Source organism: Aegilops tauschii, chromosome 6 (assembly GCF_002575655.3).
Source record: "Aegilops tauschii subsp. strangulata cultivar AL8/78 chromosome 6, Aet v6.0, whole genome shotgun sequence".
NCBI classification, from domain to species: domain Eukaryota; kingdom Viridiplantae; phylum Streptophyta; class Magnoliopsida; order Poales; family Poaceae; genus Aegilops; species Aegilops tauschii.
This window is the reverse complement of record NC_053040.3, coordinates 224,062,643-224,134,731: the sequence shown is the minus strand read 5'-3', so window position 1 is coordinate 224,134,731 and position 72,089 is coordinate 224,062,643. Positions and strand designations below refer to the sequence as shown.

Genomic DNA, 72,089 nt, shown 5'->3' with positions numbered 1-72,089 from the left:
GGACAAGTTGTCTACTACAAAACAGACTATTATATCACTGAGCTGTTGAATGACTCATACCGGTTTATATCACGGTCAAATATGGAGAATCTCAAGAGAGCTCGAGTCGCCTTTAGACTCGGGGGCTATGATGACATGATTCAGTAAATGATTGCCAGTTTAAAGCAGACTCAAGAACTCCGAGTCATTGAAGGGAAAAATAACCCGGCCCCGGAAGTTACTGCCACATTGGTGCAAATTTAAAAGACGTCAGAAAAATTCTGGTTCAAAATGAAGATATCCGGTTTAAAATCCGGCTCAAGGTAAATTTGTCTCTCACAAAGCTTTGAAACTTTCAATATCCGGTTTAAAATCATGGTTCAAAAATAATTCATCTCTCGCAAGTTCGAGTTGTCCGAAAATTTAAAAGGTTGCCAAAGAGAACTTGTTGCCATGATGCGTAGTTCAAACATGGGTATCCTGCCTTATGGCTTATCTTATTATGGTTACATGGGGGCTTGTTGCTCATTGAGCAAAGTTATGATTACCCTTTGACCCGGCTTATACGCCATGCTTACAAAACACTTGGGGGCTTGATACCCAGGTTAAAAAAGGGACCAAAGAGAGTTTGTTGCAAAAGCACAACTCAAACATAGGCACCCATTGAGCACAGCTCAAAAATATTGCTTGGGGGCTCTTTTGTTCTAAAGAGCAAAAGTTGCTATAACCCTTGTGATAGGCTTAAAAGCCAGGCTTGGAAGCCATGTGTATTCACCTAAAACCCTGGGTTATCCTGCCTTTTTAAGTAAGCCACTCCGCCCAGGTATTCCTGGAACGACCCGCCGAACGTTTGACAAGTCAATCTTATGCAGACCCTGAACTTGTCACAGTTAAAACGATGATTGGTTATGTGAGGTCCATCTTATAAGGTTTGTAAAATGGTTTAACTCAGTGGCCTGGCAGCCCCTGAAAATTCTTGATTTTTCGGCCTGGCAGCCCATGAAAAGCCTCGTTTTTCATGTGTTTTTATTCGACACATCTTTTGAGGTTTATTTGATGAGGCTTATAATGCTTTATGATTCGTCGGTGCTTATTAACCCGGCCTGGCTTTTGACTATAAGTCGCCAGTATGAGATAAATCCGGTGTTTATTAACCCGGCCTGGCTTTGTTCTCAAGCCAGCAATATATGATAATTACCTGTGCTCAAGTTTTGGGTTATCACCCTTACTACCCTAGCTTGGTAAACCAACAGTATGATCAAATATCACAGGAGCCGGTTTTCAAACCAGGTTATATTATTCAAATCTTTAATAGCCAACATGGCTGGATTTTTATTATGTTTATCAATAACCAGTATTATGATTGAGGTTTTCAAAGTCGCTTCAGCGCGATGGCTATTATCTTATCAATGGATATGATTTATTCTACAATGGAAGGAATAGTCCCGAGTCGCTGCAGGCTTACGACCTGGCACTTGGGGGCTACATTATTCAAGTTGAGATTACATCAAATATACAAGTCCCATGTCAGTGCCAGCATGCACCATGGCACTTGGGGGCTAATGTAAAGTCATTTTTACTAGCCTTATTGAAGACCCGATTCATCACATCATAATGAGCCGACCCTTGGGGGCTACCAATTGCTCCTGTCAACAATTCAAGGTACACAAGTCTTAATCCATTATATTGAAGGGTCCACTGCTCAGTTGGTAAAGTAAAAAGCTCTTAACCTTGTGGACATGGGTTCAAGCCCCATGATGGGGGTTACATCATATGATGTTCTTTTCCAAGAAGTATATATAAAGTCCCAGCTCAATATTATCTTACTGAGCCGGCCCTTGGGGGCTACACGTTGCTGTTCAAATCTACATGATCATATTTATAAAGTCCATGCTCATTATTGCATAATGACCCGGCCCTTGGGGGCTACACTGGTTGAAGTTTTTATGAGCATAAGGCAATTACAAGTCCCAGGTTGCTGCAAGCATGACAACCCGGCACTTGGGGGCTACATATGTGGAATACTCAGTTCTGACTAGTGATTGAGATGAACAACATGGATTTGTTCAAAGTGGTAATATTTATATTGAAGCAAGTCTTAAGTCAACACTTTGCTCTACTCAAGACTTGGGGGCTATAGGTAATATGGATATGAGGGGGAGACATCTTCAAAATTCTCAGTTTTGACCCGGTGTCGGCAACAATTATGACCCGGTGCCATCAATATTTATAAACCGGCAATTTTGGCAAAGATACACCGGCACGTTTTACATCTTTAAGCCGGCTGAAAATCAGATGAGTATTTCAAGACTAATATTTTTTGTTAAGCATTGGGAGCTGAATCAAATGAATTATTCTTCATAGTATTTCTCTGTGAGAAACCAATATCAGCAAACTGAGTATGAAGCTGTCCCATTGACCCGTATTTTCTAGAAGAAGGAAATAACAAGGAGTTAAGGATGATCAGGTGTCGGCTTACAAGAGTTCTTAACCCGGAGCATAATCTGTCAAAATTATTCTTGTGTTTGCTTTACAGGATCAGTTTAACATGGATAAATCCAAATTAAACTGGGGGCTAATGTCGGGGATATACCCCGCGGTATGACCTGACCGGAGATATGACCCGGCTGGGCATGGTGTTTCATTGGTAAACTGGCAGATGGTAAACCGGCAGATAGTTAAGACAGATGATAACCCGGCAGACAGTTAAGACAGATGATAACCCGGCAGATGTTAAGTCAGATCATAACCCGGTAGATGTTAAGTCGGATCATAACCCGGCAGATGTTAAGTCAGATCATAACCCGGCAGATGTTAAGTCGGATCATAACCCGGCAGATGTTAAGTCAGATGGTAAACCGGCAGACAGTCATAACCCAGCAGCCAGAGTCGCCTGTGGTTAATAAGACCAAGACGTTAAGAAGCCCAAGATGTTAAGAAGCCCATGAAGAGAAGTCAGAATAGTTTAAGTCTTAGTCCGAGATGGACTCTATATGTAACCCGCCCCTTCAACTTATATAAGGAGGGGCGGGGCACCCCAAGAGAGACAAGTAAGGAGAGAAATAATCTTAGGGCTAGACATAACTAGGAGAGCCGGTTTACGGTGACTCCCTCGTGATGATAATGAGACCTAGCCACAAACAGCATGTAGGGTTGTTACCGGATGATGTTTCCCAGGGCCCGAAGCTGTCTAAACCCTTGTCTTGTGTGTTGATCCGCCTCACGTCTCTCGATTCCGACCAACCCCTTCAATCTACCACGTAGATGTGTTGGCCTCACGACTAAGTCCTCACACTAGGACATCTGCCGTGACAATTCCACGACAGTGGGCCTACCAAACTGATCCAAATTTGAATGGTTGGGGTGTCGTTTATGAAGTGCCACCACGTGTTAGACCACCTCCCCCCAATGAGGATTATGAACCTCACATTAACCCAGACACATCTGAAGGAGAATTCTTCCAAGAAACACGTATTTCCAAAAAACATTTCAAGAATCCGACTTCACCCCTGAGCCGGAACAAGAAGAGCCGGAAGAAGAAGAGGTTACTGTTGCGGATGACCTGTCAATGCTTGACCGATTACATAAAGGAGGCCTTCCACATGCTAATGCTGCTGAACCCGATGAGCACGTCATTCATGATAGTGATGATGATGATGCATTTTTTGATCCCGGAGCATATATAGACAATTAGGATTATTATTAGTTCATGTCAGGTATTCAATTTTTATTATATACATATATATTATTAGTTCATGTTATATATTCAATTTTTTCATGTTGTACATGATGATGATACACTTAAATTATATACATATTATTATTCATGTCGGTATTCAATTTTTTATGTTGTACTAATTTTGTTTACTCTTTGTCATGGCAGCTGTTGAAAGATGGTGGGCACGGGTCCAGAGCACTCCGAGGCTCCTTCTTCATCGATGCGTGGTGGGAGGGGTACTTTGATTCCACTCCAGTCTTTTTGGAGATCGTTGCTCAACAATATGCAAACACCGGTGGGCGCTTCTTCGTCGGCGCCGTTGCCCACCGGGACAGGAGGTCGGGGGAAGAAGGGAGCTAGTAGAGGTGCATGTGGCCGCGGGAGAGGTAGGCAGGCTGCTACGCGTTCCTCGCCGCCACCCCTAGCTGATTCACCCGAGAACGAGACTACTAGGGTGGACCCGTCTGAGGTGGAGGCTATGTGGACTGCGGTCCACGAGCCTCAGGTCGACGGGTGAGACTCCGGTCCCAGAGGCTTCGGCTCACGAGACACCGGACCAGGCTACGTCCCAGGAGACGTCTGGATGGAGTACCTGGCCATATCCGCCTGAGTGGGCAAGTGCCCATGCTGATGGTGGCGGGGATCGGTTTTCTTATAGGAGGGTAAGGTGGTTGAGGGGGGCACCATCTACCAGCCTGGTAGTACACGGCTCCCGCCCGTGCCGGCAACCCGCGAGCAGAGGTGGTTGATTAGGCCTGATGGGGAGAAGTAAGTGCGTTTACTCTTTTTTTAACCTTTTGCCTTCACGTTTATTCAAATATCTAATGTGTTGGCTACAGGCCAAGGATGTCCGCAGGCCCAACCAAGTCCTTGTTGTGATTTGCCGGTAAAACTTCCCGGGGTTTGTCACGTTGCCCGGTGAGGGTCAGCTTCCACTGCTAGGATTGAGCTGGGAGCACTACTTGGCTGCACCGGCCCCGCTAGAGGAGATGATCGACGGTGGATTTTGCCGCACGAGGGCCGACATGGTGAGCAGAAAATTTTGGGTAATTTCTCCTTTACACAATTAAAAAACAACAGTAGCTAGTTATTGTACTAATTAGTGTTGTCTCGTTTGATTGCAAACCTTCTACAGGTGTGAGGAGGGATAGGAGGAGGCCGCGGCATAGGTTATCGATGTCGAGTGCAAGCGCCTACTACAAAACTTACGGCACGAGGCTCGGCCGCAGGCTGTTCAAGACTACTACACCTCGCGTGGTGTTAAGAAGGACAAGCCGTCGTGCCGCGCAAAGTTTCTGATGAAGGATCAGTACATGAAGGTAATTACCTATTCTTAAGGCCTTGTCCATAGTTTCCTTGACTTGATTTGTAGGTGTAGCGCTCAAATTTCTCTTTACTAACTTAGGTGCCCCCGAGATGGTGTGCGGATAAGATGGATTCTTGGGAGGCATTGGTGGATGAGTGGTGCTCAGATGAATGGCTAGCCATCCAAAACAATGCCAAAGACCGGCATGCCAAAATGGTTGGTGTGCCCACCATCAAGGCAGTGCCAACTTATATCAGTTTGGGCGGAACTGGGTATGTGGTTTGCTTCATGATTCATGCAATTCATTCTTCATGCTAGCTTGAGCCCTTTAATTACTAATACTTTGTTCCTCTCTTTTAGGCATGACACAATAACACGGAGGTGCCAGAGGTGTACGACCTCTATGCCATGGCCCATACTGCCCAAGGCATTCTCTGCTTTTGACCTCGATCATCCAGAGAGCTTCACCAACATCTTCTCCCACCACAAGCTCGTGAGGTATAGAGATGAGGGGAAGGCGATGAAAGGAGATGACATTATCCCGAGCCAGCATTCCTTTGATCCAGAGCTGGTGATGATATCTGGTGGCGGGAGGCCTGATGGATCGATAGCCATTGGAGATGGGCTTATACATTGTCCTCGCACTCTCCCGGAGATCAAGGTGCCTGAAACGAGCTCATGTCCTGAGATAAGGCCTCATCCACGGCCAGTCGAGCTGGTCATCGAGGTTAGTTATACGGACTCATATATCTTTCCTCCATTACATTGTGTGTGTGGCCATCGATGATTACATGCTAATGAGGAGGGTGTGCAGGCTGCTCTTTAGAGAGAGAGAGAGAGAGGCAACCCAGGCGCTTCTGCAGGATAGGGACCAGCAGGCCGCGCAGAAGGAGAGGGAGTTGGAGGAGATGATGGCTATGTTGTTGGAGGAGGAGAGGGCACGGAATGACGCGGCTCACCGGGCCATGTATGAGCTCCTCGTGGTAAGTTTCTTCTGCATATTAGCCAAATCATGCACGTAATGTGTGTTTCATTACTAACTAATATGAATGACTCGTCAAAACCAAATGTGCAGTCTGTGTGCGAGAAGACCGATCAGACTCCTCCGCCGATGCCAGTCATTGCTCTGGTGACCACGGTGAGTTTCATTTGAATGGTCATTGGTTACTAGTCTTAAGATTTGAGTGTCATCATGCAGCATAACTCCATACAAGCATCGCACGAACCTTCTCCAGGTGTAACTGGAACGAGCAACCCCGGTGCTTCACCTCCATGATGACGGTAAGTTTCTCTAGTGTTTTGCTTAAGAAATTCATAATGACCTATACTTAGCTTACTTAGTTCATGTATGACATAATTAGCTTACTTAGGTCAAAAATTGCATAATAACCTTGGTTATCTCATAAATGTCATATACTTAGCTTATTTTCCTCCAAAATGACATAATAAGCTTACTTAGCTCCAAAATGACCTATTTTACCTAATTTAGCTCTAAAATGACCTATACTTAGCTTTGTTTCCTCCAAAATGACATAATAAGCTTGGTTAACTCAAAATGGCATAATTACCTAGGTTAGCTCAATAATGACCTATACTTAGCTTACTTATGTCAAAATGGCATAATTATCTTACTTAGGTCAAAAATGGCATAATAACCTTGGTAACCTCATAAATGTCATAGACTTAGCTTATTTTCCTTCAAAATGACACAATAAGCTTAGTTAGGTCAAAAATGGCATAATTACCTAGGTTAGCTCTAAAATGACACAAATAAGCAATAAGAAGAATAAAAACAAGAGGAGAAAGAGAAAGAGAAGAAAAACTCTTCTTCTTCTTCTAGTCTTCTTCTTCTAACTTTCTTATTCCCCATTTTGCAGATTTGATTCACTTCACGGAAGCTTGCATTGATGGAGTGCTTGTGTTTACTTTATGTTTTGATTTTGTATCGATGAACAATGTGAAACTTGCTGCCTATATATGAAACTATTGTAATATGGATGAAACTATGTTTGTATGGATGAAACTATTGTAATATGGCAGGGACATAGTTTATTATGTGTTGGGTATCATATATTTGCAGTGAAACTTGCACATATTGTTTGCCCTGTGAAATATATATATATATATATATATATATCATATATCATATATTTGTTGTGAAAATGCTTGGATATAAGAAAAAACAAAATAAAAAGGGGCAATGCATGCACTTTGCCGTCTACCATAGAAGGCAAAGGTGACACATGGCAGCAACCTGTGCAACCTGGGAGCACTGGGTGCGACTCATTTGGTCACTTTGCCATCAGCTGGCAGACGGCAAAGGCTGGTGTGACGTTGTCATTGGTGGCTGACGGCAAAGTCTACCAGTACCCACCTAAGGCAGCTGACGTCACCTGGCAGACGGCAAAGGAGCTTGTCTCTTTGTCGTCCGCAGGCAGACAACAAAGTCTGCCATTAGCCACCTAACAGGGTTAACCTCAATGATATGTTGTCCACTAACTTTGTCGTCTGTTTGGCCTATATGGCACACGGCAAAGACCTTTTTTCCGCTTTATTTATGCATATGGCAAAGTAGCCCTTACCGTGGTTTTCTGTGCTGGAAGTGGCATTGGTACAACGAGGTGCTATACAAACGGTTTTTAACCCCTTTCCGCGATGGCATTTGGAACCGTCGCCAAGTGAGTGTGGGCGATAGGGGGGTCCTTCCCACACGACCCAGAAACCGTCGGGGATAGGGAGCCTTGATGCATACAGTTGCCCCTATATAACCATTTTCGATATCTCAAATATCCCAAACTCTTCATCCTTGCTAATCGTTTGTGCTCGCATTGCCATCGCAGTAGGAGTTTTGTGGTTTTACCTAAAACCAGGCAGATTCCAGGCACGGGAGTTTTCTAGGCACGTACCAAACTGGCTCTATGTTTATGATGCCTGGCACATCACAAACAGTTCATGATTATAAACCATGTACGATAGGTAGACAATCACACACGTTTAGTTTTCCCGCACCGTATGTGATAGTGTCTCACATCAACACGCTTTGCAAATAGCAATTGTGTGCATTGTTACACACGTTTCCTCTCCGTGAACCGTGTTGGATTATGATGTATATCGCACACACTGTGATTTATTGACAGTGTCCGCCGTAATGACCTGCACATCATAATTTCACCCTAATTTAATTGCTGCTATTTAAAATTGTACCTAATTTGAACTTGAAAGTAGGCTATAGCTTTATTCATATCCATCAGGTTCAAGAAACCAATGCATTATTTGATTCACAGGTACATATGTTTAAGAATTACATAAGCACCAAATAAAGAATAATGAACCAGGGTTCTATACTTGTACTATTACAGATGGTAAAGAAAGAGGCGATATACATTCTGGTTGCTGAACAAGGTGAAGCGGAATGGCCCTATTGTGCTCTCCTGGATGCAGAAGGCACGCACGACTCTAGTCCAACCCCTTGTGATGGCCGGCCGCTAATCATGTAGTTTGAGAGGTAATCATGAGTAAACTGCTTCAGGACCCACTGCAAAGGAAAAAGATTCAGACATTGTCATCTAACACAACTCATTACGGGCAGTAAAAAGAAGGCTACAAAGTTCTTACTTACCATCTTACAGTTCATTGTTGTCTTGCATAAAGTGTAAGCAAATAGTTCGATTGACATCTTTTGACCCATTTTAATAACAATCTTTATCAATTTCCTCACTTGATGCTGGTTCATGAATATCTCATTGCCACATACGCAGAAAGGGTCGAAGTGTGAATCTTTGGCAATGACATATGTACCTAAAAGCACCAAGTTAATATTAGAAGCTAAACAACAATTGCAAAATGATGTAGTACAACACTCCCTCCATCCCATTATATAAGACTTTATTACATGTATATCTAGACATCATCAGAACATTAAGGTAACACTCTTCCTTGTTGCTATGTAGCTTGGGATTGCATATTTAGTCATTCAGTACAATGCATGTTGCTATGTAGCCTTAGAAATATTAAATATGGCCCTAGTTAACCTACTGATAAATGGGTTACAGATATATTCAGTAAAATGTCTAGTTCGACGATTAATCCCTTATCAGCCCCCCAGGCTATATGGTACCAGCTACCGATATCCTAAACAGTGAGTACATATAAGCAATGCGATGAAACTAACCCCGATGGAAAACAACACTATTCTCAATATTGTCTTGTATGAGTACATATAAAGGCATGTTAAGCACAACACGCTAAACATCAACCAAATATATCCATGGTAGACAACATAATCTACAAATGATAGCTTCAGTGTGTAGTCTTATGCATGCTAGTTAAGCAAAACGAGAAGTGGAAAGGTGTGTTAACTGCATCGGGCATAACATTTAAAAACAAGCAAATAGTCATTCAAACTGGTATTGTGCAGGTCTAAAGTACACTAGTTACTGTTAAAAAATGAAAAGGCATGTTAACTGCAACATCCTTAACAGCAACCAAATATCGTAATTCATAGCAGTATTATTGAAACTGTTATTGATGAAATTGAACTGCACGGCAAATAGTTGCACATATAGAGCATCACATTGTGAAGAACTGAAATAAACAAGGCATAAGGCCATCTCTAGCCGATCCTTTGAAAGTTAACGGACTAAAACCCTTAGTGGATATATATATATATATACTCCAGCAATTTTTGGCCGTTTCTGGTCGATCCCCTACACTTAATGTTGTAAACTTCAATTTGATGAAGTTCAAAGCAGGTTCAACTGAAAGTAGCATGCATTCAAACCTAAACATAGATAGTTTTGCATAACCAAACATAAAACACAAATTTAAACTAAGCTAAACTACTTTCGGTCGAAGTGGAGGTCGAGCCAATCCTTCCTCGTCAGGTACGGTGTGCCGCGAGCCGGGTCCGGGCCGGTGTCGTCATCGGGGTCGTTGGAGAAGACACTCCTCAACTCCTTGACATCGATCTCCTCGTCCTCGTCGCCCACCTCAATGCCCTTCGCGCCGCCGTCCTCGCCGCCCTCGACCTAGTCATCGGAGGAGAGCATTATAACCTCGCCGCCCTCCACGCCGGCAAAGATCACCCGCTCCTCCTCCATGAGCTCCGGGTGCTACCGGCGGAGCTCTTGCATGTAGGCCTCCGCCTCGAGGCGCTCCCACGCCTCGCGGTCCTCCCGCGCCATAGCCGAGCTCACAACCCCTAGCTCTGGCGGAATGAGGTCGACCGGATGTGTGCCGAAGGGGAAATTGATCCTAGCTGTCGCGTCGTGGTACCGGACCTGCCAGCGGTCGTACTCAATGGCTGCAAGCACGGCCGTGTGGAAGCTATCGAGCCACCGGCGGGTGTGGGTCTCCCGATCCGTAATCTCGATCACCCACGTCCCCCACCGTAGCTGCCGGACCCTGAGGTAGGACCTCGTCGGCGGCCGGGCCCGAGGGAGGACAGGGAAGTCCTCGAACCGACGTAAGGGCGCGGCGGAGGGCAGATCGGGCGACCGGCGACGACAGATCGATAAAGAGCCTGCGGAGGACGACGAGGACACCTCGGCGGCCACCTTGCCGTCGCAGGGCGAAGAGGCCGCTATAAACCTCTATTTGGCCATTGGCTCCTCGAGCTCCACGGCACACAGGCAGAGGTTGAGGATGGAGGCGGCGGCGATGGCGGCGACCTACCAATGGTTTCGACCGAGGGAGGGGTGGTGTGTGTCTGTGTGAGTGGAGGTTTTGGGGAGTGTGTGGTGTGTGTGGAGGGGGCAAGGTGGTATTTGAGGAAATATCGCGGCAACTGAAACTTTTACTAGGCGGGACTAACAAGGCAAGGCTACTAAAAATTTGGATCAAGGGCGAGCAGATATTTTTGAGATTGCGAGGGATTCAGAGGCAGGAGTAAAATGTCGGGGCAACTGGAAATTTGAATCAAGGGCGAGCAAATATTTTTGAGATTGCGAGGGATGCAGAGGCGGGAGTAACAAGGCAGGGCAACTGAAAATTTGAATCAACGGCGAGCATATATTTTTGTGATTGCGAGAGATGCAGAGGCGGGAGTAAAATGTCAGGGCTACTGAAAATTTGAATCAAGGGACTGAAGGAGAGCGGGAGTAACAGACATCTCACAAGGTCCGCACATACTAATCGTGTGCTATCAAACATTAAAACCTTCCAGGCGGTAGATATTTTTGAGATTATGAGGCAGTAGATATTTTCGAGACCGGGAGGCAAGCCTCATGGAGCCCAATCTACTGTGCTGATGTGAGGGACTGCAGGGCACGGGCGTGGGACATGATAGTCTGACCGAACCATGTTTGTTGCATACCCAATCGCAGACGGTTTCTACATCCAACTCGTGTGTTGTTTATAAGTTTGGCAAAAAGAATAACGCGGGAGAGGGTCAGAACATGAACACACTTGCATGTGGACCAAATATATGTATGAAAAGGGTGGTTTGATGTTCGAATACCCAATGCACAACCTTGATGTGGCATCTGTCACACAAAAGCACAGTATTGCTAGTCAGCCACCCCCTACGAACCCCACTTCGTGTCGGCGGTAAGGGAATCCTAGCTATGAATGCATGCCCCCAAGTAGCTAGGTCAGAAATCTCACCTTACCATAACACAAAACCTATAGGAGTCCATCATATATATATGGTCAAACTTCCCTTTCGCTTCCCGACAAAGATGGACCGTGTGCCGACCCACGAATGTGTGCTTGTGGCGAGAGACGGGTGAGACCACCACATGCGGGTGGTCCTACTATATGTATGAAAAGGGTGTGGTGTGTGATATTTAACTACCATTCACAACTTTGATGTGGCATGTGTGCCTCACAAATTAACTGGACTTCCCCGACCCCAAGGAGGTTGCAGGTAGCGCGAAGTAGTCCCCCCCCACACACACACACACGTCGAGGGGAGGGCATCTCACCAAGACGTACTGTAACACGGACCGAGCAGAATCCAACTTGGTCGTACAACCTCTCCCCGCTCGTTGTTGGTCAAAGTGATGGACGTCCACATGGCCCCGCAAAATGGGCTAGCTTGTCGTCGATAACCTCGCGAGGGAGTACTATATGAATACAACCCACTCTGTGCATGTGGCCCAAGTATGTATATGGAAGTGGTGTGTGTGGTGTTTGAATACCCAATGCATAAATTTGATGTGGCACCATGCTTTGGAACCGTAAAATCCCCACACCGAGCGAGGGTTCACGACGCGTAGCATGCGCTCAAACTTAATTAGGCTTGGAATGGGTCGACCTACTATACGGTACCTCAAAGCAAAGAAGAAGAATCCACCCTGGTAACCTTTCTCGTCATTCGTCGAAATGATGGACGTCCACGCGGGCCCACGAATATATAGGCTTGCCGCCCATAACCAAGCGAGTGAGAGTGTGTCCAAAGACAACCATTATAGCATGCGTGTGTCCCGAACATATTTATGGAGGTGTGTGATACATGCATATGTGTTTAATACCCGACCCAATGCACAACATTGATGTGGTGCATGCGTTGAAAATCGCAGAGGTCCCCACACAAAGCACGAGGTCATTCATGGCGTGTTGTGTGCTCGCCCCCCCCCTTCGATCCAGTAGGATGGATTCATGTGTACAGATGCACTATTATATATGTGTAATCTCAATTCATGATCTATATCAAGACCAAACAAAAAATTAATCCCCTCCTGAGTCAAATTAGTTAACCTCTCTCGCGCTGTCGGTGCAAGTGATGGACCAAGCTGGTCACCCCCCCCCCTTCGACACGTACTATATATACACCTAGTAACACAACCCTACAATAATTAATCCTCCTTGTTCATCAAACGTACCTCTCTCTCGCTGGGTCAAAGTGTTGGACGACGAACTCGCGGGCCCAACACAGAAGCGAAGCGTATGTCGCACGCGAGTGATCATCCTATATAGGACTACGTACCACCGTCTGCATGTGGCCCAAAGAGGTGTTTGTGATGTTTGAATACGCAATGCACAACTTTGATGTGGCACCACGTATATAGGAAACCAAAAAGTCCCCACAGAGAGTGCGAAGTTCATGATGCGTCGTATGTGCTATATGTACGCCCCCATTCGACGCGTGGTATATATGTACTTCTACTGTATAGCACAAACCAAAAAAAAGAATCATTCCTTGATGATCAAATTAACCTCTCTCCCGTTGGGTCAAAGTGATAGAGGACAACCCAGGAAATGTTCGGAACAGAGAACTTTCTCTAATCCAACGCCGTATTCTCCGAAGATTGAGGAACAAGAGGAGATCCATTAAAAGAAATCTTTCTCGGAGAGAAAATCTAAACAGTAACATCAAATCACAAACTACACGAAAGTTGTCATGCCCACGGATGGAAGCGCCACACGCGAGTGAGTTCCTATATATAAGGCAACCACCGCATGCATGGTATTGCGTGATGTTTGAATACCAATATAATGTACAACTTTCATGTGGCACCTGCCTCGGGAACCAGAAAGTCCCCACATGGACCGAGGTTATGACACGCATATATATAGAGTATTCATGTTGCCCCCTCTTTGACATGTACATACTCCTATACCGTGCATATACGTAACACAAACCAAAAAAGAACCATCCTTGTTGGTCAAATTAACCTCTCTCTCGTTGTACGTTTAACTGGTCGACGACGACCTCCTTGGCCCACAGAGAGAGGCACACGCGAGTGATGTCATAGGACAAAACCACCGCGTGCATGCGCCCGTGTGTTATGTGATGTTTGAATACCCAATCCACAACTTTGACGTGGCACATGGTTCGCAAACCGGAAATGCACTACACCATGATGCGTGTAGCCCCCTCACTTCAAGCCGGTGGGAGTGTGTACGCATGTGCTCGAACTTTGATATGGAATCCCACCATGATCCACACCACACACATGCAAAGATGAATCCACCTCTTGGTCCAATGCCTCTAGTTGTCAGTGGAAACTGAAAACCTTTGCGGGCTAACGATAACCGCACGAGGGAGAGTGTCCGAAAGGACCACCAATGCATGCATGTGGCCCGAACATTATGTATGAATGCTTTAAATAACCAATTCACGACTTTGATGTGGCATATATGACTCACAAAATGATCAATAATCCCACAGGGAGGTTCACGACTCGTCGGACCCCTCCCCCCCCCCCCAAACACACACACACAGACACACACATCCCGCACCACCACAGCCACTCTGAGGCATGTAAAACTTTTTCTGTAGTGAACATGTGACCAAAGGCGGAGTGTCGTGTTAAAATTAAAAAACAGACATCATTCGACCGTTTTTATACATTGATTGATTTCCTAGGGATTTAATGTGCAAAAATCAAATTTGAGCTACATGTGCGCCAAAATGGATTGCAAAATCATATGTGTCCCTGGGTGCATGTTTCCCTGTGCAAGAGATTTCAAAATATTGAGAATATATAGTTTTAAAATTCAGTAAATCCAAAACTTAGTTGAAATTCATGAAACTTATCGTGGTGTCATATATGGACACCAGTAGACTGTGTGCAACGCCCACGATGCGGCTATATCTCCCACGTGTCGAGGCACGACTTAGAGGCATCACCGCATAGTGGTTTGTTCGCAAGAAGGGTCATCTTCACACAATCCCATGTAATGAACAAGAATGGGATAAAGAGTTGGCTTACAATCGCCACTTCACACAATACATGAATATGATTCATACATCATCCAAAATACAAACATATAGACCGACTACGGTCAAAATCCAGATGAAAATAAGATAACCCCAAATGCTAGATCCCCGATCGTCCCAACTGGGCTCCACTACTGATCATCAGGAAAAGACACATAGTAACGACCACGTTCCTCATCGAACTCCCACTTGAGATCGATCCCATCATCTGCACTGGCATCGTCCGCACCTGCAACTGTTTTGGTAGAATCTGTGAGTCACGGGAACTCAGCAATCTCACACCCGCGAGATCAAGACTACTTAAGCTTATAGGAAAGGATGGTGTAATGAGGTGGAGCTGCAGCGGCAATAAGCATATATGGTGGCTAACTTGCGCAAATGAGAGCGAGAAGAGAAGCAACGGAACGGTCGTCATCTAGCAATGACCAAGAAGTGATCCTGAACTCCTACTTACGTCATACATAACTCAGACCGTGTTCACTTCCCGGGCCCCGCCGAGAAGAGACCATCACGGCTACTCACACAGTTGACGTATTTTAATTGGGTCAAGTGACAAGTTCTCTACAATCGGACATTAACAAATTCCCATCTGCCTCATAACCGCGGGCACGGCTTTCGAAAGATAATACCCTGCAGGGGTGTCCCAACTTAGCCCATCATAAGCTCTCACGATCAACGAAGGATAAACCTTCTCCCGGAAAGACCCGATCAGTCTCGGAATCCCGGTTTACAAGACATTTCGACAATGGTAAAACAAGACCAGCAAAGCCGCCCGAATGTGCCGACAAATCCCGATAGGAGCTGCACATATCTCGTTCTCAGGGCACACTGGATAAGTCAAGCTACGAGTAAAACCAGACCTCGAGTTTCCCCGAGGTGGCCCCGCAGGCTGCTCGGTTCGGACCAACACTCGAAGGAGCACTGACCCGGGGGTTTAAAATAAAGATGACCCTCGGGCTCGCGAAAACCCGGGGGAAAAAGGCTTAGGTGGCAAATGGTAAAACCAAGGTTGGGCCTTGCTGGAGGAGTTTTATTCAAGGCAAACTATCAAGGGGGTCCCATAAATCACCCGACCGCGTAAGGAACGCAAACTCAAGGAACATAATCCCGGTATAACAGAAACTAGGGCTGCAAGAGTGGAACAAAACACCAGGCATAAGGCCGAGCCTTCCACCCTTTACCAAATATATATAGATGCATTAATTAAATAAGAGATATTGTGATATCCCAACATATCCATGTTCCAACATGGAACAAACTTCAACTTCACCTGCAACTAGCAACGCTATAAGAAGGGCTGAGCAAAAGCGGTAACTTAGCCAAACAACGGTTTGCTAGGAAAGGAAGATTAGAGGCTGACATGGAAATATGGGAGGCATGATATAGCAAATGATAGGTAGCGCAGCATGGCAATAGAGCGAACAACTAGCAAAGCAAAGATAGAAGTGATTTCGAGGGATGGTCATCTTGCCTGCAAGGTTCTCAGAGTTGTCGAAAGCTTGATCCTCGTAAGCGTACTCAACAGGTTCCTCGTTCACGAACTCGTCTTCCGGCTCTACCCAAGACAAGAACACAAGCAACGGAACCACAATCAATCACGAGAAATGCACAAGCAACATGATGCAAAACATGTATGATATGCGAGATATGATATGTGATGCATATGCGTGCTCCGGAAGGAAAAAGATGAACAAGGCAGTAACTTGGCAAACCAAGCATGCCACTGGAAAGATGAGATGATTTCGGTCGAAATCGATATAAAGATCACCGGAAACGGATGCACGGTTTGCAAATGGCAAGCAAAACAAGAATGACACGAATCTGCGATTAACAGCATGATAGCACTTAAAATGCAACAAGCAACAAAGCTACCGCACTCCAACATAGCAGAAAAGTATATGGCAGTAATCTACAGGAGATGCTTGACAAAAGATGAACACTGAGCTACGGCTAGTTCACAACATAACAAGCTTAAACAAGCACGGCAAAAGTGCAAAAGATAACAGGATCACAGACTTAGTGAAATTACTGGACATGGCAGAAAACAGCATCAGGTAGCAATGTTCAGAGCACAAAATCAACATGCTACGGGAACTTAACATGGCAAAACAAGGCATGGCAGTATTCTACTAAATGCATATGACAAAAGTCCCTTACTGACCATAAGCCAAAAAGGACAAGAAGATATGATGGCAAGTATGTAAACATAGCAAGTTTCGTTATCAGGTTTCAGACTTAGCAGAAAACAGAGCATGGCAGAAACAACTATATGAAGGCATGTTGGTGAGCTTGATGCACTCACTACAGAGCAATGCATTACAAAACAAGCATATCTACAGCAAGATGGCATGTTTATGAAGCTATCCATGGCAAGAGCAAATACGTAGCATGTATTGATCAACTACAATAAGCTTGGCAAAAATGAATATCATGTTAAGAATCTGCCAGAAATATTTTATAGCAAAAGTAGAGCAAGATTGAGTCATGCTATGGCACTCCATAATTTCAAACAAGGGCAGGAATGGATAACTTACAACTATAGCTACAAAACATCCTTATTGAACATCTCGAAAATATGCATGGATCTCTCTGTAGCATCAAGTTTACATGGCAGCAAAATAACAGCAGACAAAGACAATCACAGTCCCTGAAATCAGAAACATTACGGAGCCTAGTTTGCATGCTTGTGCTAGTCACCACAGAGATCACAAAAATACATGGCATACACCACTGGAACGTTGGCATGGCATACAACAAAACACATGTAGAGCTCATGCCCATAAGATGCACAGATTAAATGATACAAAAATGACAAATCTCCAAGTTCTGTTAAGAACCAGCAGATAACAGCAACTAGCCCTATTTCAACAGAGATTTGGGCATCAAGATGACCTCTAATGAACATGGTGCAATTGAATAAAATGTAGAGCATCACGAGACGAACAATTTGACATATTACACGCGCGAAACGAAGCTACATGCAAGGAGTTATGCACTGTTGAACAGGGGTATATTCTGTAAAATATCAATGACTTAGCAAAAACGGGGGGTCTCGGGTCAACCTTCCGTTGACCCAGATCGGATCGGCGAAGGAGCTCGGGCTCGGGCTCCCGTGGCCGGCGATGGAGGGCGGCCGGAGCTGCGGGAGGAGGACGGCGAGGGGAGGACGCGGTGCCGGAGGGAGGCGGCGTTGCCGCGGCGGCGGGCGGTGGCGCGCGGCGGCGCCGGCGGGCGGGCACGCCGGCGAGGCGACGGCGGCGGCCGGTCGGCGAGGTGGCGAGGCGGCGAGGCGGCGGCGCGGACGCGGAGGCGGGCGGCGGCTCGGGCCCAGGAGGGCCGCGGACGGGCCGGCGGGCCGCGGCAGCGCGGGGACGGCGGCGGTGACATGTCGGCGCGGGATTGGTCGGTGGGCGGTGGTGGACGCGTCCGGCTCCGCCCGGACGTGTCCGGCGGCGGAGAGGGAGCGGGTCTAGGGTTTCATTTGCGTTTGTATACGGGAGGTCTCACATATTTATAGGTACAGGGAGCTAGGAGGCTCCAAATGAGGTGTGGTTTTCGCCCACACGATCGTGATCGAACGACCTACAGCATGGAAGAGAGTTTGGTGGGTTTTGGGCTGGTTTTGAGAGGGGTTTTGCTGCAACACACAAATGGCCTTTGCGGATGCCCGGTTAACCGTTGGAGTACCAAACGACCTCCAAATGGAATGAAACTTGACCGGTGGTCTCCGGGTGGTATACTAAGGCCACTTGACAAGCCTCGGTCCATTCCGAGAATGTTTGACACCCGCTCACGAAAAAAAACAAAAGGGATGCGCCGGAGGAGATAGGAGCGCCGGATTGCAAAACGGACAACAGGGAAAATGTCCGGATGCATGAGACGAACACGTATGCAAATGCAATGCACATAATGACATGATATGAAATGCATGACATGAACAAAATGCAAAACGAAAGACAAAACCCGACCACGGAGGGAATATCATAACACATAGCCAAAAATGGCAAGAGTCGGAGTTACAAATATGGAAAGTTACATGCGGGGTGTTACACTATGATATTGTATTTTTTCGTCAACGAGACCCGTTTTGATATAATCTTCTTACAAATGGGAGATTATTAAAAACTGGCAACCAATATCTCATACAGATTATTTATTCGGACCGTGTGCGTTAGACCGTGCCATGCTTCAGTTAAGCAGTAAAGCGGTAGAATGAATCATCAATAAACCAAAAAATATATGTGCTGCCACACGCCCCGTGTGCCGTGCGAGCAGGCGTGAGTTGACGAGACGCATGCGGGCAGTCCGCCGCGCAGGCATACTAAGAGGCGTGCGTGCAGGTGTGCGTATTGACGGGAGGCGTGCGAGTAGCTGTGTGAAGTGATGGTAGGAATAGCAGAAGTCCTCCGCGCAGGATCACCGGGAGGCGAGACAGCTTTTGACCACCGCCTGCCTCGTTCCCATTGGTCCGTATAAATTGCGCGCCCAAGCCATCGGCCATAATAGGTGGCCGCACCCCCGGTCCATAGTGGTCACCAATGTCTGGACTCTGGAGTGTATGAGGATGCCGCCGAAGCGCCCCATTGGAGGGAGTGGCGACGCTGAGGCTGGTGAAGCACCCGCGCAACGCGTGAAGCTGGGCACAGAGGCTGCCATCGCTGCCGACGAGGTCTCACAAAGGCAGCAGCACAACCTTGACTTCGTCGGCGCCATCGTGCCCCACCCCAGCTGGAGTCAGAGGTCAACAACAACTCTGGCAACGACTGCGACTTTGACAGAAAACCGGTTAGTCATCTATATACCCATTTGCGCGGCCAGAAGCGGCCACGTACCCCCTGGACCCGAGGAAACAGTAGAATCTCCGGCAGACCGCATCAGCGTTCTCCCGGACGGAATCCTTGGGGAGATCATCTCCCTTCTTCCCACCAAGGATGGCTGCCGCACACAAGTCCTTGCATCTCAGTGGCGCGTCGCGCCTCTTAATCTCGACTGTCGTCAGCTATCTGTCGATGATGATTCTGAACTCCCCGGAGCCATCATCTCCTCCCACCAGGGCTCCTTTCAACGCAACTGCATCCCAACATGCTACCTGCTGGACAAACCCTGCATGATGGCCGCCTCGCTGACATCCCGTCAATTCGATAAACTCTAGCAGCTTGAGTTCTACCATTACTACAGCGATAGGTTACCACCAATAGCTGCATATGTGCCCTCACCACCGATGCCCATCTCATGGTTTTCCTCCTCTCTCCACACCGCCACCTTGACCTGGTGCCATCTAGCAGACAATCTGGTACAAATGCTTCGACTGCCACTGCTGAAAAAACTTGCGCTTGTGTTGGTTCATCTGTCGGAGGCCTCACTGCACAGCATCATCCACTCCAGCTGCCCTGCACTGGAGCGTTTGGTGCTTGTTTTTGGAGCAGGAATCGATATCCCTTGTCTCAAAATAAAGTTGCCTCACCATGTAAGCATTGGAATTAGTTTTGAAGGATAGAAGCTCATCATCAAAGATGCCCCTGCACTTCAAAGGTTGGTCCTTGATTGTTGTTATAAACCTTCACAAATAACTATGGTCTCTGTGCCTAAACTAGAGACCTTGGGTGCAATTCGTGATCCGTTTAAATGGTTCGAGATGGTGTTTGCCTCCACACCTATTGAGGTACTGTATATTATTCACGTACACTTTTGTAATTTGCATTTCTCATTTGTGCGCATAAGTTAAGTATCATCTCGGAGTACACTTTCAGTGCTAATATTATGTACTATGCTCAATGAAGCGCTTGTCCATCCTATCAGTGGTAGTGGATTCTGTCAAGACCTTATATATCAGTATATGGTGTTTTGATCTCAACATCATTATTGCATTGCTGCAATGCTTTCCATGTCTGGAGAATTTGTATATAAAGGTGATGATTTCACGCACATTGAAAGCCCATATATAATGTACTATAATTAATCGTTCAGCTATCACTCTTTCAACATAATCTTTTTTAGACATTAACTGTTTTCAATCTTCATCTCTATTTAGGCAACAACACATGGAGAAAAAGGTGTAACCAATCGATGGTTGATGAAGCACGGGGATTTTCTCAAATCTCATGACATTCGTTTGAAGACAGTAACGCCAGAACGATATTCATCCAACAGTGCAAACACTAGCTTTGTCACATTCTTCATGTTGAATGCGAGGGCATATTGTCCATGAGGATTAAGTTTTTGAACAAGAAATTACTCACGGCTGCAAGTGTTGAAGAGCATAAAAAGAAGTTTCAGGTTGACATAAGGGCTTCTGATCGTGTTCGGCTTCTATTTACAACAACTTGTGGTCATCATGGAGTAGTAGAATTATTGTGCTGGGATCTTGATTTTTATGGATCAGACTGATCCATTTGATTGTAACTCCCGAAACTTTGGTTCACGGCTGCAAGTGTCAGTGTCCTGTTCAATCCGGGTTATGTGTAAACCTAATGAACAATTAATCCTCGTGCTTTTGTACCTTTTGTAAGCTGGAGTTAGACATTGTTGCCCTTTTCAACTAGGGTTTGACCCACATTTTCTTTCATACTGGGCGTCTGTGTTCCTATAGGTACTACCTCTGTCGTGGTTTATTCTTTATTGGCCCCCTTCGTATTTTGTACTACCAAACTTTGACCTTAGATTTAACTAAGAATATATTAATGCATGTCATCGAAAATAATATTGTTGGACGGCTATTCCCGACTATGTTCATATGCTATATGCAATAATTAACTCTAGTACACACATAGTCGCACATGAATTAACTCTACTAACTGTTTGTGTTATATTTTCTCATCGCAACAGTTCATCCGAGTGGGTTGTTTGCCGCGTATCACATACATCTTGTTTACCAAATCGTTTGTGTTTCTTTGGCTCATCGCAAACAGTTCATCTATGTGAACTGTCTGCCGCATATCACACACATCTTGTTAAGTTGAACCATTTCTGTTGTGTTCCCTAATTGAAAACAGTTTGTCCGAGTGAACCGTATGCCGTATATCACACACACTTGATCTGGCTGACCGTTTCTGTTGCATTCTCTAATAGAAAACAGTTCATCGGAGCGAACTGTATGCCGTATATCATACACACATTGATATGGTTGCCCGTTTCTGTTGTTCTGTCTAATCGCAAACAGTTTGTATGGATCAACCGTATGCCCCTCATCGCACACGTAACTAAAATCTGAACCGGGTTTGATGTCTCCGCCTTCACAAACGTTTTGCATCTTTTTTCACGGTTTTTTACATCCCCGTATGCGATTAATGCATCGCACACAGTTTTGCCGAAGGGTCTTTGATCGTAGTGTCGCATTAGCAGCATCATGCAGTAGTGTGGGGTCGTCTGCCAGCAGACGGTAAAGGCTTTTGCCGTCCGTGAACCTGTCCTTTGCCCTGATTCCTGTAGTGAAATGTCAATGCTACAAAAGAAAAGAATATATGATGAATATGATAGGTAGCATTCCACAACAAAGAAATATGTTTAAGCTACTTTATCATGATGATTTTTATGAGAAAAAGTTGTTGTTATGATGCTAGGAAAAGTGATCGAAATTATCATTGATCAAACTTATGCACTATGCTAGCATTCAAACTTCATAAATTACTTTGTTTATCATTCACCTACTCGAGGACGAATAGGAATTAAGCTTGGGGATGCTGATGCGTCTCCAACGTATCTATAATTTATGAAGTATTCATGCCATGTTTACAATAATTTTATATGGTTTGGTATGATTTGAGAGGAACTAACCTGGACTGACAGTTGTTTTCAGCAGAACTACCATGGTGTTGTTTTTGTTCAGAAATCAAAGTTCTCCAAATGCAACGAAACTTTTTAACGATTTTTTTGGAACAAAGGAGGCACTAGAAGCTTCGTGGGAGGGTCATAAGAGCCACGAGGCGGCCACAACCCACCAAGGCACGCTAGTCCAGCCCCCCCCCCCCCCCCCCCCGCGCGCGCCCCAGGCGTGCCCTAGTGTATCATGGGCCCCTCGTGGCCCATCTTCGCGTATTCCAACGCCAAAAAATCATATAAATAGAGAAATCATTAGAAATAAACCTAGATCAAGAGTTCCGCCGACGCAAGCCTCTATAGCCACGAAAACCAATCTAGACCCAGTTCTGGCACCCTGTCGAAGGGGGAAATCATCACCGATTACCATCTTCATCATCCCGGCGGCCACCATGATGAGGAGGGAGTAGTCCACCCTCGGGGCTGAGGGTTTGTACCAATAGCTATGTGTTCAATCTCTCTCTCTCTCTCTCGTGTTCTTGAGATGTCACAATCTTGATGTATCGCAGGCTTTGTTAATATAGTTGGATCATATGGTGTTTTCCCCTCTCTATCTTGTTGTAAATTGAGTTTTCCCTTTGAGGTTTCGTTCTTATCGGATTGAATACTTTTATGGATTTGAGAACACTTTATGTATGTCTTGCTATGCATACCCATAGCGACAATGGGGTATCATATTGATTCAGTTGATATATGTTTTGGCATCCAACTCGCGGATTCCCGAGGTGACATTGAGGTAATCTATGCATAGGGGTTGATGCACGTTCTTGTCTTTGTTTCTCCGGTGGAAATCTTGGGGCACTCTTTGAGGTTCTTTGTGTTGGATTGAATATTATGAATCTGAAATTATTTGGTGTTATCCTAGTACGAACTCTTGATAGATCGATCGGAAAGGATAACTTGGTGTTATTTTAGTACGAACTCTGGATAGATCGATCGGAAAGTATAACTTGGTGTTATTTTAGTACGAACTCTTGGATAGATCGATCGGAAAGAATTGCTTCAAGGTGGTTTCGTACCCTACCAACAATTTCTTCTTATGTTCTCTACTAGATAGGAACTTTGGAGTGATTCTTCATCGCACGTTGCGGGATAGTTATATGATCCAATTATATTAGCATTGTTGAGAGATTGCACTAGCGAAAGTGCGGACCCTAGGCCTCATTTTCATGAATTGCAATGCCGTTTGTGCTCTGTTTTCTCAATTGCTACCTTGTTGTTTTTTATTGTTACTATTACAAAAATCAATATCTACTATCCATATTACACTTGTATCACCATCACTTCGCCGAACTAGTGCACCTATACAATTTACCATTGTATTTGGTCTGTCGGGGACACAAGAGACTTTTTGTTATTTGGTTGCAGGGTTGTTTGAGAGAGACCATCTTCATCCTATGCCTCCCACAGATTGATAAACCTTAGGTCATCCACTTGAGGGAAATTGTTGCTGTCCTAAAAAATTCTGTGCTTGGAGGCGCAACACGAGTCTACAAGAACAAGTTGTGTAGTAGACATCAGACACCCGTGTGCTCATCAAAAGCAATGCACCATTTCCAATTGGAGTAGATCACAATTCCAAAGGGCTTCAAAAAGATCGGTCTTGGGACCTGATGGACAGAGAATTCTCCTAGTGAGCTGTCAAAAGTTCTTTTCCAAATCATCTCCGGAGGGAGAGAGGGTCCAGCCACAATCTGAACCATGCCAATGAACAATTCTTGCTGCTGAAACACAGGAGGTTGATCAAGAACAATGGTTAAGAGGTTCTCAGTTGAGCCGGCTTCTGAATCTCCACCTGCTGTATTTGCTGCTCCACCGAAGCAAAGCCCTCTAGCTGATCAATGACAATGCAGACTTGTTCCTGCTCTGGTTGAATTTCTGGCCCATTGACCTCAGGCTCCTCGCCCCAAATAACATGTCCCCAGTTACCATCTGCATTGTCTTGCACTGGAGGCTCTGGAGCCAGTTAAGGAACATCATTCCATCCCAGATCAGGATAGGGAGGGAGAACAAACGGCAGATTATTTGGAATAAGATTCCCAGGCAGTGGATGTGGGTTCCCGTCTAAGGGCATTGGATATTCACCATTGGGCATTTGATCAGCAAAATCTGCCCCTAATACATAACATGCAGTAGTCCACGATACACGTGCCCTCCCCATTCTGCATAATCTCCAAAAACCACATCTCTAGGCACCAGAGATGTGTCCGAGAAGCTACCCTAGACCAAAGTCCTCACAAGATATGGGTCCTCACTGTCCCAAGAAAGAAATTTGCCAAAAGTCCCCACTGCTTGAAAAATAAATTCAGGTGTACGATAATCCAAAGGAATACCAATGAACATTATCCATCCTGTGCGAAAACCATGAACCCCCTTGAAACTGTCCCCTCATCACGTTTCATGAATCTCACAAATCGATCGTTACCAAGAGGAAAAGGAGCATGCTAGATAAAAGAGTAGCGTACGGTTGCATCCCTAACTTGGCACAGACCAACGCCACGGAACCATGGTTGAGCAGAACGGACCAGAATACCTCTGCCTTGCAGGAACTCCACAATCTCCCCTCGAACAGGGCCCTTGGCGCCATTGGGGGGCGCAGACATGACCTGGACCACCATGTAGTCTTCATGGCGCCGTCGTGGCCGAGTCGCAGGCATGATGAAGGTGCGTGGCTGACGAAGAGGGCCATCGTCAATGATGTGGTGGCCGGTCGGACCAAATCGCTCCAGGTCGAGCTCGTAGTTCGCCATGGGGATGGGGTTCTGTTTAGCTTGGAGATGGAATCGGAGCCGGAGAGTTGGGGTTTTCGTTGGGGGAAGAACTCTGGGGCTTTGGCAGGGATGAAGTGACCAGGTAGTCTATCCCATAACCAAAGCACTATTCCCCGTGAAGGCAGGTGATTCTGAGAAAATCGAATATTGTTGCCGAGAAATTGGCCTCCATGCCAATCTGTGTGTGTGCGTGAAATCATTGCAGTCCTTCATGTGGTGACCCTGGCGTGAGCAAGCCGAGCAGACTGCTCGCATTCCACAAGCCGATGACAGGTGGCCCTACTGGGAGCAAAAAAGGATGCGGTCCACCATGTCATCGACCATAACATCAAACTGAGCAATTGCCTCCTGCGTAGATGGAATATCGGCCTCCCCAGGAGGCCTAGAGATACTGCAGCCCAAGGATGATGGGCTCTGCTGTGCAGGTGGGTTAACCAAACTGGAATGTTCCGAAGGGCCCAATCCCAAAGTCATCTGAATATTTCCCATAGCCACTGCCGAGGATAGTGCAAGATCATCGTCATGTATGGGATTTGTTGCCGTATGAGACAAATGTCCTTCTATGAGAACGCCGGCCAACTGACGGATAGTCACCGGCAAAGGATGGACGGTGCCAAAGGTGATTGGTGGTCTAGCCACCGTCCATTGGAGCTTAACAGCGGGGGGACGTATGATGACACCTTGATGTGCGGAGATATCATATGACGCATCAAAAACCGTATCAATGCAATTTTGAGTAGCTGGGAAGCTATGTGTAGTGCCCAAGATGCGATTCTATCCCAATCACGTGATGAATTCATGATTGGGGCACAACCGCATTTCGACCGCGTAGCAAGGTGGATATCATTACAACATACCATGTACTGAATAGATGAGAATACCAGATAAAGGCTTACACTCGCCACGACTTACAACATTCATACAACAATACATCAATACATGGCAACCATCATACACAAGAGCAGGATCCGACTACGGATGAAATCAAACGAAAAAGAAGAACGACATCCACCCTGCTAATCCCAGGTTCCCCGACCCGGAACCTATCCCTTGATCGAAGAAGAAGAAGCATAAGAACTCCAAACAAACAAGCATCGCACTCGCGTCAGATCATCGCATTACCTATACCTGCAACTGTTGTTGTAGTAATCTGTGAGCCATGAGGACTCAGCAATCCCATTACCATGGGTATCAAGACTAGCAAAGCTTAATGGGTATGGAATGGATAAGTGGTGAGGTTGCAACAGCACTAAGCATTGTATGGTGGCTAACTTACGAGTACAAGAAGATGAGAAACTACGCAACGGTCGCAAACTAGTAATGATAAAGAAGTGATCCTGAACTACTTATGTTCAAGCATAACCCAACCGTGTTCTTTTCTCGAACTTCCCGGAAAGAGACAGTCACGGTTACGCACGTGGTTGGTGTATTTTAATTGAGTTTACTTCAAGTTCATTACAACCGGATATTAACAAATTCCTATCTACCACATAACCGCGGGCACGGCTCTCGAAAGTTTAAACCCTGCAGGGGTGTCCCAACTTAGCCCATGATAAGCTCACGATCCGCGGAGACAATCCTCCATCACAGGACCCTCCGATCAGACTCGGATTCCCGGTGCACAAGACATTTCGACAATGGTAAAACAAGTCCAGCAAGACCACCCGACGTGCCGAAACCCTGATAGTAGCCGCGCGTATCTCATCTCAGGCCACGACGGATGAGCGAAGCTTACGGTCGCTGAGACCCAAGTTGCCCGGGGGCGCCGCAAGGTGCTCTAGTTTGGACCAGCACTCATGAGGAGCACTGGCCCGGGGGTTGATTAAGAATCCTCGGGTGCTAGCCGATCCCTATGCAAGTTTTAGTTGTTATTAGGCAAATGGTAAAACCAATGTTTGCTGGAAGAGTTTTATTCAAAGCGAACTGTCAAGAGGGGCCCATAAACCCTCACCGTGTTAGAGACGCAAAATCAAGGAACATAACACCGGTATGACGAAAACTAAGGCGGCAAGAGTGGAACAAAACACCAGGCAAAAGGCCAAGCCTTCCACCCTTTACCAAGTATATAGATGCATTAATTAAATAAGAGACATTATGATATCCCATTATATCCATGACATCCATGTCCCAACATGGAACAACCTGCAACTAGCAACGCTATAAGAAGGGCTGAGCAAAACGGTAACATAGCCAAACAACGGTTTGCTAGGATGATGGAAAAGGTTAGAGGCTGTTCCATGGCATATTGGAAGACTTGATAAACAAGTGGTAGGTAGCGCGACATAGCGATAGCATCGAGACAACTAACATAGCAAAGATAGTAGTGAAATCCAAGGTGACGGTCATCTTGACTGAAATCCCGCTAGGAAAAAGACCAAATCCATGAAGAAGACGAACGGGCATAGTCGAACGAATCCTCACAATCGCAACGAAACCGGAACTATCGAGAAGGAGTACAACCGGAAAGAAGCAACCAACATAGTAAACAACCAAGCATAATCATGGCATGATGCGCAATCAAGTATGATGCATGTCCGGTTTAATGAGTCATGACATGGCAAAGTGCAACAAACAACACTACAAATTAAGTGGAGCTCAATATGCAACGAGTTGCATATTGACGAAACACCACATGACTTATTTAGTTCTCTCTCGGTTATGTACCCAACAATATTAAATGTTATTAAACATGGCAAGGGGTGAAGCATAAGTAAACTACACATTTAGGCAAGTTTAAATGAGGCCGAAGCACAAACAACAATTCCGGAAAATCCCCATATGCATAGTCCGAATTTGCTATTGTTCTACCCTAAGCCATATTTTAGAGTTGTTAAACAGGAAAATAAAGTGCACCATGTTAATCTATGCACTTTTCTACCCTATTTACATATAAAGTTTAATTAATTCGGAGCTACGGTTAATTAGATATGAAATAAACCATGTTAACATATTATTAATGCAAATTAAATGCAAACAGCATTTTAAACATTTTAATCACGGATGAACGTTGAATATTATGAAACTAGATGAAATTCGAAGCATTTTACATATTTAAATTATTTACATATGATGCATGGTTTGTGAGATATTAAATGTACTCCCTCAACTTTTTATAGATTTCAAATGAACTACCACATACATATGTATATAGACATATTTATAGTGTAGATTCGGTCATTTTGCTTCGTATGTAGTCATTTGTTGAAATCTCTAGAAAGACAAATATTTAGGAACGGAGGGAGTATGAGGCATGAGGGCTCTTCTGCAAAACAGGCGTTCTCTGGATAAATAGCTAAAATCGTCCAGAGGGAAAAAACATGAGTCGGTCCGAATCTGCTGGAACTGGGCCGGACTAGTGAGCGCTGGATCTGGGTCTGCTTACCTAGTGGCCTTGGGCCGTTCGGTGTAGAGGCCCGCAACGAGGAGGCAGGCCAAGGCGAAGCGGACAAGGAGGCGTCATCCTCTGCTCGAACGAAGCAGAGGTGCAGCACGGGGCTTGAGTGCGGCTCTCTCTCTCGAGCAGCGCAAGGGAAGAAGACGTGGCGACGTCAGCGCCTGCGGGACTTGGCGCGGCCGGTGGATCCAGCCGAGGACGTGGGCGGAGGCGGGCGGAGAGCTGAGGCCATGGCGGCGGCGTCCTGGTTCAGAGAAAGAGAGAGAGATGTGAGAGGAGCAGAAGGGAGAGATGGAGGGCAGCGGCGCCGCGACCTGGTGGTGCTCGCCGGAGCAGCGGCGGCGAGGAGGAGGACCTCGGGTGGCTGAAGGCGGCAGCGAGCGCGGGGCGATGCAGGGAGCAGCAGCAGCTCCAGGAACTTGACAAGGCGACGGAGCCAACGTGGAGATAGAGGACTGGGCGCTCCGGATTTGGCATGGGGAGGCGACCGGCGGCACGAGGTGGCCTCCGTTCAAGGCGACGTGGGATTTGGCGAGGAACGGCTGCGGAGACGTCCGGCGACGGGCGTTCATGGAGAGGCTCATGTTGGTGCGATTTAGAAAGAGAGAGATGTGAGGCGAAGGGGAAAACGACGTTGGGGCGGCCGAGCTCGAGGAGAGGTAGAGGAGGGCTCGGGCACTGGTTCCGATCCACCCTGTATCGAAGCACGGGAGGAGGGAGGCGACCAGGAGGGTTGCTCGGCACGAGGGGCTTGAGGCCGCGGGGGTCATGGTGACGCGGTTGCCGGCGACGGTGGAGGCGCTGGCCTGCTAGTGGAGCGAGATGCTCGGGGACGAACGAGCAGAGGAGGGGAAAACGAGGAGGAGACCAGGAGAGGCGCTGGTTGGGTGGAGAAGGATCGGGAGGGATCCCGAGGTGGAAGAGGATTGGGTAGTTGGCTGCCGGCGGCGACGGGAGGGATGGGACATTGCTAGTAAAATTTAGGGTTAGGGGTCTATTTATAGATAGAGGAGAAGGTTTAGGGTTTCATCGATTTATATCTGACGGTCAGAAAAAATAGGTTAGCGAAACCAAATAAAAAATTGAAGATATCTTAGGGGATGTCTGGAGATGATTCGGACCCATCGGTCATGATCGTGCAGTTTGAGTTCGGGACAGCATTCGGACGCGCATGAGATGGGGTTTGAGAGAGGTCGACAAGACAAAGGGGACTGACAAAGGTCAACGGAGATGAAGCGAGAAGTGGCAACTACAAACAACTACGAGTTTTATGAAAACATGCAGATGCAATGCGGATGATGCGATGGTGAATGCAACAAGCAAATAAATCACACGGCAACAACGAAATAACTGGAAGGCGTGGAGCATCGGTCTCGGGTCGTCACAACACTCCCCCACTTACAAGAGATCTCGTCCCAAGATCTTAAGGATGGCACCGAAGAGAAGCGGGAGAGCAAGAGGTAAAACAAAGTTGTTTCTTCGACAAACGAGTGAAACCAGGAACCTTAAGAGGTTGAAAACTTGAAAGAAAGAACACAACAGAGTTGAACGAAATTGAAAACACTACGTTAGAAAAGAGGAACAAGGAACATTACGAAAACCTTGGGGTTGCAAAGACATGAATGAAGAGCTCCAGGGACAAGGAAGGACAGGTAACCACTCCGGTTGAAACGGAATAGGCAAGGAATGAGAACGAAAGAATGCAGGTAGCACTCCGGTAGAAAAGAGAAGCAAAACTTGATAAGATGGGAAGAACTTGAAAAGAGGACACGACACTCCGGTTAACATTTATAAGCAATGAAAAGAATAAGATCTTGACAAAACGAGATGATGGGTCAAAGAGAGCAACAACACAACGCCTTCGGAACAAAGAGTAGAAGCTAGATCGTTGGAAAGAAAAGAAGGGAGAAGCAAATGCCAACTCCTACCACAAATGAACTTGGAAAGCACCCTTGCAAAGAAGGATTGAACGGAATTGTTGGAAAATCAACAACAAAAAGAACAAGCTTGTTGTGGGCTTATGGAAAATATCTCAAAACTTGAGGTGAAATTCTGCCACTAACAAAAACAATTTCTGGCTTGAGATCAACGAAGAGATGAAAACTTCTATCGCCAAGAGGATAGGAGAAACCTTGGATCATTGATAGGCACCACAAATAGCAACATTCCTTAGGGAATGTTGTAGGTGAAATATGACCCAATATAACTCGAACAAAAAGATTGATTGGTTGAAAAGATCTCTTGAACAAAGAGAAAATGATGGATTTAAATATGTCATTCTTGATATCTTGTGAATCATGAAGCACGAAGGGAAATTGTCAAGAGTGACATAACACCACCTCAAAAGATAAGGTAGAAGGAATTGCACTTCGAAATGCAAGAAGAAGAATACTTGAGCTCCTCCAACAAAATCTTGAAGAACACTTCGAGAATGAATTAAATCTTTAGCGAACCACCATGTAGAGCCTCCATGAAGAACTCCGGATAAAAAGGATGATGGAAAGAAAGAGAAGTTGAAAGAACCAGGTGAAGCCTTGCAATGATTTAGATGGAACTTCGTGACGAGATAACCGAGAGAACTTGGAACTCCGGAAAACAAAAGACGAACAACTTATAACCGAGTAATGATATCATGAACAACTCCGGAATAAGGAATTAAATCACCTTGAGGAAAACAAGAATAAGATTTATTGTATGTTTATCCTTCAACAATTTGAATTTATGACAAGCAATGGATTTGGCATACTACTTATTCTCGTTGAAAAGGATTAAGGAGAGATATAGCGCAAACTTGGAAATGTTTTCAACGAACCACCGGTATGATTTTGGGAAGAACAAATGACTTGATATGATAAAGAGAAGAGGAATCTTGAAAGAACCACCGTAAGAATTGAAAACAATTGAAGAAAAGAGAAAGAATCACCGTGAAGAATTAGAAAATGAACGAAGATACTTGAGTGAATTTAGATACAAGAGAATGAAGAGACGACAAGCTGACTAGAGAATACTTGAACGATGCACCGGTAAGATTTGGAGAACGAGAGCTGAAAGCCGAGAATGGGTAATATTTAGAAATGAAGGCCTTCCGATGATCGAGAAAGGAAAGCAACTCTTGAAATGCTTCGGATGGGTATGAAAAGAATTCTTGACCATCGGAACCAATTATGAGGATGGCATGAAGCTAGAACCATGAATCTTCAAGAAAACGGACCAAGATTTAGAGGAGTTCTTCTTCGGTCTTCAAAAGCTGAGAATGACGACGAGAAACACTGTCGGCGTTCTGGGAACGGGGGTCCCCAGACTTGCCTGCCTGCGGCCCACGGCGTGGCTCCACTCGCGGCCCAGTACAACCCGTCTTCACCAACAAATGCTCAAGACCCTCGCGAGGGGCCAAGCCACGCAAGGCGGATGACACAAGACCTCCTCGGGAGCGGCCTCACCAGGCTGGCTCACGAGGGGCTGAGAGATCAAGGCAATGCGAACCTCGCGAGGTTCCAATGACGTAAGCCATGACGACCAAGACCAGGCGGGCGCCAAGCGGGCGCCAGCGCGCACAGTGTCCTCGTTTCTTCTTTGGTGCTAAGGAGGCAAGCGCAGGCGAGGAGTACCGAGGCATCAACCAAAGGTTTCCATATCGGTGCAACGAGACCAAGACCAGCAGGACGGCAGGACGGAGGTCACCGTGGAGCCCAAGACGGCGTCACCACCAGAGCCTTTGGCAGGCGAAGACCACCTTTAGTCAGGATAGCTTGTACTAGCTGTCCCCCTTCGAATTTGCCGTTGTGGCATCCCTTCCTGCTCAATATTTCGGAAGAGGACCAGGCCTCTATAAATAGGACTAGCCACCACAGTAGGAGGCAAGGGAGCCTCAACTCAACTCATCTTGGACTGGATCCACTCCATCCTCACACCCACCAAGCACAAGAACACCTCACCTCAGGAGGTTGTTCTTCCCTTTGTACTGTTCATCCTTAGCCCAAGAGGCAATCCACCACACCACACTGGAGTAGGGTATTACACCACAATGGTGGCCTGAACCAGTATAAATCTCGTGTCTCTTGTGTTGCGGGTTCGTAGAGCTAGGCTTTGAGATCGCGGTGAGGCTGAGGGCGTGATTAGGTAGGGGGAAATCTTCATGCGCACCCCAGTGTTCGAACCTCAAGGGTTTTGCCGGAACCCGAAATCCCGACATTGCGGAGAGATCAAGGCAAGGCGAACCTCGCGAGGTTCCAATGACGTAAGCCATGACGACCAAGACCAGGCGGGCGCCAGGGCGCACAGTGTCCTAATTTCCTCTTTGGTGCTAAGGAGGCAAGCACAGGCGAGGAGTATCGAGGCATCAGGCAAAGGTTTCCATATCGGTGCAACGAGACCAAGACCAGCAGGACGGCAGGACGGAGGTCACCGTGGAGCCCAAGACGGTGTCACCACCAGAGCCTTTGGCAGGCGAAGACCACCTTTAGTCAGAATAGCTTGTACTAGTTGTCCCCCTTCAAATTGGTCGTTGTGGCATCCCTTCCCGCTCAATATTTCGGAAGAGGACCATGCCTCTATAAATAGGACTAGCCACCACAGTAGGAGGCAAGGGAGCCTCAACTCAACTCATCTTGGACTGGATCCACTCCATCCTCACACCCACCAAGCACAAGAACACCTCACCTCAGGAGGCTGTTCTTCTCTTTGTACTGTTCATCCTCAGCCCAAGAGGCAATCCACCACACCACACTGGAATAGGGTATTACACCACAACGGTGGCCCGAACCAGTATAAATCTCGTGTCTCTTGTGTTGCGGGTTCGTCGAGCTAGGCTTTGAGATCACGGTGAGGCTGAGGGCGTGATTAGGTAGGGGGAAATCTTCGTGCGCACCCCAGTGTTCGAATCTCAAGGGTTTTGCCGCAACCCGAAATCAGAAATTTGGCGCGCCAGGTAGGGGTGCGCCGAAGCTTTCCTTCCGTCGATCCGCGTCCTGTCGCTTCGTCGCATCCATGGCGGATGCTCGCCGAGCTCGCGCTGAGCGCCGAGCCGCCCTCGCCGCCCGCGTTGCTCAGACGGTTCCTGTCGGCGGGCCTCCCCGTCGTTCTCCGTCACCTGCCGCCATCGCCACCACCGGCCCGGCGGGAAATGAGCAGCAAGCGTCCATGCTGCACCGCTCGGTATGGCGGGATGGCCGCACCGCCACTCCGTCGCTGACCCCGGCCGGCTCGTCGCGCTCCCACGGACGCGCAGGCCGCGCTGCTCATGGCGCGCGAACCCTGCGCTACCCCCATCGACGACCTCTACGAGGACTGGCTGGACCGCATCACCGAGCTCGTCAGCGCCGCAGGGGGCTCCCCCGCGCCATCCCTCTCGCTGCCTCGCCCTCCGCCAGCTGCGGGCGATGTGGCTCATGGAGCACCACCACCACCTCCGCACGAAGACGGCGTCCTGGCGCCAAGGCGTGCGGCCCCCCGGCGCGACCCACCGCTTCGGGCGCCCGTGCGCGAAGAAGGAAGCTGCCAAGAATTTCCCCGTCCGCAAGAAAACGCTCCCGCGCTCCCAGCACCACTACGACAAGACCGTGCGCCGCCTGCGGTGGCGGTGCGCGGACATCAAGGCAGGCTCCACATCAGCAAAGGGCCCCGATGGCCACCGCAGGCTGCCGCGCCTTCACTCCTGAGCTGCGTAGCATCGCATGGTCGGGCAAGTTCAAGCCAGACCTGCCTCCTCGCTATGATGGCACCCCCGACCCCGCGGAGTTCCTGCAACTCTACGAGCTGAGCATCGAGGCGGCCAACGGCGACGAAAAAGTCATGGCGAACTGGTTCCCCATGGCTCTCAAGGATGGCGCTTGTTCATGGCTCCAGAACCTGCCTCTAGGCTCCATCTCCTCCTGGAACGAGATGTGCGACCGCTTCGTCGCCAACTTCCAGGGCACTCGCGACCGCCCTCCTGCCGCGGGTGACCTGCGCCGCGTCAAGCAGTAGCCAGGGGAGACCCTCCAGAAGTACATCCAGCGCTTCAACAACGTTCGCCTCAAGACCCCCAAGGTGACGGACGAGGCCATCATCTCCGCGTTTTCCGATGGCGTCCGCGACGTCAAGATGAAGGAGAAGCTCGCCATCCACGAGGAGCTATGCACGTCCTTGGAGTTGTTCAGCCTGGCGACCAAGTGCGCAAGGGCTGAGGAAGGGCGCCTTTCCCTCCTCGAGCTCCCAGCTGCCGACCTGGAGGAGAAGAAAGACAAGGCCAAGGACATGAATCGCAAGGGAGTGGCTGTACTCGCGGCGGAGCCAGACACGAAGCGCGGCCGGGACCAGCCCGAGTCATCCAAGAGCAGCCGACCGTTCTGCGCCTTCCACAACGTTCACAGCCACAGCCACAACACCAACGACTGTCAAGAGCTCAGGGCCATTCGAGATGGATGCCTCGGTCGACGCCCCGAGCGCAACGACCAGGGCTACGACTGAGGAGGAGGATGTGGCGGAGGACGCTGGGACGACCTTGGCCCTCTCCAGGAGTGGCTTGACCGGCCTCGTGAGGACCGCTGGCAAGACCAGCCTCGTGAGGGCGCCTGGAGGGATCAGCCTCGCGAGGACCGCCCCCAGGGCAACGCTGGTCTTCCTCCGCTGCCGCCACCACCAAGAAGGAATGACGACCACCAGGACGAGGGGGCTGGGGGCTTCCAGGAGCCGCGAGCTATGGCCTGCATCTTGGGCGGAGCTCAAGCCCCAGCCTCTCAGCGAATCTTCAAGCAGTTTGCTCACGAGGTGAACGCAGTCCTCCACAGGCTCGAGGCCACACGCCCGCTTAGATGGTCCAAGTGCGCCATCACCTTCAGTTCGACAGATTAGCTCAAGTGCGCGGCCACCGCTGGCGCCCTCCCGATGCTTTGCTCACCCGTCATCAGCAACGTACATGTCACCAAGACCCTCGTCGACGGCGGAGCAGGGCTTAACGTCCTGTCCGTCGAGATGTTCGACAACCTTCAAGTGCCCTACGATCAGCTTCAGCCTACCAAGCCCTTCTCAGGAGTGACCGACGGTTCCACCACGCTGATAGTGTTGGGGAACGTAGCAATAATTCAAAATTTTCCTACATGTCACCAAGATCAATCTAGGAGATGCTAGCAACGAGAGAGAGGGAGTGCATCTTCATGCCCTTGAAGATCGCCAAGCGGAAGCGTTACAAGAACGCGGTTGATGGAGTCGTACTCGTAGCGATTCAAATCGCGGAAGATCCGATCTAGCGCCGAACAGACGGCGCCTCCTCGTTCAACACACGTACAGCCCGGGGACGTCTCCTCCTTCTTGATCCAGCAAGGGGAGAGGAGAAGTTGAGGGAGAACTCCAGCAGCACGACGGCGTGGTGGCAATGGAGCTCGTGGTTCTCCGGCAGAGCTTCGGTAAGCACTACGGAGGAGGAGGAGGAGGTGTATGAGGAGGGAGGGCTACGCCAGGGAAGAGGTGTCGCTGCCCTCCCACCCCTCCACTATATATAGGGGCAAGGGGAGAGGGGGAGGCGCCCTAGAGTTTCCCCTAGGGGCGGCGGCCAAGCAGATTGGATCTCCCTAGGGAAAATCCTAGGGAGACTTGCCCCCAAGCCAAGCAGGTGGAGGCTTGCCTCCCAAGCCAGGTGGAGGCGCCCCACCTCCCCAAGTAACGTGGGGAAGGGTGTGGGGGGCTCACCACCCATTAGTGGGCTGGTTTGCCCCTTCCCCTTTGGCCCATGAGGCCCTCCAACACTTGTCGGGGCTCTCGAAACACCTTTCGGTCATGCTGGCCATAGCCTGGTACCCCCGGAACACTTTCGGACTCCAATACCCTTCGTCCAATATATCGATCTTCACCGCCGGACCATTCCGGAACTCCTCGTGATGTCCGGGATCTCATCCGGGACTCCGAACAACCTTCGGTAACCACATACTATTTCCCATAACAACTCTAGCGTCACCGAACCTTAAGTGTGTAGACCCTACGGGTTCGGGAACCATGCAGACATGACCGAGACACCTCTCCGGCCAATAACCAATAGCGGGATCTGGATACCCATATTGGCTCCCACATGTTCCATGATGATCTCATCGGATGAACCACGATGTCGGGGATTCAATCAATCCCGTATACAATTCCCTTTGTCTATCAGCATGTTGCTTGCCCGAGATTCGATCGTCGGTATCCCAATACCTCGTTCAATCTTGTTACCGGCAAGTCTCTTTACTCGTTCCGTAACGCATGATCCCGTGGCTAACTCCTTAGTCACATTGAGCTCATTATGATGATGCATTACCGAGTGGGCCCAGAGATACCTCTCCGTCATACGGAGTGACAAATCCCAGTCTCGATTCGTGCCAACCCAAGAGACACTTTCGGAGATACCTGTAGTGCACCTTTATAGCCACCCAGTTACGTTGTGACGTTTGGTACACCCAAAGCATTCCTACGGTATCCGGGAGTTGCACAATCTCATGGTCTAAGGAAACGACACTTGACACTAGAAAAGCTCTTAGCAAACGAACTACACGATCTTGTGCTATGCTTAGGATTGGGTCTTGTCCATCACATCATTCTCCTAATGATGTGATCCCGTTATCAATGACATCCAATGTCCATGGTCAGGAAACCATAACCATCTATTGATCAACGAGCTAGTCAACTAGAGGCTTACTAGGGACATGTTGTGGTCTATGTATTCACACATGTATTACGGTTTCCAGTTAATACAATTATAGCATGAACAATAGACAATTATCATGAACAAGGAGATACAATAATAACCATTTTATTATTGCCTCTAGGGCATATTTCCAACAGATAGGGCAGGTCCGCCTCCCTATCACTTTTGGACAGTGCGACAACTACTGCACCGAGCTCATCGACTTCGACGTCGCCCACATCCGTCTGCCATACAATGCCATCCTCAGGTATCCGGCCCTGGCCAAGTTCATGGCAGTGACACACCACGGCTACAACGTCCTCAAGATGCCAGGAAGTGGCGGGATCATCATAGTCCCCTGTGAAGAAAGAGATGCGGTCTGCCATACAATTATAGCATGAACAATAGACAATTATCATGAACAAGGAAATATAATAATAACCAATTTATTGTTGCCTCTAGGGCATATTTCCAACAGTCCCCCACTTGCACTAGAGTCAATAATCTAGTTCACATCACTATGTGATTGTAATGAATCCAACACCCATGGGGTTTGTTCATATCTCTCTTGTGAGAGAGGTTTTTAGTCAACGGGTCTGAACCTTCCAGATCCGTGTGTGCTTTACAAATCTCTATGTCATCTTGTAGATGCAACTACCACGCGCTGCTTGGAGCTATTCCAAATAACTGCTCTACTATACGAATCTAGTTTACTACTCAGAGTCATCCGGATTAGTGTCAAAGTTTGCATCGACGTAACCCTTTACGACGAACTCTTTTACCACCTCCATAATCGAGAAATTTCCTTAGTCCACTAGTTACTAAGGATAAGTTCGACCGCTGTCATGTGATCCATTCCTGGATCACTCTTGTACCCCTTGACTGACTCATGGCAAGGCACACCTCAGGTGCGGTACACATAGCATACTGTAGAGCCTATGTCTAAAGCATAGGGGACGACCTTCGTCCTTTCTCTCTCTTCTGTTGTGGTCATGTTTTGAGTCTTACTCGACACTCACACCTTGTAACACAGCCAAGAACTCCTTCTTTGCTGATCTATTTTGAACTGCTTCAAAATCTTGTCACGGTACGTATTCATTTGAAAGTACTATTAAGCGTTTTTTATCTATCCTTATAGATCTTGATGCTCAATGTTCAAGTAGCTTAATCCAGGTTTTCCATTGAAAAACACTTTTCAAATAACCCTGTATGCTTTCTAGAAATTCTACATCATTTCTGATCAACAATATGTTAACAACATATACTCATCAAAAATTCTATAGTGCTCCCACTCACTTCTTTGGAAATACAAGTTTCTCATAAACTTTGTATAAACCCAAAATCTTTGATCATCTCATCAAAGCATACATTCCAACTCCGAGATGCTTACTCCAGTCCTTAGAAGGATTGCTGGAGCTTTGCATACTTGTTAGCATCTTTCAGGATTGACAAAACCTTCAGCTGGTTGTATCACATACAACCTTTCCTCAAGAAAATCGTCGAGGAAACAATGTTTTGACATCCTATCTGCAAGATTTCATAAATAATGCAGTAACTGCTAATATAATTCCAACAGACTCTTAGCATCGCTACGAGTGAGAAAGTCTCATCGCAGTCAACTCCTTGAACTTGCCGGAAAACATCTTAACGACAAGTCGAGCTTTCTTAATGGTGACACTTACCATCATTGTCTGTCTTCCTTTTAAAATCCATCTGCACCCAACAGCCTTACGACCATCAAGTAGTTCTTCCAAAGTCTATACTTTGTTTTTATACATGGATCCTCTCTCGGATTTTATGGCCTCGAGCCATTCGTCGGAATCCGGGCCCATCATCGCTTCTCCATAGCTCGTAGGTTCATTGTTGTCTAGCAACATGACTTCCAAGACAGGATTACGTACCACTCTGAAGTAGCATGCATCCTTGTCGTCCTACGAGGTTTGGTAGTGACTTGATCCGAAGTTTCATGATCACTATCATAAGCTTCCACTTCAATTGGTGTAGGTGCCACAGGAACAACTTCCTGTGCCCTGCTACACACTAGTTGAAGTCATGGTTCAATAACCTCATCAAGTCTCCACCATCCTCCCACTCAATTCTTTCGAGAGAAACTTTTCCTCGAGAAAGGACCTGTTTCTAGAAACAATCACTTTGCTTCCGGATCAGAAATAGGAGGTATACCCAACTGTTTTGGGTATTCTATGAAGATGCATTTATCCGCTTTGGGTTCGAGCTTATCAGCCTGAAACTTTTCCACATAAGCGTCGCAGCCCCTAACTTTTAAGAAACGACAGCTTAGGTTTCTCTAAACCATAGTTCATACGGTGTCGTCTCAACGGAATTGCGTGGTGCCCTATTAAAGTGAATGCGGTTGTCTCTAATGCCTAACCCATAAACGATAGTGTAATTCGATAAGAGACATCATGGTATGCACCATATCCAATAGGGTGCAGTTATGATGTTCGGACACACCATCACACTATGGTGTTCTAGGCGGTATTAGTTGTGAAACAATTTCCACAATGTCTTAATTGTGTGCCAAACTCGTAACTCAGATATTCATCTTATGATCATATCACAGACATTTTATCCTCTTGTCACGACGATCTTCAACTTCACTCTAAAATTACTTGAACCTTTCAATAATTCAGACTTGTGTTTCATCAAGTAAATATACTCGGCATCTACTCAAATCATCTGTGAAGTAAGAACATAACGATATCCACTGCATGCCTCAGCACTCATTGGACTGCACACATCAAATGTATTACTTCCAACAAGTTTCTCTCTTGTTTCATCTTACTGAAAACGAGGCCTTTTAGTCATCTTGCCCATGTGGTATGATTTGCATGTCTCAAGTGATTCAAAATCAAGTGAGTTCAAACGATCCATATGTATGGAGTTTCTTCATGCATATCTACCAATAGACATGGTTCGCATGTCTCAATCTTTTCAAAAATGAGTGAGTCCAAAGATCCATCGACATGGATCTTCTTCATGCGTTTTATACCAATATGACTCAAGTGGCAGTGCCACAAGTATGTGGTACTATCATTACTATCTTATATCTTTTGGCATGAACATGTGTATCACTACGATCGAGATTCAATAAACCATTCATTTTAGGTGCAAGACCATTGAAGGTATTATTCAAATAGACAGAGTAACCATTATTCTCCTTAAATGAATAACCGTATTGCGATAAACATAATCCAATCATGTCTATGCTCAACGCAAACACCAAATAACAATTATTTAGGTTTAACACCAATCTCGATGGTAGAGGGAGCATGCGATGCTTGATCACATCAACCTTGGAAACACTTCCAACACATATCGTCATCTCACCTTTAGCTAGTCTCCGTTTATTCCGTAGCCTTTTATTTCGAGTTACCAACACTTAGCAACCGAACCGGTATCTAATACCCTGGTGCTACTAGGAGTACTAGTAAAGTACACATTAATATAATGTATATCCAATATACTTCTGTCGACCTTGCCTACCTTCTCATCTACCAAGTATCTAGGGTAGTTCTGCTTCAGTAACCGTTCCCCTCATTACAGAAGCACTTAGTCTCGGGTTTGGGTTCAACCTTGGGTTTCTTCACAAGAGCAGCAACTGATTTGCCGTTTCATGAAGTATCCCTTCTTTCCCTTGCCCTTCTTGAAACTAGTGGTTTTACTAACCATCAACAATTGATGCTCCTACTTGATTTCTACTTTTGTGGTGTCAAACATCACAAATAGCTCAAGGATCATCATATCTATCCCTGATTTGTTATAGTTCATCACGAAGCTCTAGTAGCTTGGTGGCAGTGACTTTGGAGAACCATCACTATCTCATCTGGAAGATTAACTCCCACTCGATTCAAGCGATTGTAGTACTCAGACAATCTGAGCACATGCTCAACGGTTGAGCTTTTCTCCCTTAGTTTGCAGGCTTAAGAAACTTGTCAGAGGTCTCATACCTCTTGACGTGGGCACGAGCCTAAAATCCCAATTTCAGCTCTTGGAACATCTCATATGTTCCGCGACGTTTCAAAATGTCTTCGGTGCCTCAATTCTAAACCGTTCAACATTACGCACTGAACTATCACGTAGTCATGAAAACGTGTATGTCAGATGTTCGCAACATCCAAAAACGACGCTCGAGGTTCAGCACACCGAGCGGTGCATTAAGGACATAAGCCTTCTGTGCAGCAATGAGGACAATCCTCAGTTTACGGACCCAGTCCGCATAATTGCTACTATCAACTTTCAACTAAATTTTCTCTAGGACCATATCTTAAACAGTAGAACTAAAGCGTAAGCTGCGACATAATTTGCAAAGACCTTTTGACTATGTTCATGATAATTAAGTTCATCTAATCAAATTATTTAATGAACTCCCACTCAGATAGACATCCCTCTAGTCATCTAAGTGATACATGATCCGAGTCAACTAGGCCGTGTCCGATCATCACGTGAGACGGACTAGTCATCATCGGTGAACATCTCCATGTTGATCTTATCTACTATACGACTCATGTTCGACCTTTCGATCTCTTGTGTTCCGAGGCCATGTCTGTACATGCTAGGCTCGTCAAGTCAACCTAAGTGTTTCGCATGTGTAAATCTGGCTTACACCCGTTGTATGCGAACATTAGAATCTATCACACCCGATCATCACGTGGTGCTTCGAAACAACGAACCTTCGCAACGGTGCACAGTTAGGGGGAACACATCTCTTGAAATTTTAGTGAGGGATCATCTTATTTATGCTACCGTCGTTCTAAGCAAATAAGATGTAAACATGACAAACATCACATGCAAATCATAAAGTGACATGATATGGCCAATATCATCTTGCGCCTTTTGATCTCCATCTTTGAGGCGCGGCATGATCACCTTCGTCACCGGCATGACACCATGATCTCCATCATCGTGTCTTCATGAAGTTGTCTCGCCAACTATTAGTTCTACTACTATGGCTAACGGTTAGCAATAAAGTAAAGTAATTACATGGCGTTTTCATTGACACGCAGGTCATATAATAAATTAAGACAACTCCTATGGCTCCTGCCGGTTGTCATACTCATCGACATGAAGTCGTGATTCCTATTACAAGAACATGATCAATCTCATACATCACATATATATAATTCATCACATCCTTTTGGCCATATCACATCACATAGCATACCCTGCAAAAACAAGTTAGACGTCCTCTAATTGTTGTTGCATATTTTACGTGGCTGCTATGGGTTTCTAGCAAGAACGTTTCTTACCTACGCAAAAGCCACAACGGTGATATGTCAATTGCTATTTACCCTTCATAAGGACCCTCTTCATCGAATCCGATCCGACTAAAGTGGGAGAGACAGACACCCGCTAGCCACCTTATGCATCAAGTGCATGTCAGTCGGTGGAACCTGTCTTACGTAAGAGTACGTGTAAGGTCGGTCCGAGCCGCTTCATCCCACAATGCCGCCGAATCAAGATAAGACTAGTAACGGCAAGCAAATTGAACCAATAATAGCCCACAACTACTTTGTGTTCTACTCGTGCATAGAATCTACGCATAGACCTAGCTCTGATGCCACTGTTGGGGAACGTAGCAATAATTCAAAATTTTCCTACGTGTCACCAAGATCAATCTAGGAGATGCTAGCAACAAGAGAGAGGGAGTGCATATTCATACCCTTGAAGATCGCCAAGCGGAAGCGTTACAAGAACGCGGTTGATGGAGTCGTACTCGTAGTGATTCAAATCGCGGAAGATCTGATCTAGCACCGAACGGACGGCGCCTCCGCGTTCAACACACGTACAGCCCGGGGACGTCTCCTCCTTCTTGATCCAGCAAGGGGAGAGGAGAAGTTGAGGGAGAACTCCAGCAGCACGACGGCGTGGTGGCAATGGAGCTCGTGGTTCTCCGGCAGAGCTTCGCTAAGCACTACGGAGGAGGAGGAGGAGGTGTATGAGGAGGGAGGGCTGCGCCAGGGAAGAGGTGCGGCTGCCCTCCCACCCCTCCACTATATATAGGGGCAAGGGGAGAGGGGGAGGCGCCCTAGGGTTTCCCCTAGGGGCGGCGGCCAAGCAAATTGGATCTCCCTAGGGAAAATCCTAGGGAGACTTGCCCCCCAAGCCAAGCAGGTGGAGCCTTGCCTCCCAAGCCAGGTGGAGGCGCCCCACCTCCCCAAGTAACGTGGGAAAGGGTGTGGGGGCGCACCACCCATTAGTGGGCTGGTTTGCCCCTTCCCCTTTGGCCCATGAGGCCCTCCAACACTTGCCGGGGCTCCCGAAACACCTTTCGGTCATGCTGGCCATAGCCTGGTACCCCCGGAACACTTCCGGACTCCAATACCCTTCGTCCAATATATCGATCTTCACCGCCGGACCATTCCGGAACTCCTCGTGATGTCCGGGATCTCATCCGGGATTCCGAACAACCTTCGGTAACCACATACTATTTCCCATAACAACTCTAGCGTCACCGAACCTTAAGTGTGTAGACCCTACGGGTTCGGGAACCATGCAGACATGACCGAGACACCTCTCCGGCCAATAACCAATAGCGGGATCTGGATACCCATATTGGCTCCCACATGTTCCATGATGATCTCATCGGATGAACCACGATGTCGGGGATTCAATCAATCCCGTATACAATTCCCTTTGTCTATCGGCATGTTGCTTGCCCGAGATTCGATCGTCGGTATCCCAATACCTCGTTCAATCTTGTTACCGGCAAGTCTCTTTACTCGTTCCGTAACGCATGATCCCGTGGCTAACTCCTTAGTCACATTGAGCTCATTATGATGATGCATTACCGAGTGGGCCCAGAGATACCTCTCCGTCATACGGAGTGACAAATCCCAGTCTCGATTCGTGCCAACCCAAGAGACACTTTCGGAGATACCTGTAGTGCACCTTTATAGCCACCCAGTTACGTTGTGACGTTTGGTACACCCAAAGCATTCCTACGGTATCCGGGAGTTGCACAATCTCATGGTCTAAGGAAACGACACTTGACACTAGAAAAGCTCTTAGCAAACGAACTACACGATCTTGTGCTATGCTTAGGATTGGGTCTTGTCCATCACATCATTCTCCTAATGATGTGATCCCGTTATCAATGACATCCAATGTCCATGGTCAGGAAACCATAACCATCTATTGATCAACGAGCTAGTCAACTAGAGGCTTACTAGGGACATGTTGTGGTCTATGTATTCACACATGTATTACGGTTTCCAGTTAATACAATTATAGCATGAACAATAGACAATTATCATGAACAAGGAGATACAATAATAACCATTTTATTATTGCCTCTAGGGCATATTTCCAACAGATAGGGCAGGTCTGCCTCCCTATCACTTTTGGACAGTGCGACAACTACCGCACCGAGCTCATCGACTTCGACGTCGCCCACATCCGTCTGCCATACAATGCCATCCTCAGGTATCCGGCCCTGGCCAAGTTCATGGCAGTGACACACCACGGCTACAACGTCCTCAAGATGCCAGGAAGTGGCGGGATCATCACAGTCCCCTGTGAAGAAAGAGATGCGGTGTGCTCCCTCGAGCGCGCCTTCCAAGCAGCATCAATCAAAGACCCGTCACAGCAATGCAGCACAGTACCCTCCTGAGGTCGTCCCCAAGAAGAAGAAGCAACTACTCCACACAGGGCCTCAGGAGAGCGGCGCCGCAAGTGGAGCCGCGTCAGGATCAACGCCCTTGCCTAGGGCGCCTCCCTCCCTCGCATAGGAAGGCGCGCCCGGCGCCCTCCTCGGGCAGGGCTCGGGGGCTCTCTTCTGGAGGGCCTCCGACCTTGCCAACGTCACGAGGGATGCGCTCGAGCACCACATGGAGGCGTGCTTCGCACCACGTTTCCCTGAGGAGGACACCGGACGAGGAGCGCCCGGCGCTCAGGAGTTCATTGCCAAGACCACTCAGAAACTGCAGGATGCAAGAGCCATGCGCGGCGACCACCGCTCACTTGGCGCGGCTCCCAATCCAGGCGAGGATGGCGGGTTGCGCGTCTGCATCGACACCCCAGGGCTCAATAGGGTCGTGTCTTAGGAGCTCTTCTGGCCTTCGCGCGTGAGACGCTGCGAGGGCCCACCTCACAGCTACGTTCACATGCCTTTTGGCCTGCCGAGCGTGGCGTCCGCCTTCCAGCGCAACCTGCGGAGCATCCTGGCGGCTCAGGAGGCCAAGCACCACGCAGTCCTGGCGGAGATGGAGACAGTCCTCAAGGAACCATCTGGACCCCCAGAGCCTCCCGAGGCTCAGGGCCCCGGTGGCTCGTGAGGAGCAACCCCTTCATCACGCGTCTTCAGCTGCCTCAACACCCCTTCGACAACAGAACCAGGTGACATCTTCTAAGTTTATTTAGCTGGGAGCACCCCTCGAGCTACATCATTCCCAGGCCGCGTGGATCCGTCCCTGCGGCGTGTATCCCTTTTTTTATGTCTTTAGCTTACCTTGCTGGGGGCGCCCCTCGGGCTGCATCACCCTGAAGCCGCTCGGGCCTGACCTAGTGGTGTGTATGGTTCTTGCATTTACCTGAGCCAATTTGCTTCCCATGCATAATCTATCTATGGTTATCACATGCTTGACTGTCACCTACCATGGGAGCTGTTCACGCTGGCACGGCGCTTGTGCTTGGGTCCGTCCCTGCAACGTCGACAAATCTGAGCGGTCGAGCTCTGAACCGCGGCACGCCCCGCGCGCGTCACCTCACCAGGCCCTCAGTGCCTTCATTCTCTTACGGAGTAACCAGTGGCCGGCCGATAATTATAATGGCAATTTGTGCCCCTTCTCGCGCTGACTTGCAGGAACCTCCCGAGGACAATAACGGGCGGTACCGCGGGCTCCCTCTTCTCCCATGCGATTCGCTTGCGCGTTAAAAGGGGGGCTCCTGAGCATCGCGACTCAGGAGCTCCTACTGGCTCTCCAGCCCTCACCTCCTCGCCTTGACCACGGCATCACGACCTGGCATACCAGCGGCGGCTGAGCTCGCTCGAGGGCCGGGACCTGAGGACGTAGATCACCAAGGAGAGCGTGGGGAAGAAGGGGAAGCACGCACGGGCCTAACCTAGCTGCGCCACAGCCGCCAACGCACGGGTCTGGCGCAACGCTAGGAAACGACTCCAGACTGCCAAGATAAGTTTCGCGCTCGGACCAATCAATCGCTACGACACGGGATTCTCACTCGCTGCAGCCCTGCCACGGCAATGTCGCCTCCCTTTCTTACCTCTCGGTGGCCACTTGCATGCTAAAGGGGACATCCTGAGCATCGCGTCTCAGGAGCTCTTACTGGACCTCGGGCCGCTCACCTCCTGGCCTTGACCACGGCATCGCGACCTGGCATACCAGCAATGGCTGCAGCCTGCCTGGGGACCGGGACCTGTCAGCGTAGAGCACCAAGCCGTCGCGAGGATAGAAAGGGGAGACTGAGCCGAAGCAGGACACGCATGCTCGCACAATTTCATAATAAGGATAATGTCAACAAAAGACATTACAGGTTCATTACACGCCCCCACGGGGTTCATTTCGATTCCTCGCAGGGAACAAAAGAAAGGAAATTCAAGGAGCCCTATCTACACACGCCAGCGCAGCCGACGCCATCATCAACAGTGGGCCATGGGAGGCCGGCGCCAACTCCATCCAGATCAGCAACGGCAGGACGCTGCGGCCTTGCTCCGGGCGCGGCGAGAGCTCGGGGGCACGTGGCTGTCGTCGCTCGTCTCCGGAGTCTCGTAGGGCTCGGGAGAGTCGCTGGACTCCCAAGCATCGCCACTGCTATTGGATGAGTCGCTGGCGAGGTGGGCGGCAGGCCCAGCTTCTACCGCGGCACCGTTCAGGCGGCCCTCTCCGGGGCAGCACTCCAAGCGGCGGCCTTCCGCGTTGAAGACCTTGAAGAACATGGTGGAGGCGCCGTCGTACTCGAAGTGGATCGCAAGGGCGCCTTCTGCGCGGCAAACCCGAGCAACCTCGCCCCAGCCGCGGGTCATGAAGATCTTGCCCGGGGAGACGGCTTCCACTTCCGCTCTGGTCGCCGGGGCGTCGCAGTCGACGTGTTGCAGCCATAGCTCGAGGGCCCCCCTCGACGGCATCTCGACAGAGAAGAACTGGGGGAAGCGGATCCAGGTGCGCGGAGGCATCGTCGCCCACAGCACGAGTTCACGCGAGGAGTCCATGGCGTGGGCCCCTTGGGCGACGGCGTGCGCCACCGTGGCGCGGCGACCACGGCCGCGGCATGGGCGGCGCCGCTCGCCGCCTCTTCCTCCTGAGCCCTCGGCTTGGGCGTATAAAGGCAGCGGATACCCGGCAGGTGGCCGCTCGTACCAAGGCCTTGTCACCTCCTGCCTCACGACTACGTCACGATGGTGGACCGGCCTCTTCTTCGGCGGAAGTGGACCGGGCTCGTCGCGGGGAGTTTTTCCCTTCTCCGCGGCCGAGAATCTTCGGATTGGCGCCATGGCGTCACTGCTAGCAATGGAGCGAGGGAGAAGAAGTGAGCGGAGCAGGAAGAGATGGGTGACGGGGGCTCTACCCCCCTCCTCATTTATAGCAGGAGGAGGCCAACTGTCGACCTCCACGATCGCAGGTAATGATAACCCTTTTGCATGCAGCAGGGACTCATCAAGTCGGGCAGTTGCCGAGGCAGCATGGGGAAGCGAAGACGCCCATGTCCAATCAATCGCCACGCGTCGACCAAGGCCGCAGGATGTTGGGGCCCGCGGCGCTCCGCACTTGCCCATTGGCTTCGCCTCGAAGCCAAGTCCGAGCGCGCCTAGGGCCCGGGGGCTACTGTCGGCGTTCTGGGAACGGGGGTCCCCAGACTTGCCTGCCTGCGGCCCATGGTGTGGCTCCACTCGCGGCCCAGTACGACCCGTCTTCACCAACAAATACTCAAGACCCTCGCGAGGGGCCAAGCATCGCGAGGCGGATGACACAAGACCTCCTCGGGAGCGGCCTCACCAGGCTGGCTCGCGAGGGGCGGAGAGATCAAGGCAAGGCGAACCTCGCGAGGTTCCAATGACGTAAGCCATGACGACCAAGACCAGGAGGGCGCCAGCGCGCACAGTGTCCTCATTTCCTCTTTGGTGCTAAGGAGGCAAGCGCAGACGAGGAGTACCGAGGCATCAGCCAAAGGTTTCCATATCGGTGCAACGAGACCAAGACCAGCAGGACGGAGGTCACCGTGGAGCCCAAGACGGTGTCACCACCAGAGCCTTTGGCAGGTGAAGACCACCTTTAGTCAGGATAGCTTGTACTAGCTGCCCCCCTTCAAATTGGCCGTTGTGGCATCCCTTCCCGCTCAATATTTGGGAAGAGGACCAGGCCTCTATAAATAGGACTAGCCACCACAGTAGGAGGCAAGGGAGCCTCAACTCAACTCATCTTGGATTGGATCCACTCCATCCTCACACCCACCAAGCACAAGAACACCTCACCTCAGGAGGCTGTTCTTCCCTTTGTACTGTTCATCCTCAGCCCAAGAGGCAATCCACCACACCACACTGGAGTAGGGTATTACACCACAACGGTGGCCCGGACCAGTATAAATCTCGTGTCTCTTGTGTTGCGGGTTCGTCGAGCTAGGCTTTGAGATCGCGGTGAGGCTGAGGGCGTGATTAGGTAGGGGGAAATCTTCGTGCGCACCCCAGTGTTCGAACCTCAAGGGTTTTGCCGGAACCCGAAATCCGACAAACACCACCATGAATTGTTGAGGCACTCCGGAATGAAGAATAGAAAGGTTGAACCAACGAAGAAAAGAATTTGAAAGATCTTGAAGAAAGATATATGACTAATGATAATTCATTCTTACGCCAAACTTTGAAACTAATTTGAAAACTCCGGTAAAAATTAGAAGAGTCAGGTAAGATCCTGGGAAAACACATGTGGGTTAGGGCCCACTCAAAAGAAACACCGTTGGAAAAGATTGCTTAGGAAGCGATAATGCACCGGTTGATTTGAATGGCTTGTATGAGATAACAACCTCAAAATACCTTGAACGGATTGAGAATGGAAACAAATTTTCTGAGATATCTTCAGCACTCTGGAACAAATGGAAAGCGAGAGGTGAATGATTAAGAGATACACCGGCATAAGAAAGCACTTGAAACGAGGAAGGGGATAAGATCAACACCTACAACTTGAACTGAATCCACCGGAAAAGAATAGGAGAATGAAGAATGATAAACATGAAGCTTCCTGAGCATCTTCCTGAGAATCATCGGATAAGAACATTGAAAGAAAAGACTGAAGAGACTTCTCAGAATAAAAGGATACATGATTATGAAATCTGAATCCTTGAAGAAAAGGGTGGGAGGGCGGGAAAAACAAAGAAAACTTGGGACGAATGAAACAAACACCGTTGAGAAAACTTAGAATTGATCTCGCGAATGTTGAAATGATCGGATCCACTTGAAGAGAAGCACGCCGGTTGGAAAAGAATTAACATGACAACCTCGATGATCAAGAAGGATTAGTATTCACATAGAAATATGAGAACACCGCTTAGGAAAGGTATGGATTCAACACGTGACATTGAAGCAACTCAAATACCACAACTCAAAACAAACCAAAGGATTTGGCTTGCAAAAGTAGCCGGAAACAAATACATAACCCATCATGCATTTGTTGGAAGGATAAACCTACGTAACTACTTGAATTCCCACCTATGAACTCCCGAAACTTTCTGGTTATGCAATTTGGTGTTGGGGATATAGGGAGGCACAAATATCTCACACAACTAACAAATCCTACACTCCAACTGTATCCATCCGTCAACACATAACCAAGAAAACCTCAGAAATCGTGTACCTCAGACCTTCGAAAACATCCGATATACTAGTTGTGGCAATACATCTGATCGCTCTCCCCAGTACTGGGTGTCGTCAAACTACTCTCACCACAAAGAGTATAGAAGCGTTTTCGATGTCGGCGACCTCTGGTATTCCGGAACTGAAATGATAAGCACTGTGACAAAAACACCTTGGAGCTCAACTCCCCGGGACACTGCCAAAACCCCTAAATGTCAGGAGGCACCAAGACAGAATCCCCGTCACAATGATATCGCAACGATCCAACAATACCCGCGTGATCCTAAAAAAATTCGAGTGAAAAAAGGATAGAAGAGTGAAAAAATACCTACATCACGAGTCCTCACCAGAGCGACGAAGTGGATGAGGAGTAAAAAGAATTCCTACTCTCTGATATAACTAGACTCAAAATAGTTTTCTTCTAGACTCAACAACGACAGCGGTTTGATCAATCAAGGGGGTCCTAAGGTTGGTAGGGCTCTCATACCAACTTGTAGCGCCCAAGATGCGATTCTATCCTAATCACGTGATGAATTCATGATTGGGGCACAACCGCATTTCGAGCGCATAGCAAGGTGGATATTATTACAACATACCATGTACTGAATAGATGAGAATACAACATAAAGGCTTACACTCGCCACAAGTTACAACATTCATACAACAATACATCAATACATGGCAACCATCATACAGAAGAGCAGGATCCGACTACAAATGAAATCAAACGAAAAAGAAGAACAACATCCACCCTGCTAATCCCAGGTTCTCCGACCCGAAACCTATCCCTTGATCGAAGAAGAAGCATAAGAACTCCAAACAAGAAAGCATCGCACTCGCGTCAGATCATCGCATTACTTGTACCTGCAACTGTTGTTGTAGTAATCTGCGAGCCACGAGGAGTCAGCAATCCCATTACCATGGGTATCAAGACTAGCAAAGCTTAATGGGTATTGAATGGATAAGTGGTGAGGTTGCAGCAGCACTAAGCATTGTATGGTGGCTAACTTACGAATACAAAAAGAAGATGAAAAACTACGCAACGGTCGCAGACTAGTAATGATCAAGAGGTGGTCCTGAACTACTTACGTTCAAGCATAACACAACCGTGTTCTCTTCTCGAACTTCCTCGAAAAGAGACAGTCACGGTTACACACGCGGTTGGTGTATTTTAGTTGAGTTTACTTCAAGTTCACTACAACCGGATATTAACAAATTCCCATATGCAACATAACCGCGGGCACGGCTCTCGAAAGTTTAAACCCTGCAGGGGTGTCCCAACTTAGCCCATGACAAGCTCACGATCCACGGAGACAATCCTCCATCGCAGGACCCTCCGATCAGACTCGGAGTCCCGATGCACAAGACAATTCGACAATGGTAAAACAAGTCCAGCAAGACCTCCCGATGTGCTGACACCCTGATAGTAGCCGATCATATCTCGTCTCAGGCCACGACGGATGAGCAAAGCTTACGGTCGCTGGGACCCAAGTTGCCCAGGGGGCGCCGCAGGGTGCTCTAGTTTGGACCAGCACTCACGAGGAGCACTGGCCCGGGGGTTAATTAAGAATCCTCGGGTGCTAGCCGGTCCCTATGCAAGTTTTAGTTGTTATTAGGCAAATGGTAAAACCAATGTTGGTCCTTGCTGTAAGAGTTTTATTCAAAGCAAACTGCCCATAAACCCTCATCGTGTTAGGGACGCAAAATCAAGGAACATAACACCGGTATGACGGAAACTAGGGCGGCAAGAGTGGAACAAAACACCAAGCAAAAGGCCGAGCCTTCCATCCTTTACCAAGTATATAGATGCATTATAATTAAATAAAAGATATTGTGATACCCCATGATATCCATGACATCCATGTCCCAACATGAAATAACCTGCAACTAGCAACGCTATAAGAGGGGCTGAGCAAAGCGGTAACAAGGCAAACAACGGAGTACAACCGGAAAGAAGCAACCAACATAGTAAACAACCAAACATAATCATTGCATGATGCGCAATCAAGTATGATGCATGTCCGGTTTGTCATGACATAGCAAAGTGCAACAAACAATACTACAAATTAAGTGCAGTTCAATATGCAAAGAGATGCATATTGACGAAACACCACATGACTTATTTAGTTCTCTCTCGGTTATGTACCCAACAATATTAAATGTTATTAAACATGGCAAGGGGTGAAGCATAAGTAAACTGCACATTTAGGCAAGTTTAAATGAGGCCGAAACACAAACAACAATTCCGAAAAATCCCCATATGCATATTCCGAATTTGCTACTGTTCTGCCCTAAGCCATATTTTAGAGTTGTTAAACAGGAAAATAACGTGCACCATGTTAATCTATGCATTTTTTACCCCATTTACATATAAAGTTTATTTAATTCGGAGCTACGGTTAATTAGATATGAAATAAACCATGTTAACATATTATTAATGCAAATTAAATGCAAACAACATTTTAAACATTTTAATCACGGATGAACGTTGAATATTATGAAACTAGATGAAATTCGAAGCATTTTACATATTTAAATTATTTACATATGATGCACGGTTTGTGAGATATTAAATGTATGAGGCATGAGGGCTCTTCTGCAAAACAGGCGTTCTCTGGATAAATAGCTAAAATCACCCAGAGGGAAAAAACATTAGTCGGGCCGAATCTGCTGGAACTGGGCCTGACTAGTGAGCGCTGGATCTGGGTCTGCTTACCTAGTGGCCTTGGGCCGTTCGGTGTAGAGGCCCGCAACGAGGAGGCAGGCCAAGGCGAAGCGGACAAGGAGGCGTCATCCTCTGCTCGAACGAAGCAGAGGTGCAGCACGGGGCTTGGGTGCGGCTCTCTCTCTCGAGCAGCGCAGGGGAAGAAGACGCGGCGACGTCAGCGGCTGCGGGACTTGGCGCGGCCGGTGGATCCAGTCGAGGACGTGGGCGGAGGCGGGCGGAGAGCTGAGGCCATGGCGGCGGCGTCCTGGTTCAGAGAAAGAGAGAGAGATGTGAGAGGGAGCAGAAGGGAGAGATGGAGGGCAGGGGCGCCGCGACCTGGTGGTGCTCGCCGGAGCAGCGGCGGCGAGGAGGAGGACCTCGGGTGGCTGAAGGCGGCAGCGAGCGCGGGGCGATGCAGGGAGCAGCAGCAGCTCCAGGAACTTGACGAGGCGACGGAGCCAACGTGGAGACAGAGGACTGGGCGCTCCGGATTTGGCATGGGGAGGCGACCGGCGGCACGAGGTGGCCTCCGTTCAAGGCGACGTGGGATTTGGCGAGGAACGGCTGCGGAGACGTCCGGCGACGGGCGTTCATGGCGAGGCTCATGTTGCTGCGATTTAGAAAGAGAGAGAGAGATGTGAGGCGAAGGGGAAAACGACGTTGGGGCGGCCGAGCTCGAGGAGAGGTAGAGGAGGGCTCGGGCACTGGTTCCGATCCACCCTGTATCGAAGCACGGGAGGAGGGAGGCGACCAGGAGGGTTGCTCGGCACGAGGGGCTTGAGGCCGCGGGGGTCATGGTGACGCGGTTGCCGGCGACGGTGGAGGCGCTGGCCTGCTAGTGGAGCGAGATGCTCGGGGACGAACGAGCAGAGGAGGGGAAAACGAGGAGGAGACCAGGAGAGGCGCTGGTTGGGTGGAGAAGGATCGGGAGGGATCCCGAGGTGGAAGAGGAGTGGGTAGTTGGCTGCCGGCGGCGACGGGAGTGATGGGACATTGCTAGTAAAATTTAGGGTCAAAGGGCTATTTATAGATAGAGGAGAAGGTTTAGGGTCTCATCGATTTATATCCGACGGTCAGAAAAAATAGGATAGCGAAACCAAATAAGAAATCGAAGATATTTTAGGGATGTCTGGAGATGATCCGGACCCATCGATCATGACCGTGCGGTTCGGGTTTGAGACAACATTCGGACGCGCACGAGATGGGGTCTGAGAGAGGTCGACAAGACAAAGGGGCCTGACAAAGGTCAATGGAGACGAAGCGAGAAGCGGCAACTACAAACGACTACGAGTTTTATGAAAACATGCAGATGCAATGCGGATGATGCGATGATGAATGCAACAAGCAAATAAATCACACGACAACAACGAAATAACTGGAAGGCGTCTGGAGCGTCGGTCTCGGGTCGTCACACTATGGCCTCTGCACGCAGCATAATTCTCAAATGTAGCAAATGAGAGTTTCTTTTTGGCCGAAGAGGCCGATTTGAGAGAGGACCTAGTAGGAGGGATATGCATAGCCATTAGCTCCATGGTCGAATGATGTTTGTTAGGGCTAACCAAAATCCATTCAGCATCACATTCTTTCCTCCATATCTTAAGCTCCCGAATCTAGTTTGGACCCCCATTACCCTAGAGATTAAAGTAACACTTAAAATGTGTGCAAGCAAACGAATGAAGATCAAGCACATGAAAACCAAATTTCTTGCAAGAAACATTGAAAGAGAAAACCTTGTCTTTGGTGTGAGAGACACCAAGATCAATGGCAGAACCCCCAATTGCTAATTCAAGAGCCGTTGTTACATAATCTTCTATTAAACGGAAGGTATGCCGCCTGAAAGAGACCACCAGAGTGAAAGATCCCATGTCCAACATTGGATGCACTTTGAGGCCCATAGATCTGAATATCCCATCTGCAAACGCTAAACCCATGGAGAAGTCCAAGCCAAGGATAGATCCACCATGAGAACCCATTGGATATGGGTATTAGTATGATCCAGAGAGGACACCGGAGAGGATGATCGGAGAGGATCCACAAATTAGTGGACAAAATTGGAGATCGTCGATGAGGTGGGAGGGGGTAGTGGTGGGGTGCGCCATATTTTAGAGTAGACGAGGAACCGTGCATGTATCCCACGCCCTCAACGTCAAGCCAATCAAGCGGAGCACAAGGAGCAAGCGGTTGAAGACCATCCTCCACGACACATGCGACATCTCCATCGCCTCCAACACAATGAAGAGAAACACTAAGGAAAGCTCAAGTTCAACATGCCTAAGTTCTTCGGAAACAACAATCCCGAAGACTACCTCTCATGGGCATTGAAGGTCGACAAGATATTTCGTCTTCACACCTATGAAGAGGAAAAGGAGATTGGCATCGCCTCACTTAAGTTCCAAGACTACGTTCTCATTTGGTGGGAGTAGTCATCGAGCGGCGCCAAGAAAAAGGTGACCCACCCATCACAACATGGAATCAAATGAAGGAGGTCATGAGAGCATGTTTTGTGCCTACACATTATAGCCGCGTTCTCTTCAAGAAGTTGCAACTCCTAAAGCAAGGAACCAAGTCCGTTCAAGAATACTACAAAGAGATGGAGATTGCAATGATATGATCCAAAGTCACGGAAGATGAGGAACAAACTGTGGCACAATACTTGAATGGACTCAACCACCTCGTCAAGAAAATCACTAACTTCCAACCACCGTTCAAGTGTCCTTCAAGTTTGGTGCATACGAAGATACATTGGAGTGTGTGTGGTTCCCATGTCCGTATGCCACCTTCTCCTAGGAAGACCTTGGGAATTCGACCGCGGCGTCATCCACAATGGATGGACCAATCACTATAGCTTCAAGATGAAGGGCAAGGAGTATGTGCTACGACCCATGTCGCCAAGTCAAGTGATCGCCAACAAGCAAGCATCTACCCATCATGGAGAGACTAGTGAGCGAGTGAACCACCAAAAAAAAGAGTGAGCACCACAAGTCAAAATTGAGCAACTCCACAATGAGCGACAAGAAAAACTTAGTGCTTTTAGCCACCAAAAGAGACATAGGGATGTGAGTGAGAGCCCATCGAGTGTTCTTCACTTTGTACTTGTGTGCAAAGATGAGGCAGTGAGTTCACGACATCTACCGTTGGTGTTGTCTCATTTATTGCAGGAATTCGAGGACGTGTTTCCTGATACGTCTCCAACGTATCTATAATTTTTTATTGTTCCATGCTATTATATTATCAATCTTGGATGTTTTATATGCATTATTATGCTATTTTATATCATTTTTGGGACTAACCTATTAACCTAGTGCGAATTGCTGATTTTTTCCTTGTTTTTGTCTTTACAAAAAATCATTACCAAACAGAGTCCAAATTGAAAGAAACTTTTTGAGGATTTTTCTTGGACCACAAGACACCCTGGAAGCTTCAGGAGGAGGCTATAAGAGCCACGGGGTGGCTTGTGGGCCCCCGTGGCACTTCCAACCCTAATTCTTCTACTATAAATATCCAAATATTACCCGTAGACCAGAGGGAACACCAAAAAATACTTTTCCACTACCGCAAGTTTCTGTCTTTGTGAGATCCCATCTGGGGACCTTTTCCGATACTCTGCCGGAGGGGGACTCGATCATGGAGGGCTTCTACATCAACCTTGCTTCCCTTTCGATGATGTGTGAGTAGTTTACCACAGACCTATGGGTCCATAGCTACTAGCCAGATGGCTTCTTCTCTCTCTTTGATCTTCAATACAATGTTCTCTTCGATGTTCTTGGAGATCTATTCGATGTAATCTTCTTTTGCGGTGTGTTTGTTGAGATCCGATGAATTGTGGATTTATGATCAGATTATCTATGAATATTATTTGAGTTTTCTGTGAACTCTTTTATGCATGAATGAGATAGCTTTGTTTTTCTCTCCGATCTATTGACTTGGTTTGGCCAACTAGATTGGTTTTTCTTGCAATGGGAGAGGTGCTTTGTAATGGGTTCAATCTTCGATGCTCAATCCCAGTGACAGAAGGGGACATGACACGTATTTTTATTGTTGCCATTAAGGATAAAAAGGTGGGGTTTGTTCATATTGATTCAATCAATCCCTCTACATCATGTCATCTTGCTTAAGGCATTACTCTGTTCTTGTTAACTTAATACACTAGCTGCATGATGGATAGTGGTCGATGTGTGGAGTAATAGTAGTAGATGCAGGCAGGAGTCGGTCGACTTGTCTCGGACGTGATGCCTATATACATGATCATTACCTTGGATATCATCATAACTATGCGCTACTCTATCAATTGCTCAACAGTAATTTGTTTACCAGCCGTATGCTTTCTTTCAAGAGAGAAGCCTCTAGTGAAAACTATGGCCCCCGAGTCTATCTTTTATCATATTATTTTCAGATCTACAAAACAAAAAACACAAAATACCTTGCTACAATTTATTTAGTTTTATTTTAGTTAGCACTTCTATTTATCTTTTATATCCATCACTGTCAGATCTCATCCTTGGAAATAACCGTGAAGGGATTTACAACCCCTTTATCACATAGGGTGCAAGTATTTATTTGTTTGTGCAGGTGCAACTATTGGGGACTTGTGTGTTCCTCCTACTGGATTGCTACCTTGGTTCTCAACTAAGGGAAATACTTATCTCTACTTTACTGCATCACCCTTTCCTCTTCAAGGAAAAAAACCAAGGCAAGCTCAAGAAGTAGCAGGAAGAATTGTTGGCGCCGTTGTCGGGGAGGATCTACATCAAGCCTACCAAATACCTATCATAAACTCTCATCTCTTGCATTTACATAGTTTTCCATTTGCCTCTTGTTTTCCTCTCCCCCACTTCTAAAACATTTTATCAGAAAAATACAAAAATATTTGCCTTCTTTCCGGTTGCCTTTTTCTTGTTTGATCCTTTGTTTGCTTGCCTTGAGACTTTCATCATAAGTGATTTTGGTATGGAAAAAACAGATGACGGTAGAACTCCTAAAATTGGAAGTTCCACTAATCTTGATGCTAACACTTTTGTCTTGGTACAAGGGAATGTTATAGGAAAAAGTGCCATCCAAGAATTCTTCAATTGCATTGGAAATTTGACTTGTAATGATGCTCCTATACTTAAAAGAACTAAAACTTATGCAAAAGCTATTTCCGCACTTGTTCTTAGACTTGAGAGAAGATTTATCCATACTCATCCTACCTTGCAAAGATTGTTTTATGAATTGTCTGTTATAAAAGATCCTAGAGCTAAAAAGATAGCCACTCTTGTCCTTATGAATGAGTTTGATCACATAGTGCGGGAAGCTAGGGAAATCTATGACTTTTATGGTATGAACCGTGAAAAACCGGTGATAGATGAGATCCTTTATAATAGTGATTATTTATTAAGGTATTAAATTCATAACGATCGCATCTTTGATGAGAACCTTAAAAAGGAAGTTCCTCCTTTGAGTATGATCCAACAGGTTTTCAATGATATTAATCAACAATATTCTTGGATTGTAGGCGGTAATCAAGGGGAATTTACAGATGGGCAACTTGTTAATGCTAGAATCTCTATGGATGACGTGTTTCATGTAATATTTTAAAAACCTCCCTATAAAAAACGCATCTATGGGATTGAATACCAAAGATGACGAAACCAAGATCTATGCAATATGCCTAGCTAGGACGTAAAACAATAGCGCTTGTTGGGAGGCAACCCAATGATTTTTTGTTTTTCTTGTTTTTTCTTCTATTTTGCAATAAATATAGCATTATACTTTTGTTATGATGGTTCTCTTGTGTTGAAATTAGTGTTTGTGCCAAGTAAGACCTTTGGGATGGTTTGGAAGATTGTTGATATGATTCTGTGAAAAAATAGAAACTTTTACATCCAGTAGCAAAATTGTTTAAAATGACTAGAGCGACGAAAAATTCTGAATTTTTTACACTTTATTGATTTACAAATTTCCCACCGTGTCCTAAGTTTTCAGAATTTTTGGAGTTATGGAAGTTTGGCTAAATCTAGATTACTATAAACTATTATGTTTTTGACCTATTCTGTTTTCATTGTGTTGTTCGCTTTTTTTGATGAATCTATGGGTTGTATCAGGGGGTATGAACCATGGTGAAGTTAGAATACAGTAGATATAATGCAAATATAAAATTGGAATGAGTTTACAATAGTACCTAAAAGTGGTGATTTGCTTTATTTCACTAATGAATCTCACGAGTTTTCTGTTGAGTTTTGTGTTGTGAAGTTTTCGAGTTTTGAGTGAATTTTCGACGGACTAACGAATAAGGAGTGGAAAGAGCATAAGCTTTGATGCCAAGGCACCCCAAGGTAATATTCAAGGACAACCAAGCGTCTAAGCATGGGGATGCCCTGGATGACATCCCCTCTTTTGTCTACAATCCACCAGTAAATTACTTGAGGCTATATTTTTATTCAGTACATGATATGTGTTTTGCTTGGAGTATCGTGTATTATATGAGTCTTTGCTTTATTTTCTTTTTAGTTTGCCACAATAATCCTTGCTGGACACACCTTATTGAGAGGGACACACATTAATCGTGAATTTATTAGAATAATCTTTTGACCTAGGGAGTTGCTCTAGTGCTTCAAGCACGGCGGTGGCTATGTTTTAAAGAAATTGATGAACTCTCATCCTTCACTTATATATTTTGAGAGTCTTATAAATAGTATCGCAATTTGCTTGGGTTATGAATTTAGTCCTAATATGATGGGTATTCAAGAGGGATATAACAAAAACTTCCTTGAAGATCATTGAATATATGAGAGTTTGATTCCTTGCATTTGTTTTGAGATATAAAGATGGTGATATTAGAGTCATGCTAGTGAGTAATTGTGGTTTAGTAAGAATATTGGTGTTAAAGTTTGTGATTCCCGAAGCATGCACGTATGGTCTCTCGTTATGCTATGAAATTGGAGCATGATTTCTTATTGATTGTCTTCCTTATGAGTGGCGGTCGGGGACGAGTGATGGTCTTTTCCTACAAATCTATCCCCCTAGGGGCATGCATACTAGTACTTTGCTTCGAGGGCTAATAAATTCTTGCAATAAGTATATGAGATCTTTATGACTAATGTGAGTCCATGGATTATACACACACTTACCTTTCCGCATTTTCCTAGCCTCTTCGGTACCATACATTGCCCCTTCTCACCTTCAGTTGTGGTAAAAACTTCACTGGTGTATCCAAACCTCGTGATATGATACTCTCTATCACAATTAAGCCTCCTTATATCTTCCTTGAAACAGCCACCATACCTACCTATTATGGCATTTCCATAGCCATTCCGAGATATATTGTCATGCAACCTCCACCGTTCCATCATCATTTTCATATTGCCTTTCATTATCATATAGTTGATATAGTATTTGTGGCTCCGCCATCGTTCATATTTTCTGTACATGTCATGCTAGATCATTGCACATCCTGGTACACCGCCGGAGGCATTCATATAGAGTCATATTTTTGTTCTAGTATTGAGTTGTAATTTTCTTTTTAGTTGTAAGTAAATAGAAGTGTAATGGTCATATTCATTATTAGAGCATTGTCCCATGTGAGGAATAAAAAAGAGGCCAAATGAGCCCAAAATAATAATAATAAAAGAGGACAAATGAGCCCAAGAAAAAAAGAGGCCAAAGAGCCCAACAAAAGTATAAAAAATGAGAGAAAAGAGAGAAGGGACAATGTTACTATCCTTTCCCACATTTGTGCTTCAAAGTAGCACCATGTTCTTCATGATAGAGAGTCTCCTATTTTGTCACTTTCATATATTACTAGTGGAAATTTTTCATTACAGAACTTGGCTTGTATATTCTAATGCTGGGTGATGTCTACTACACAACTTGTTCTTGTAGAATTGCGTTGGGCCTCCAAGCGCAGAGTTCTGTAGGACAGTAGCAAATTTCCCTCAAGTGGATGTCCTATGGTTTATCAATCCATGGGAGGCATAGGATGAACATGGTCTCTCAAACAATCCTGCAACCAAACAAAGAGTCTCTTGTGTCCCCAACACACCAAATACAATGGTAAATTGTATAGGTGCACTAGTTCAGCGAAGAGACGGTGATACAAGTGTAGTGATGATAGTAGATATTGATTTTTGTAATAGGATCAATAAAAAATAGCAAGGTAGCAAGTAACAAAAGTGAGCACAAACGGTATTGCAATGCTTGATGGCACGTATTTGTATTGTTACCATTAAGGATAAAAGATGGGGTTTGTTCATATTGATTGGATCTATCCCTCTACATCATGCCATCTTGCTTAAGGAGTTATTCCGTTCTTGTTAACTTAATACACTAGATTCATGCTGGATAGTAGTTGATGTGTGGAGTAATAGTAGTAGATGCAGGCAGGAGGCGGTCTACTTTTTAGTGCAATGATAGGCCCCTTATGTTCTAGAGTTTGTTGACATAAACAGTATGGGACTTATGTCTTTGCTAGTGCACACAGAGTAATAGGTCCGTGAGATATCGAAGTGTTTGATGCAAACAACACAGAGTAATAGGTTGGCTATTCTCTTTGCCGTCTGCTAGCGGACGACAAAGAATCTTTGTCGTCGGCTACCGGACGACAAAGCTTCTATGCCGTCTGCTTGCAGACGGCAAAGGGCTGGCTGACGGCAAACATCCTCTTTGCCGTCTGCTCTTTCTTTGCCGTCAGCTTTCTGTAAGCTGATGGCAAAGACCTTCTTTGCCATCAAATAGTGAACGGCAAAGAGCTGGCTGACGGCAAAGATCCTGATTCCAGTAGTGCCCCTCTCTCCCGGTGGTACCAGAGTGCTGTCGGGGCAAGGATCGTGACGGCGATCTACATCAAAAATCTTGATACCGTCAACACCAACTTTTCCCCCCTCTATGCAGCGGTGTAACACCTATTCTCCCCATTGTAATTTCTACTTAAACATGGTGCTCAACACTATATATTACTCCCTCCGTCCCAAAATAAGTGACTCAACTTTGTACTAACTTTGTACTAACGTTAGTGCAATGTTGAGTCACTTATTTTGGGACGGAGGGAGTATTTACCAATGATCTATGGCTATCTTATGATGCTTGTCCTATGGGTTGATAGATGATCATGATTGGTTTGAGTTGTATATTTTATTATGGTGCTGTCCTACGGTGCCCTCCGTCTCGCGCAAACGTGAGGGGTCCGCTCTATAGGGTGTTGCAATATGTTCATGGTTCTCTTATGGTGGGTGGCGTGAGTGACAGAAGCATAGACCCGAGTTTGGGGGTCATTGCGTATGGGATAAAGAGGACTTGATACTTAATGCTATGGTTGGGTTTCATGACCTTAATGATCTTTAGTAGTTGCGGATGCTTGGTAGAGTTCCAATCATAAGTGCATATGATCCAAGTAGAGAAAGTATGTTAGCTCATGCCTCTCCCTCATATAAAATTGCAACAATGATCACCGGTTTAGTTATCGATCACCTAGGGACAAATGACTTTCTTGTTGGCACAAGCTATCTACTTTTATTATCTTGCAATTTATTCATAGTTTATTCTCGCAAAGTACTTCTAGTTTTATACTTGTTCTAGGTAAAAGCAAACGCTAAGTGTGTGTAGAGTTGTATCGGTGGTCGATAGAACTTGAGGGAATATGTGTTCTACCTTTAGCTCCTCGTTATGTTCGACACTCTTATTTATCGACAAAGGCTACAAACGATCCCCTATACTTGTGGGTTATCAAGACCTTTTTCTGGCGCAGTTGCTGGGGAGAAATAGCGTGGGGTGAATATTCTCATGTGTGGTTGTTTGCTTTATCACTAATTAGTTTTTATTTTCTGTTCTAAGTTGTTCTCTATCTTTAGTAATGGATATGGAACACGAAATACCAAAAAAATTAGTTGTACTTGCTTCTCATGGAGATGGGGAACGTCCTAAAACTCTTGATGCTCGTTATGAGAAAAATATTATGCATTACTTTGATAATCCTGAGAAAACCCCATTCAACATGATAACGGGAGACACGTTGGATCAATGTGAATACTTTAGGGATTATCGCTTGACACTAAAAGGGAAACTTTTATGGGGTCAAATTGAAATGTTGCATTGGTATGCTCCGGATTTATGCTTGAGACATGATTATACTTGTTGCTCTAGCATGAGGTCTCCACACCTTCCCTTTTCATGCAAATTTAATGATAATGAAACCTTAGATTCTTATGCTAATGGTAGATATGATTACTATGATGTGGAGCAAATAGAATAATTTGTTGCTTTTAAGGGTGCTTATGAAATTGAATCTATGTTTGAAAAGTATGAAGATTTTGATGATTCGGTTTAATTATAGACCTGAAAATTTTGCTATACTTAAATACTGTTATGAGAATTACAAATACAATTCCGATATTGATGTGTTTATTGAGAAAGTCTCCGCTGTCCAAGAAGAGAGTAATATTTTGTAGGAGTCTGTGGAAGAAGGAATTGATGAAACTGTGAGCTCCTTGGATGAAAAAGATGACGAGGAGAGTGAAGAACAAAAGGATGAAGAGCGGATTAGCTACCCGTGCCCACCTTCTAATGAGAGTAAGTCTTCAACTCATACATTGTTTAATTTCCCTTTGTGCTTACCGAAGGATGAATGCTACGATAATTGCTATGATCCCGTTGATTCATTGGAAATATCCCTTTTTGATGAACTTGATGCTTGCTATGCTTGTGGCCAAGATGCCAATATGAATTATGCTTATGGAGATGAACTTGCTATAGTTCCTTATGTTAAGAATGAAATTGTTGCTATTACACCCACATATGATAGTCCTATTATCTTTTTTAATTCTCCCAACTACACTATACCGGAGAAGTTTGCACTTATTAAGGATTACATTGATGGGTTGCCTTTTACCGTTTCACATGATAATTTTGATGAATATAATATGCATGTGCTTGCTGCTCCAACTTGCAATTATTATAAGAGAGGAACTATATCTCCCCTCTCTATGTTTCCAACACAATAAAATTGCAAAAACTGCTTATGCTATGTATTGGCCTTTACTTGATGTGCATGAATTGTTCTTTTATGACAAGCCGATGCATAGGAAGAGATTTAGACTTTGTCATGGCATGATGTACGTTGCTTTGTGCTCACTACTAAATTACAAATCATTGTTAATTAAAATTGGCTTTGATATACCTTGGGATCCAGGTGGATCCATTACTTGAGCACTTTATGCCTAGCTTAATGGCTTTAAAGAAAGCGCTGCCAGGGAGACAACCCGGAAGTTTTAGAGAGTCATTTTATTCTGTTGAGTGCTTTTATAAAGTTTAAAAACAAAAAATATAGAGGGGAACTTAAAAATTCACAAAAAGAAAAGTGAAAGTGAGAAAGACGAGCACCATGGAAGTGGGGGATATCCTTGAACTTTGTTCATGCCCATGGAAACTTTGTGAATCTCGATTACAGAAACTTTTCAACAAAAATAATTATCCCCTTGCACAAATCCATTGTATCATAAAAATAATGTTCCAAGATTTGCCTTTAGGATGATTGGATTGCTTGTTGGTATGTGCGGTGCAAAAACAGAAAGTTTGGCTGTAGTGCATGATTTTACATTTTTTACTGGAATGTCGAAAGTTTCTCAAACCTTTTGAGAAGTATTTGTATACAAATTGTTTATTTTTCCTAATTTTTCCGAATTTTTGGAGTAACAGAAGTATGGCCAAAGTTCATATTGCTACAGACTGTCCTGTTTTTGACAGATTCTGTTTTTGATGCATTGTTTTGCTTGTTTTGATGAAACTATCGATTCTATCGGTGGTATAAGCCATAGAAAATTTATAATACAATAGCTAAAATGCAAAAACAAAATATGAATTGGTTTGCAACAGTACTTAAAGTAGTGATTTGCTTTATTATACTAACGGATCTCACCAGTTTTCTGTTAAGTTTTGTGTGGATGAAGTGTTCAAACATCGAGGAGGTCCCGATATGAGGAGAAGGACGAGAGGCAAGAGTTCAAGCTTGGGGATGCCCAAGGCACCCCAAGTAAATATCTAAGGAGACTCAAGCGTCTAAGCTTGGTGATGCCCCAGAAGGCATCCCATCTTTCTTCAACAAGTATCAGTATGTTTTCGTTTTCGTTTCGTTCATGTGATATGTGTAAATCTTGGAGCATCTTTTGTGTTTAGTTTTCATTTTTATTTTATGCACCATGCTGGTATGAGATAGTCAATGGTTGATTTATAGAATGCTCATTGCACTTCACTTATATCTTTTGAGTGTAGCTTTATAGAATGCTTCATGTGCTTCACTTATATCATTTGAAGTTTGGATTGCCTGTTTCTCTTCACATAGAAAACCGTTGTTTGTAGATTGCTTCACTTATATTTATTAGAGCATGACCTTTTGTAGAAAAATTAAACTCTCATGCTTCACTTATATCTACTAGGAAAAAGGCCCGTGCGTTGCAACGGGGATGCACATATTTTAGTGATTCAACCTTTAAATTACAAATTCAAATGTCCACAAAGCACCCTGTGTGATTAATGTGTTTCTCCGGTATGTTCCCTATGATGGACAATACGGGCCCGTTAGTCCGCACTACTCCACTAACCTTTGGAATGAGTAAATGTTAGGAATTATATAACACCTCAGATAAAATAAAAAAGTTATCACACCACCACCTTGAGAACAAAAGGATGGACAACGCTATTGTTCTCCCCCTACAATAAACCGATGAGCTCTTCTCCCTAACAATCTAGATGCGTCCATCTATGACAGTAATTAACACTACTCAAGAAAAATATTAAATTGGTTAATAATAATCAATACATGGATTGATGACCTTTCATCCAATAGTAGACATGAGATAAGTGACACTTATGTAAAGAAGAGAAACTTACACTGTAACACTTCGTATGGTTTTGACCACCCATAAATATTGTATGAAGCACATCCTAATTGCTTGCATTCTAGACATAACACAACATGACTATACAAAGACGCACAAGTTTGATGTTAACAAATCAATCACAAAAAGAGTAGTGGATTCAAATGGAAGATAATCACATTAAAGACTGTTCATTATCTTCTTCCAGTAGTAGAGAAGCACTATCAGTAGTCTCAATAAGGTTTTTTGGATATTGTCAGACATAACATTCAGTTATGAGAGGCAGGTCCAAGGCAACTGCCGTATATTACCTACAAGTAGTAGAGAAGCACTATCAATAGTCTCGATAAGCCTTTTCAATATTTCAAAATATTCTGTTTGGAGAGGCGGATATGGACGACGCGACCATGCTGTCACATCCATCTCGTTGTGCATTAGCACTTTACCTGTCAAATAGAGTAGCAATCTTACTATCAGCTGCAACCGGCACTGTGTACATATATCAGTGGCATAGTATCCAATAAAATTTGTTTTCCGTAAAGATCAGAAAGTTTCTATCGTGGACCATCAGAGATCAGACAAACAACATGGATCAAAGATAAGTCTCTAGCAAGCCACTTGAACACCAATTAGTAGATGACGCCCTCTCTTTTATTCACCATCTCGGTGAATAAGTCCTCAAATCTTCGTGTGTTCATCAGAATCCTGATCGGGTTCGTCTTCGATTGTCTGGAGCACTGCGAACACCTTCCAGACTTCCACCGGCAATTAGTCGCTGCCTTCCACTGACAGGTATCAGCCGTTCAGGTAGCAGGGATTGGACTCTTACCGCTGTGATGGGCCCTCCGTCAGCAGCAATTGGCCTTCTGCCGGCAATGTCTCACGCCATGGCCTCCCTTCTGCAAACCGCGACTCTCCCTCCACCGTTGGCGTCTTGTGCTATGACTTGTCTTGCATGGCTGTAACTTCTATAAAATCTGCTCTTTCCAATTCCATATCTAGTATGACAATCCTGGAAGGCACCGAGGAGTTTTACCAGGCCTGTCCAACAACGTTGGACTTTGAGCGCTAACATGAACATAGAAGCATACAATTAGCGCCCCCCCACATGTACATTACTCTCTTCCTTAATAGCTACATAAAATGTGTAACAAATGAATAGGGGCAGATTCTACAGCAAGACAAAATAGAAAATATCTAACCTACAACCGTGTTAGGAACCATAGAAAGTACAACTACAAGGCTCAAACGGAAACAATCATAAAAGAAAAATCATACAGTATAGCAGAACTGATGTGTGATTGTCAATAAACAGTAGTCTCCTTTTACAACGACTGTAGATGATTTACACGTTCAGCTACCAACATTTTTTAAACTAATGGCCTGCATGTTAGGGGTTTATCTAGACCGTGTGCCAGGTGTCCAGTGGCCACCCTGGCCATGAAGTACAAAACTAAGTGGGATTAACATAAAACAACCACGTGCCTCAGAATGAGTGACCAAAGAACATTCGCCAGGTGGAAACGGAACAACACCAATTCCACAAATCCACAAATCCGTTGCTTTGATCTAGAGGGTATTCTCTACTTTTCAAATGTAGAAATCGCATAGAAAAATCACCTGAAAAGGAGCAGCAAATTAAGGAACTTAGTGGAAGCTGGAGGCATTCAAGAAGGATATGACAGGTTTGAGAATTAACGCACAAATATGATCATAAAATGTGCTATGCCACTGCATCTATCTATTCAATATAATATGCAAAGCTAATTCACCTTCATGGATTCATCAGACAATAAATCATCTGCATATCTATACAGGAAAATTATTCAGGTAAAATTTTAACTTTTTACACTCAAAGAACCATAAAAATGGATTCATGCATTCAATATCACAACAAAACGGATCTGATGAGAAAGAGAAGTGGATCGCTTTCCTTACCTAACGAAGACAGTGGTGACCCTTGCGTCATCGCATTGAACGTGCCACCGTGGCCTTGTGCAGGCTGGCGACAGGGATGTGCATCCCCACACCAACAGATGGGTAGGAGCTCTCTTGTAACACAGTCGGTGGTGCTTGAGTACAGGGCGCCAGCAACCTCAGCTCTCCCACCTTAGGTTTCTCTTAGAGGCATCCTTGGGTTTGGAGGGGAAGGGGATGAAGTCGAAATCGATGGAGAGCTCCTTCATTCCTTCACCGTCTAGACAAGGGCTACTGCTCCGCCTCCGCCTCCATGATATCAGCCTCTCCGCATTTCCTCCCAGGAGGTTTATGGGGAGAGTTCGAATCCAACTCCACGGGTCACGGTCGGGCAAACGTGAGATTTCTTTTTTGAACACGGCAAACGTGGGATTTCTGTTGGCTGCCTTTTTTCTTGCCTTTGGAATCTACTCAGATCGTTAAATATAATTGGAGAGAGACAAATAAATTTTGTTGGGCCATAACACGATCGATCTGAGGGCAAGGCATGTTCGTTGGGCCATAACGCGATCCGAAGCCCAGGTATGGGCAGACAATCCATGCAAAGAAACGAAAAAAAATTGTCCCAAAAAATGAAAAAAATTGAGAGCGGCGATGTGGGCCTGTTTATTAAAAACAAAAGCCTCCACTAAGATCAATGTTTGGGCTAGCTCGGCTGGTTGTGATCGAAGGGACAAAAAGTGGAGTTTGTGGGTTCGATGCCTCACAGGGGCAATGCTTTTTTCGGTCAAATCATTTTTAAATAAAAAGGTAGATAAATCTGATCCATCAATCTTTATGGTTAACATAAAACTAACCGATATAAAGAGGTGATGTATGGAGAACTATGAAAGCCTCCATCCTTTATTATTTAGGTAAAGATTTAGAGAGTCAACGGGAATTGGTCATTTGCATGGTTAGTCATGAAATACTACATAAAACTTGTGGATCACTGAATATCATATGTTTGATTCCTTGGAATAGTTTTGCAATATAGAGATGGAATATGTGGGAGGTACTAGTAAACGGTTGTGGTTAGTAAGAATATCGGTGTTAAAGTTTGTGATTCCCGAAGCATGCACGTATGGTCTCTCGTTATGCCATGAAATTGGAGCATGATTTATTATTGATTGTCTTCCTTATGAGTGGCAGTCGGGGACGAGTGATGGTCTTTTCCTACAAATCTATCCCCATAGGGGCATGCATATTAGTACTTTGCTTTGAGGGCTAATAAATTCTTGCAATAAGTATATGAATCCTTTATGACTAATGTGAGTCAATGGATTATACGCACTCTTACCTTTCCGCAATTTGCTAGCCTCTACGGTACCGTGCATTGCCCTTTCGCACCTCGAGAGTCGGTGCAACTTCGCCAGTGCATCCAAACCCCATGATATGATACGCTCTATCACACATAAGCCTTATTATCTTCCTCAAAACAGCCACCATACCTACCTATTATGGCCTTTCCGTAGCCATTCCGAGATATATTGCCATGCAACTTCCACCGCTTCCATTTTGATGACTTGAGCATTCATAGCCATATTGTTTTGCATGATCGTAAGATAGCTAGCATGATATTTCCATGGCTTGTTCGTTTTTTGATATGTTGTTATGCTAGATCATTGCACATCCTTGTACACTGCCACAGGCATTCATATAGAGTCATACTTTGTTCTAGGTATCAAGTTGTAATTTTTATTTCTTTTGAGTTGTAAGTAAATAGAAGTGTGATGATCATCATTATTCATCATTAGAGCATTGCCCTAGTGAGGAAAGGATGATGGAGACTATGATTCCCCCACAAGTCGGGATGACACGCCGGACAAAGAGAGAGAAAAAAAAGAAAAAGAAAAAAAGAGAAAGAAAAAAAGAGAAAGAAAATAAAGAAAAAAGATAAAGATAAAGAGAGAAGGGGCATGCTAATTCCACACTTGTGCTTCAAAGTAGCACCATGTTTTTCATATAGAGAGCCCCCTATGTTGTCACTTTCATATACTAGTGGGAATTTTTTCATTATAGGATTAGATGCACACCCACTTAGTTTCATGATGAGCTTTCATGCACTTATAGCTCTTAGTGCATCCGTTGCATGGCTATCCCTACTCCTCGCATTGATATCAATTTATGGGCATCTCCATAGCCCGTTGGTCAGCCGCGCCTATGTGAGACTTTCTTACTTTTTTGTCTTCTCCTTACCCCTATCATCATACTCTATTCCACCCGTAGTGCTATATCCATGGCTTGCGCTCATGTATTGCGTGGAGGTTGAAAAAGCTGAAGCGCGTTAAAAAGTATGAGCCAATTGCTCGGCTTGTCATCGGGGTTGTGCATGATAAATACTTTGTGTTAAGAAGACAGAGCATGACAAGACTATATGATTTTGTAGGGATAGCTTTCTTTAGTGTTGATATTTTGAAAGACATGATTGTTTGTTGGGATGCCTGAGTATTGATGTCTTTATATCAAATTACAGACTATTGCTTTGAATCATTCGTGTCTTAATACTCATGCCATGATTAGATATATGATCAAGATTATGATAGGTAGCATTCCACATCAAATATTATCTTTTTTATCATTTACCTACTCGAGGACGAGCAGGAATTAAGCTTGGGGATGCTGATACGTCTCCGTCGTATCTATAATTTTTTATTGTTTCATGCCAATATTATACAGCTTTCACGTACTTTTGACAACATTTTGTATGATTTATTGGACTAAGCTATTGATCTAGTGCCCAGTGCCAGTTCCTGTTTTTTGCATGTTTTTTGCTTCGCAGAATATGCATATCAAACAAAGTCCAAACGCAATAAAAAATTATAGAGAATTATTTTGGAATATTTGTGATTTTTGGGAGGTGGAATCAAAGCAAACGGGGGCCCACAGCTCCCAAGATACACCAGGGCGCGCCCAGGTGTCTTGTGCCCTCCTCGTACGTTGGTTGGAGCCCTTCTTCGAGCGCAAGAAAGATAACTTATGGAATAAAATCTTGTAAAAATTTCAGCGCAATCGGAGTTATGGATCTCTGGGAATTTAAGAAATGGTGAAGGGCCAGGAAACAGGAACGCGAAACAGAAGAGAACAAAGAGGGGGATCCAATCTCGGAGGGGCTCCCGCCCCTCTACCACCATGGAGTCCATGGACCAGAGTGGGAACACTCCTCCCATCTAGGGGGGGGGGGGGCAAGGAAGAAGAAGAAGGAAGGTGGCTCTCTCCCCCTCTCTCCCGGTGGTACCGGAGTGCCGCTGGGGCAAGGATCGTGACGACGATCTACATCAACAATATTTCTACCGTCAACACCAACTTTCTCCCCTGTATGCAGCAGTGTAACACCTCTTCTCCCTGCTGTAATCTCTACTTAAACATGGTGCTCAACGCTATGTATTATTTCCCAATGATCTAAGGCTATCTTATGACGTTTGAGTAGATCGGTTTTGTCCTATGGGTTGATAGATGATCATGATTGGTTTGAGTTGTATATTTTATTATGGTGCTGTCGTACGGTGCCCTCCATCTCACAGAAACATGAGGGGTCCCCGCTGTAGGGTGTTGCAATATGTTCATGGTTCTCTTATGGTGGGTGGCGTGAGTGACAGAAGCACAGACCCAAGTTTAGGGGTCATTGCATATGGGATAAAGAGAACTTGATACTTAATGCTATGGTTGGGTTTCATGACCTTAATGATCTTTAGTAGTTGCGGATGCTTGGTAGAGTTCCAATCATAAGTGCATATGATCCAAGTAGAGAAAGTATGTTAGCTCATGCCTCTCCCTCATATAAAATTGAAACAATGATCATTGGTTTAGTTATCGATCACCTAGTGACACATGAATTTCTTGTTGACAAAAGCTATCTACTTTTATTATCTTGCAATTTATTCATAGTTTTATTCTCTCAAAGTACTTTCAGTTTTATACTTGTTCTAGGTAAAGCAAATGCTAAGCGTGCATAGAGTTGTATTGGTGGTCGATAGAACTTGAGGGAATATTTGTTCTACCTTTAGCTCCTCGTTGGGTTCGACACTCTTATTTATCGAAAAAGGCTAGATCCCCTATACTTGTGGGTTATCAAAGGATGAACTGGTCTAACAAATATCCTGTCGCCATCAAGCACCACTGGTTATCCCTTCTACCTGTGTTTATATTCGACATATTTTCCTTCATGAGTTTTGTCTCGTTGCATGTTTAGTTTACTTTCAGTGCTTAGAATTAGTTCGCTATAATTTGTTTCTTATTCGTTCTGCTGTTGGGTTCCGAGAGTTTTCAGATTTCTGAAGAAATTTTAAAACTCCCATTCACCCCCCTGGTAGACATACTTCGTTCCTACAATTGGTATCAGAGCTAGGTACTCCTTGACTCTGCTCATTTTAGTCTAACGACTTTGGAGTTTAAGTATGCCTTTAGTGAGCTACAAGTCGCATCTCAATATCCCCATCTTCGATGGACGGACCATCCCTTCTGGAAGGCGAAGATGAAGATCTG

The 72,089-nt window shown here is 46.0% G+C and overlaps 1 long non-coding RNA gene and 1 other non-coding gene across 2 annotated transcripts; both read right to left on the bottom strand.

Moving 5' to 3' along the window:
* Positions 1-26,096: 26,096 nt before the first annotated feature.
* On the bottom strand, positions 26,097-29,631 carry LOC109745449 (uncharacterized). Its single transcript, XR_012187659.1, has 2 exons — positions 28,636-29,631; positions 26,097-26,387 (listed from the first exon to the last, which is right to left on the bottom strand). It is a non-coding gene; the product is annotated as an uncharacterized protein (transcript).
* Positions 29,632-50,678: 21,047 nt separating this feature from the next.
* Positions 50,679-53,845, bottom strand: LOC120966394 (uncharacterized). Its single transcript, XR_006665315.2, has 2 exons — positions 53,140-53,845; positions 50,679-53,068 (listed from the first exon to the last, which is right to left on the bottom strand). It is a non-coding gene; the product is annotated as an uncharacterized lncRNA (long non-coding RNA).
* Positions 53,846-72,089: the final 18,244 nt, after the last annotated feature.